Below are 72,089 nucleotides of genomic sequence, written 5' to 3'. Positions count from 1 at the left end.
TTTTTTCAACTTCTAGCTCTTTAATTAGAAAAAAAAAAAAAAAAAGCAAATTGAATAAAAACTGTTGCCGTTTAAGAAATGCGTCATATGTTCCTCATGTATGTTCTATTTGTTTTGAATAAAACGCATGATGTTTTTGGTGTTTGTAAGAAAAGGAAAATATTTTAATTATCTGACGCGAGAATGACTCTTTGACAAGAATCAAGGATTTTCCAATATTTTTCTCACAACAACAGCTGAATTATACTTAAAGAATTTTGAATTTAAATTGCCAACTGTAATATCTGTTTTGAACATGTTAATTTCCCTAAGTTGAATACATTTCCACAATGTAATAAGTAAATGCTATATGTTTACTTATGAGGCAAAATGATAGTTTTTGTTTTATTAGTTTTGGGCTATGTTCAATTTTAAATGCAAAAGTTAAAACTATAATTCCGAGAATAAAAACAAATAATCACATTGATAAGATACATCCAGTTTTGAAATGGTGATACACATTGTGCAGAAATGAGTTCCCTTTACTTCAACTAAACACATTTTTACTGTATTTTACTTATTTTAGTTCATCTAGATCAGCGTTTCTTAAATTGTGTTCCGCGGAACCCAAGGTTTCCACGAAGCTCTCTCAGGAGTGCCATGAGACTTTCATGTTTTCATTCCACATCTTCAAATTTATCACTTAAAAAATCGATAAAAAAGCTTTTCCAGAAATAAAAATAAATTTACATTTACTTACGTACACTAATCTGAGTTTTATTACCCCATCAGGCTTAGCCACTGTTGGAATAATTTTATTTGTCGCCTGAAATTGTGCCTTTAAGATTCAACTTCGAAATTTTTCCAAAATCAGTCATAAAGCACCTCTTTCTCACTTTTATACAATTCAATTTCGAAAAAATTCCGGAAGAAGCTACTGGCCCCGTGATATCACTAAAGATAGTTTTAAAGTGACTTCAAAGTTGAAAAACTTATGGAAGGATACCCCCAAATTCCCTTTCCTGCATCATTACCAAATATTGCGTGAAACTACGATTTTTGACGTAAGTTTCAAACATTCTGCTATTAATACTAGCCACTCTCCCAGTATGTATGGCAGCAGTTGAAAGCACAATTTTAACATTTTAACGAGTGAGGAGCAGTGACAACAAAATCTCTGAGTTCTTAATAACTTGAAAAATTGTTGTAAAATAAGAAATATTTAAGTTTTTAAATTTTAAACAGTTTTTCTCTGTAAATTTTAGTGAATTATTAACACTATTGCAGGTAAAACACATTAGTATTTCTTTTCCTAAGAAAATATTTTAATCATATAACTCATGTATAAATTCTGAGGTTATTTATCCCTTTTAAAAATACTCATAATCCCAAATAGGCATAGGCGGCTCGTACGAGGGGGCCATTGCCCTCTCACTTTCAACAGTAAAGGGACTTAGAAAAGTGGAGGGGCAAAGTTCAAAACTAAGGGTCTAATGAAAAATGATAGTGATGATCTATTCACGTGTTTAAAGGAAGAACTGACTTTTAATAAGTGCCTGTTTTATGCTTTTTTCATGTTATTACTTCGTAAAAATTAAAAGGGAACTTTGATTTTGTAGGAGGGAATCTTTTTTTTTTCTGTGGCCATCTGGTCCAGCTTTCTGTTTCCGTTTCTTGCATTCTTGGAAGAAGGCCAATTCATTAATAATGACATAAAAATTCAATTGCCCGATTTTTGAAGAAAAAATTTAGCTTTAAGGGTGTGTCGCCCACCAAACCTGCCCCCCCCCCTGCACCTCCTTTGATCTCCTACTTTTTTTGGGGGACACACCAGCCGCCTATGCAAAGGAGTGTTTTGGTGTTTTATAATAATAAATAATAATTAGCAGTTAAAAATAATTACCATGCTTTTGTCTCTTAGAGATAAGAACCTGATCTCCCTCTCAAACAGAGCCTTGGCTATGCAACTGAAAACTATTAACAAAAAAAAAAAGGTTCCACGAAAAAAGTGAACATTTAAAAGGGTTCCACTGATCAAAGAAATTAAGAAACGCTGATCTAGATCATAAAAAGTCTCTTTGATTTCGTTTAAACCGGTTTGATTGTAGTACGTCTTCTTTGTTATTAAGGCAAGTCAATTGTTTTTTCATTTGGCAAACTGTAAACTAATTTCTTCTTACCCTGAAATCAGTGTTTGTAGCTTCAAAAAAGAAATTTTATTCAAATTTAAAAATATGAAAACTAATTACACCTACATGTGCTGTAACACGAACAATGAAAGAACATATAGTATTACCAGGGCCAGGCCGGGATCTATAAATTTTGAGGCCCCCTGCAAAAAATCAGCAGGACCGCTAACTGCCTATTAAATTTCTGTGTCACTAAGGGCCGTGGGCCCTTTTGGTGACATGACCCCCCCCCCCAGGCACGTAGCTAGAACTTTGTTAAGGGGGAGGGTCCAAGGTTGCACGAACTTCAAAAGAGGAGGCATGCTAAAGCAGAATTAGTAGCTCATATTTGCTTTAAAATTAAATCCAATTAAAACTAATTATGAAAATAAGATAATTAACTAAAATCAATTAAATAATTGAAATTGATAGAGCAATTAGTTAGAATAAGTTAACAAAAAATTTATATTAAGTGTCAAAGAAATTATTGTCAGTTTATAAAATTAACATTAAACTAAAAGTTATCCCATACTAAGTTTCTAAACATGGATAGAAAAATTCTACTCCTCTGTTCTGATGCTTTGAAAATGAGTGATATAATTCCTATTAATAAAAAGTTCACAATAAAAGAAAATCGGAAAACGAAAACTGTTATAGGGATTACTTCGAAAATGCAGGTGATAATTTAATAAATATTAAAGCTTTGTAATATATTTCAACAAAATATGTACAATTCATTTTATTTGAAAAAATAAAGAAATCTATATCTATCTAGTCGAATGTATAACTGTATGAATCCTATATAACGTAGTTCCGCCACCATGTTCGATTTGAACAAGATATCTGGCAAAAGTCAAACACCCTCTTGACAAAAATATTAGCAAGGTTTCATTTAAAAAACTTGAACTAGTTCTTTATTTATTTACGTTTATAACATTCTCTTGATAATACGAAATTGAATTAAATTTCTAATTTTATCCTTTTTCTAATTATCATTTCTAACCATCATTTAAAAGCTTGAACAAACTATTAACTCTTTGAGGGACGGAGACTTCCTTTACTGCAGTCATTTTTTTAAGGCGTATTGCCGGTTTTTTTTTAAATTTAATTTAATTTTTTTTGATTATTTTTTTTATCGTTATTATTTTTTCGCAACGAATTGGTAAAATAAGCTATCTTAGGATCCTTTATAGTTTTGTACCTCGAAGCGATTTTTTTAAAAATCGAGTTTGTTCTTTTTCTATTCCAATTTTAAGCCCATTTTTCATATAAATTAGATAATATGGGGGAAGAATTGGCTTGTATTTCTTCTTCTTTATCTTTATCTTTATCTTTACTAATAATAAAGCTGAAAGTCTCTCTGTCTGGATCTCTCTCTGTCCGGATTTCTGTCTGTCTGTCAGTATCTCTGTGACGCGCATAGCGCCTAGACCATTCGGCCGATTTTCATGAAATTTGGCACAAAGTTAGTTTGTAGCATGGAGGTGTGCACCTCGAAGCGATTTTTCGAAAATTCAAAGTGGTTCTTTTTCTATTCTAATTTTAAGAACAAAATATCATAAGATAGACGAGTAAATTACGAAATTATCATAACTTGGAACCGTAACATGGGCACAACCCAATTGGCGAGATACGAAATTATCATAACGTGGAACCGTAACATGTGTACAAGCCAATTGACGAGAAAATTCACCATACATTATTTGTAAATATACAGGCGAACCAAGAGCCCTTTTAATTTTTCTATTAGGGGCAAAGCCGTGCGGGTACCACTAGTCTTTATTATTATATTACTAATAATAAAGTAGAAAGTTCCTCTGTCAGGATCTCTGTCTGTCAGGATCTCTGTGACGCGCATAGCGCCTAGACCGTTCGGCCGATTTTCATGAAATATTACTAATAATAAAGTAGAAAGTCCCTCTGTCAGGATCTCTGTGACGCGCATAGCGCCTAGACCGTTCGGCCGATTTTCATGAAATTTGCCACAAAATTAGTTTGTAGCATGGGGAAAGAACCCTCTAATCGATCGACCTCGAAGCGATTTTTCGAAAATTCGATTTTGTTCTTTTTCTATGCCAATTTTAAGAAAAAATTTTCCGAGCAAATTATCAGAGCGTGGAATAGTAAATTACGAAATCATCATAACGTGGATAGGTAACATGGGAGATCCATTTAACATAGCCAATTGACGAGAACTTCATCATCCATATTTTTTTAATGTACAGCCGGAACAAATGACCTTTTGATTTTCTACTACGGGCAAAGCCGTGCGGGTGCCACTAGTTAATAATAAAGCTGAAAGTCTCTCTGTCTGGATCTCTGTCTGTCTGTCAGGATCTCTGTGACGCGCATACCACCTAGACCGTTCGGCCGATTTTCATGAGATTTGGCACAGAATTAGTTTGTAGCATGGGGGTGTGCACCTCGAAGCGATTTTTCAAAAATTCGATTTTGTTCTTTTTCTATTCCAATTTTAAGAATTTTTCACTGAGCAAATTTTCACAACATGGGCGAGTAAATAACCAAATGATCATACGTGTAACCGTAACATGGGAGAGCATAGCAAATTGGCGAGAAATTCATCATCCGTTATTTGTAAATATATAGACGAACCAAATGACCTTTTCATTTTCTACTACCGACAAAGTCGTGCGGGTACTACTAGTATATAATAAACACTTTAAAGAAGAAAATTGGATCGAAAATAAGGTGAGAAATGGTTGACCGGCAAAGTTAACAAAATGCGGTTAGAGATTTATAATTAGAGAATCTGTGAAAAACCTCCGTTTGAGTGCTGTGAAAATTTCAGCAGAATAGAATGAAAAATTTTCCTTCCAATTTCCCCTGTAACTGTTCACCGTGTTTTTAAAAAATGTTTACTTAGTGTGAAAAACAAAGTTTAGAATTTCCTTCGCAAAATCAATGCTAAATTAACCCGAAACGTAGAGAAATGCATCACAGATCTTAAAATACTTTTAAGTTAAACGATTATCTTTGTAGTACACTTTATTTTCGAGAGGGAAAGTGGTATAGGATTTCTTAGAAAAATTTCAGAACACTCGTCTTCTTCCAGAGCGATAACGATGACCAACTGGCAACCTTTCTCAGTGTGGGTTTGAAGCCTCATCCCCAAAACACGGATATAGAATCGTCCGATACCATGTGTTGGGGGCGTGGCCAAGTGCCAATTGCTGAAAAACGGACAATAACTGCATAATGTCCTAAGTTTTTAAGCACTTGAAAAGTAAAATGTATTTTTTTTTCAAACTTTTCATTTTTTTAGGAACAAATCATGCATAGTTTTTTTGAAAGAAAAGTCAGCAATGTTTAGTGGTTGCCGCCCAACCTACGTCTCATGCGTGTTCTGGACCGCAAGCTTCGTTGTTGCAGAACAACAACCACATTTCTTCTTTTTAACCGGTATTAGTAATTGCTAAAATGTTTTCTTAATGTAATGTTGACTGAGCCGAGAAATTAATAAAGTAACCACCCAGTTGAAAGTATATGAGGCCCCCTAGTTTCAAAACCGGATACTTGTAGGAGCGGACAAACGCTCAACTTGTAAAAAGTCCGGTTTTGAAACTGAAGCAGACCTTCCCGCCCCATTTCAAGGGGAAAAGAAGCGGTTTTTGAACCTAATATTGAGCAGGCAAATAGGCCTTATGATTCTCTACAAGACCTACCTTCTATACATTTGGGGGAAAGTTGTCCGAAAAAAAAAGATACAATTCATTTATTACATGTCTTACAAAACTGCTAATCACGATTTTTTGACTTGTATTCTTACTCTTATTTGTGTAAAAATGTTACCATTCTTAAATTACGCAGTGAACTTACGTGCCTTCTTCTTTTTTTTCTTTTCTGAAGTCCTAAATAACTTAATTGACTGCTCCGATATTGTTAATTCCTGCCAATTTGCGGTCCCTCTTAGGAGTCATTCTTGTTTTAAAAATATTTTTATTGAATTTAACTACGTTGATAATTTTTGTCTTTTTAAACATTCAAACTTTTTAACATTCATTGTCCTATTTAGATAATTTCAACAGGTCATTTTATAATTTTAAGTCTAGATGTTTTAATACTTTAAATGTATACTTTATTTTGCTATTTTTATGTTGTATTTGCCACTGTAATTTAATTTTTTTCTGTATCGTGCAATACTTCAAAAAATATATACAAGGTATTCCGTTTTAACTTGCGAGACCTTTATTTTCGCAACCGTTAGTCCTAGATGTATACTTAAAATTGCAAAAATGTTTAAAATCAGATGCAGAGTTAAGACATTGAAAGTTTGAAGCAAAAATAAAAATGAGTCAAAAAATACAAAATGTAACTTTTTATACGGACCCTAGGTCCCCTAACTATTATTTAGAGAAATAATCTCCATTGAAAATTATTGCTGACACAAAAAATTTGACATTTGTGCTACCAAAACTCAAGAAAATATTCCAGTTCAAAGTTTTAAGGGACCATACAGAAGATGAGATTGGAACTTATTGCCCTTTCAGAAGAATTACAGGTCGTCAAAGTAAGAAAAACAAGGTATTTATATTTTTTATCGCTAATAAAAAAATAAGTGCAAACAATATACCGTGATACGCAAAAACGCACTAGAAAACCTCGAACAATTTGAAAAACCACACTCTATGCAAACATATTATTTTAAACACTCGTTTTCCGCTGTATTTTTCCCCAAAAGGTGTTATTGACGGCGAGTGAAAAATGGTGTAAGTTACTAAAAGTTGCGTTTCATATCTCTGTGAATATTGGTCGTACTAATTTCAAATTTTTTGTGTTGGAATTATTTTTTGGTGGAGATTATTTCCCTGAACATAAGTTAGGGGACTTGGGACCCGTATAAAAAGCTAAATTTTTTATTTCTTGACTTTATTTTATTTCAAACTTTCAATATCTTAACTCTGCATCTGGTTTTGAACATTTTTACAAATGGAAGTATTCATCTATGACTAACGGCTGCGAAAATATAGGTCTTGCAGGTCAAAACGGAACACCCTGTATTCCACCCCAAGTTTGCAAGAAATCAGAATAAAAGATCAAAAATTAAAAGTTTGTGAAGTAAAGTAGAACTTCGTTTATTCGACTCTCGTTTAATCCCGTTCTTCGGATTATCCGGATCATATTTGTGAACTTTACAAAAGTTATGTTAACACTGATAATTTAAAAATTTGATAACAAGAACGTTACTATTAATTTTCTACGCATTCGTTTTTTTTCTTCCGTCTACTGAAGATAAAGCGTTTGCATGACCATAATGAGGTAGTGAGAAGCAAAGGGATGCAAGTGGCAAAATTAAAAATTTGGAGATAACCAGTACAAATGTTAGGTGAACCTCTCCTCTGTCTTGGGGCAAGAGATTGTACTAGTAGCGCTGATAGGTGCTGCTCTACAGCATGATTTAGAAAAAAAATTCAATGAATGCCTACCTAGAATGCTATCTTTGAACGCGTTTTACTCGAAACTTAAAATAGTCCACTTGCATCTCTTTGCTTCTCACTGCCTCATATTCAAACGCCTCACGTGTTTGAACCAGAACACTGTGAATCAACTCTGTGTTAAGTAAAGCTGTGAAAAAAATGTTTTGATATTTTCGAATGTATTGCAGACAACTCTATCCGATTTCGCTACAAAATACGGTTTTTTGACGCAATCAGTGATAAGTAAACTTATTAAGGGGTTTGTTTTGCTTATCTTTACTTCCTGGATTATCAGGATTTTTTTTATTTTTATCCGGATTGCCTTTAGTCCCCAGTTAGTCCAAAACGAGGTTGTACTGTACTTAAGAATCCATTTTAAATCCTAACTATTGAAAAAAAAAAAAAATGTTTATGTATATTTTTAACAGACGACTTTAAATTAAATTGTTATAGTTGTTCCAGTAAAGCATCAACTGTTTTAGTAAATTGGTGTTATTTCCTAAATAATTTACAAATAAATAAATAAATAATAAAATAATAATGTTTCCAACGTTTTGAGGAATACTTTGTTAACATGACTTTGGGATCTTAAATTGTAATTCAATATTCTTCAGTAATGAAGAAATAAATAATCCTTATATATTATTTCCGTAGCCTGTTTTTGGTTTCTACGCGAGATTTTCCTCAATTCTAGATCGATTTCTTTGATTTACATCCTTATATATTATTTCTGAAACCTGTTTTTGGTTTCTACGCGAAATTTTCCTCAATTCTTGATCGATTTCTTTGATTTACACCTTATTTTAAAGCTTATCGTGCAGGTTACTGACGAAAAATAGACCCACGGTCTAAAACTTGTTTTTTTCGGGCAAAAAAACCTGTTTTAAAGAACCAGAATGAAGTTTTCGGTTAAATTTATAACTTTAACTTGCAAAATACCGACAGAGCTGACTAGCTTGATCGGCGGAGCGTTCGACTGGTAACCAGGAGAATGCGTGTTCGGGCCCACGTCCGGACAATCTGCATCAAAAAATTAGAAAAATATCGCGCATTACATGAACAATGAATAACAAATATGAGGGAATACATGAGGTAGAAACGCTCCTACCTGGTATGAAAACTTGATGCAGCACGGAGCTCAATTGATACTGAAGTGTAAGGTTTTTTTTTTTTTTTTAAAGCTTTGGCTCCGGGAAGAAAATTAAAGCATAATGTAAGCGAAAATATAAGTATCAGGTTTAAGATTTCAGACTACATTGGAATTGTTTTTTGTTCAGTAAAATGTAATAAATCGTATGTTGAAATATAGATTCTTCTAATGAGTTTTTGACTCTTTGTACAAATAAAAAAAATACTACCTCAATTTAAAGGGTAATATATATATTTTTCTTCTTTTTGCAAAAAAACAAATAGCGTATCACATTTTTACTACATTTGAAAAGCTACGCTTAAAAAAGAACTTAGTTCAAATTATTTTGTATTTTAACCGTGATGTTAAATGACGAACACGTGCTGCCATCTAAGTCATAACGGTTCAAACAGCCTGCGATAGCAAATTGTAAAAATTTTCAAAAATAAAAACAATTCTCGGCAAGAAATTTTTTTTAAAATTACCTGTGGTTTTTTTTTTTTTTTTTTTTCGGTAGAGCGTTCGGCTATAAACTGTCTGAACTTCGGGCCAGTTCAGGCTGTCCGACATAATAGCAAATTTACAGTAATATTACGCATTACATGTACTCATAACATACAACAGATAACACACATAATAAAATAAATGCAGTGGGAATGCTATTTGGTGTTTCGACTCCTTTATGCAGGCTACAGTTATCATTCAGATAAGTTGACTGCTAATCAAAGGGTGTTCTTCCCTTTTTTTTAAAGCTTTGACTCCGTCCAGACCACTGAGCATAATGTAAGCATAAAAAAGTATTAGATATACCTCAAGGGAATCCTTTTTGTGCAGAAAAACATTTTCATTGTATGCTGAAATGTAGATTTTTCTAATAGTAGTGTTCGAACTTTTGTACAAATGAAAAAATACTACGCCAAATTAAAACTACGAGTTTCAACCAGTAAATCTTTAATTATTTATTCGAATACGACATAAAACATTAAAATTATTATCAACTTCATTAGTAAGAAATCATTTTATACTCCTCTGCTTTCGACTGAAGGGGAAAAAAAAAAAAAACATTTTGTCTACGTTCGAAAAATTACACTTTAAAAAACTGACTCAGTTCAACTGGTTTTGGTATTGAATTTTAAGTGTTCGATTAAAAGAAAAACAAGTGCTGATTTTTAAGCCGTACAGGTTAAAGAAGCCTGCTATGGGAAATTGTTGAATATTCAAAAATAAAAACACTTATTTTTTCAACCGAATTTATTGCTTCTCTAGAATGTTTGTTTCAATCGCTACGTGAGATCTTCCTCATTCTTTAATCAAATTTCCATGTTTTACGAATAATTTTAAATCGTATCATGCTGGCTAATGACAAAACATAGACACATGATCTTATTATATTTTTTTCGGCGAAAAACTTTTTTAATGTGTTTTATTACGCATTCCTTCAATGAATAGCATTCGAAAAGGAAGGCACAATTGCTAGGTTTGTAGGAGCGTCGTACTGTTAATCAGAATGGCGCCAGTTCGAATCCGTGCCACTAAATATATTGTAACGGATTCGGTGCGACTTCCACTTTCTTGAAATGAAGACACAGTTCTTGATAAAAACACAGGAAATTTATTTACACTATATACAGGAAAGATCTTCAACAACTGCTAAATTATTCATCAGCAATTAAGCAATTATCACACAACACCGTAAACTCACCGTTTACACACGTATTTACTTCCAAATACGAAAACAACACAGCGAAATGCCTCGCTATAAACAGAGCAAAAATGCACTCAGTTCGAAAATCTCAATCGAAACTAACTGTTTATCCATCGCTAACGGCTTAAATACACCGAAAAGAATTTTCCACAACATTCTTACCTCTTCGCGAAATGCGTAGACCGTTATCGATGAAAAGAAAGAAAATAGGGGTCGTATAATTTAGCCGAATGAAAAAGGGGTTGTATATTCATTACGGGAAACTATTTACAGGTTACGTTCCTACAATAATTACTATTTACAGAATTTGTAACATTGCCCCCTTCCTAAGGACTGCACGTCCCGGGCAGTACAATCCCCAGAAAGGGTGCCAAACTTCCATCACAAGTTTACAACTATACACATCAATTAATAACTAACAGATACAGAAAACACAATAATAACAAGAAATATTACTAAACATTAAAAGCAAAAATTATCTACAACTTTTATGTTATCAACCATGGTTGTTTACGTAATACTCATGAACTATGGCCATAGTATGGGGCTAACCGATCATAATGTACAACCCTAGGTTTTGCATTAGGTGATTTTTGGATCCTCACTACGACGTCATTTAGTCGGTTAACGACTTTGTAGGGTCCATCCCAATGCGACTGCAATTTGGGTGAAAGACCTTTCCGTCGGATGGGATTCCATAACCAAACCTTGTCGCCTTCGTTGAATTCACGTCCAGTAGACCTTGTGTCGTATCGGGTCTTCATCTTCTCCGCCGCGATGTTGATTCGCTCTCGTGCGAAGTTATGAACGTCTTCCAACCGGGCCTGGAGATCCTGGATGTACTCCTCAGGCGATGAAGGCGCATCCGGAGGATGACCGAAGACGAGATCACAAGGTAGCCGAAGCTCTCGTCCGAAGAGCATCTGAGATGGGGCATATCCGGTAGTCTCGTGGACAGCACTGCGGTAGGCCAGCAGGAACAAAGGTAGCTTCTTGTCCCAATCCTGTTGATTTCTGGATACCATAAGTGAGAGATTATTCAGGATTGTGCGGTTAAATCTCTCCACCATGCCGTCCGATTGTGGGTGCAGTGGTGTTGTCCTAGTTTTCTCAATTCCGAGAATTTGACATAGGCCCTTAAACACAGCAGAGATGAAATTCCTCCCTTGATCGGAATGAATCTGCAAAGGTGTTCCATATCTCGAGATCCAATGTTGGACTAGAGTCTCTGCTACGGTGGTAGCCTCTTGATCTGGAATGGGATATGCTTCCGGCCATTTGGTGAAGTAGTCGATGGAAACAAGAATGTATTTGTTCCCATCAGCAGTTCTTGGTAGAGGACCCAGGATGTCGATCCCAATTCGTTCGAAAGGAGCTCCAACGTTGTACAGATGTAGCCTCCCTCTGCTTCTCTTCTTCGGTCCTTTACGAGCAGCACAGGCGTCACAAGAATGGCACCACTTCTCCACGTCATCCTTCGCCTTGCTCCAGAAGAAGCGCTCCCGAACTTTATTGAGGGTTTTCAAGACACCAAAATGTCCTCCAGTCGCACTACTATGTATTTCTTTCAAAACATCTGAAATCCTTGATCGGGGAAGTAGTAACTGCCACCTAGATGTTTTACCGTCGTCAGATTCCCATTTCCGGTGTAGCACGCCGTTCCGTAAATGGAGTGAGTTCCATAAAGCCCAGTATCTTTTTGTTGCAGGACTGAAGATGGAAACGTCCTGCCAGCTAGGGCGTCGACTGTCACTTTCCATGAACTCTAAAATTGGTTTTATGTCGGGGTCTTCAAGTTGATCTTTTCGAACTTGGTCATCACTCCATGGATCAGGTTCTGATGATGTTGGAGTCACTGTCACCTGATAGGCGGTAGGGCTAGTCGTTCCATACTGTTTCTCGATTCGGGAACAATAGTGGCAGTTCTCAGGACAGGGTCTCCTTGATAAAGCGTCAGCATTACCGTGAGATAACCCTTTTCGATGCTTGATCTCCATGTCATATTCCTGGAGCCGCTGTATCCATCTGGCTATCTGGCCTTCCGGATTTTTGAAGTTCAAAAGCCAAGTTAATGAGGCATGATCTGTCCGAAGCAGAAATTTTCGGCCGTAGAGGTAATGATGGAAGTGTTCTACAGCTTTCACTATGGCCAGTAACTCCTTTCTGGTGACGCAGTAATTTCGCTCCGACTTTGATAAGCATTTGCTCCAGTAAGCGATGACATGTTCATTTCCGTCAATTTCTTGGGATAAAACAGCTCCGATGCCCTCGTTGCACGCATCAGTGTCCAGGATGAAGGGTTTTTCAGGCTGAGGATAGGCGAGGATAGGCGTTGATGTTAAAGCCTCCTTCAGTCGTAGAAATGCATCTTCGCATTCTTTGGACCATTCAAACTTTTGCTTGATCTCCGTCCGCTTATGCAAAGGTCGTGCAATGTTGGAAAAACCCTTCACAAACTTCCTATAGTACGTGCAGAGCCCCAGGAAACTTCGCAGCTGATGGATGTTTTCGGGACGACTCCAACTCTTGACCGCAGATACCTTCTCTGGATCGGTTTGCACACCCTCAGAAGAGATGATGTGACCAAGATAGTTCACTTCCCGGCGGAACAAATTACATTTGGACGGACTTAACTTCAGATTGGCTTCCTTAAGCCTTTGCAGCACCTTCCTAAGATTTGCCAGATGTTCTTCAAAGCTGCGTCCCACGATGATGATATCGTCTAAGTAGACCAGACAGGATTCGTAAGAGAGTCCTCTTAACACTGTCTCCATAAGACGCTCGAACGTAGCTGGTGCATTGCAGAGGCCGAAGGGCATTACTTTAAACTGCCATAAGCCTTGTCCAGTTGTAAACGCAGTCTTCTCTCGGTCATCAGGGTGTATCTCAACCTGCCAGTAGCCGCTCTTCAAGTCCAGGGTCGAAAACCACTTGTGTCCGGAAAGAGTGTCCAAGGTGTCGTCTATCCGTGGAAGAGGGTAACTGTCTTTCTTGGTGATTTCATTCAGCCGTCGGTAATCGACACAAAATCTGGTGGAGCCATCTTTCTTTCGGACTAAGACGATGGGAGAAGCCCAAGGACTGGATGAAGGTTCGATAACATCATTCTCCTTCATCTCTTTCAGGAGGGTCTCAACCTCTTCCTGCTTGGCGAACGGTAGCCGTCTTGGATGCTGTTTAATAGGTGGGTGTTCTCCAGTGTAGATCCTATGCTGCGTTAAATTCGTACGGCCAACATCCTCCGATGTAGATGAAAACAGATGCTTAAAGTCATCCACCAATTGTTCCGCAGCAGTTCTTTGATCTTTCGATAAGGGTGCACTCCCAATTAACTTCGATGTCAAGGACTCAGAAGAGACAGTTTCGGGGGAATTGATTCTTCTAATGATGCAGTTTACTGGAGTACAAGTTGCTAACACTTCACCTTTCCGAATATTCCTTGGCCTTTCACTCACGTTGGCGACTCTTACAGGAATTACATCCTTGGAAAGGTCCACAAGCGTAGATGCTACCAGCACTCCTTTTAGGTTATTGCTTAGGTTAGGGTATTCAATGAGTCCAAATCGAAAACTATTGCTTTCTTCAATGGAGCCGGGTATTAATGATTCTGACCTTGAGGGAATCGATAAATCTGTTTGGGCTATTATCTGATGAGCGGATTTTACATCACTTTCTGCGGGGAAAACGGCTATGTCTTCTCTTATCGAGTGCAGCTCATTAGTCTTGAAGTCGAGGTTGAAGTCATATTTCTTTAAAAAGTCCAATCCGAGAATGAAGGGGTCTGTGATAGCAGCAACGAATGCCGTATGATGGTAAGTGGCATTTCCAAACACAATTTCTAAGTTCACTTTACCTTCAATCTCGATCTTGTCACCTGTCACAGTTTGGAGGGTAACGCAGGGCGGCGTCCATAGAATGTTGAGTCCAAACTGACGAGCCACATCTGTTCTAATGATTGTAACATTGGCTCCAGTGTCAATAATCAGTTCGCAGGGAAACCCGTTTACATATGCGTAAACAAACAGTCCATTACTGCCGCCACTCGTCGATGAAATCTGGAAAACTTTAAGATGGGGCTCATTCCAATTTGGCGACCTCCGCCCCGCGAGATTGCCATGGCTTAGTTTTCCTGGACCTGCGAGGGAAAGGTGCTTTTCCCTCTGGCTTCTTGGCGAGCTTCACAGTTTCTTCGTAAGTGACCCTCGCCACCACATTTCCAGCACTTAAGTGATTGTCCATTTTGGTCCTTGGGAGCCGAAGTCCTTTTGAGGATTCCTGCAATTTCTTTTATTTGCTTTTCCAGTTCAGCAAAGCGTGACGAAACCGGATCAGGCTCATCAGTTTTCACGCCGCGGATTGAATGACGATCCTTGCGGGTTGCTTGCTGGGCGGCCTCCAACTTCATCGCATACACAACAGCAGAGTTCAGGTCTTTGACATCCGCCATCCGTAGAGCTTTCTGGATTTCCGGATCTCGAACCCCGTCGATGTAGTAGTTGAGTGCCAGGTTGTCCCGAACATCCGCAGGACAGTCGCAAAAAGCAAGATGAGACAGTCTCTCGACGTCCGCCGCTAGCTCTTGCAGGGTTTCCCCGGTTTTCTGGAAACGGGACTTCAACTGGAGTCGGCTGAAATCTTTCTGGCACTTCTCACCGAAGCGAAGCTCCAACGCAGCCGTGAGGGCAGCGAAATCCAGTCGCTGGCTGTCCGGAAGGGTCTGAAGAATGTCCGCTGCGTCACCTCTCAGGGATGCTGCAAGATGGCAGGCCTTGGTAGCAGAGTCCCATCCGTTCGCTTCCGCCACTATCATGAATTGAGTTTTGTAAACCTGCCACGAAGTTTTCCCATCAAATGTGGCAAGTTTAATGGACGGTCGAGCAACCGATGTGGGAGCGCCAAACTGTACAGAACTGCTTTCCGCGGTCGCCAATCTCCTTTCCACGTCCTTAATTATTTCTTCCTTAAATAAAGTCAATTTCTTGTCTTCTTCTTCCAGTTTATTTTCTACAGCATTGCATCGGCCTTCAACGGAACTTAATTTTTCTTCAAATTTCTCTTCGATTTTATTTTCCACTGCGATGAATCGGCTTTCAACTGCCTCAAACTTTCCTTCAATAGCATCAACTCGATGCTCTATCTCATTAAATTTATTTTCCATCACAGTCTTTACCGAAGTAAGATCGTTTTTAATTTCCTCTTGGTTAGAAACTAGGTCATTTTTCAGCACCGTTAAATCACTTTTCAATTGGTTTTGATTAGCCGCCATATCATTTTTTAATTGTTCTTGATTAGCTGCCATATCTTTTTTTAATTGTTCTTGATTAGCCGCCATATCATTTTTTAGTTGTTCTTGATTTGCAGTAAAACTTGCAGTCAAATCACTTTTTAATTGGTCTTGATTAGCCGCTAATTCATTTTTAACAGAGTTGATTGCATCAAGAAGTTGTTTTAATTGTTCATCCATTGCGCGAGTAATCACCATAAAATTAAAGTCCAAATTCAAAAAGTTTTTATGAAAAAAAAATGTCCAAAGTCACACTTACTCCAAGAAAGTCCAGAAGAAGCCCCACGTTGGGCGCCAATTGTAACGGATTCGGTGCGACTTCCACTTTCTTGAAATGAAGACACAGTTCTTGATAAAAACACAGGAAATTTATTTACACTATATACAGGAAAGATCTTCAACAACTGCTAAATTATTCATCAGCAATTAAGCAATTATCACACAACACCGTAAACTCACCGTTTACACACGTATTTACTTCCAAATACGAAAACAACACAGCGAAATGCCTCGCTATAAACAGAGCAAAAATGCACTCAGTTCGAAAATCTCAATCGAAACTAACTGTTTATCCATCGCTAACGGCTTAAATACACCGAAAAGAATTTTCCACAACATTCTTACCTCTTCGCGAAATGCGTAGACCGTTATCGATGAAAAGAAAGAAAATAGGGGTCGTATAATTTAGCCGAATGAAAAAGGGGTTGTATATTCATTACGGGAAACTATTTACAGGTTACGTTCCTACAATAATTACTATTTACAGAATTTGTAACAATATCTTAAATGTTTCTTTTTTTTTCCGTCAGATGCTCACATGGGCAGGATTGTATTTGTCACAACCTGTTTTTTTCACATGTAAAAATACTGATTTTTCACGTGTCACTCAGCCACACTTTCAATGATATTTATCTTTGCATTGAAAATACGTACAACCAAAAGGGGAGCGATGATCAAATTTTCACAACGTTGTATTTAACGAGGTTTTGTTACTGATGTCTTCAAATTACATGCCTTCTCTTGTGCGCTTACTTTTTTCCGTTTACTTTTTTCGGTTTTTCTTCATAATATTCTTTCTTTGAAATTTTTAAAGAGCGAAATGCCTTATGAAACGATTTGAAGTACAGTGCGGAGTTCCGCACGGGTCGACTAGTTATACATAAAAGCAATTTGGAGCACTTTTCATTGTCACACGACAGTGCAATTTGGGATGAAACATTGTATAATTATCTATTTATTTTTATCTTAAGCTTTTGTTTCATAAGGTATTAATATCGCAATCAATTTATACTTTGATTTTCCGTTTCTTAGTTTTACAGAAGTAAACATTTAGTGATTTCTTTGGAAGTTCTAGCGTTTTCTGTCTGACAATTTGAGAACAACTATCACAGAAACAAAAGTCAATTTGGGCACAGCATTTTCTTGATATAAATAAGGGTACCCTTTTTGGCACATAGAATTCGTATACTATATGACTAAAAGTATTGGGACCTTTAAAAAATTCGTTTTTTAAGTTTTCTCAAGAAATATGAAAACTTTTGCCTCATAAAAGGTATGCTCCAGCTGTCATTTTCCAATAAAAGTTATATCACCCTTGCGTCTAGGGAATCAGTAGCAAATTGAGGAAAACAAAAATGTTCCTTGCTTATCATTCATCTTAAGTATCTGAGAATAAGCTATTAATGTTCAATTATTTTACATACTTTCGAGAAAGTATCACTGATATTCACGAATTTCTATCAAAACTACGAATTTTATTTGAATTTTTTTTTGGCTCATAACAAGCAAGATTTTACATCAAGGCTTGCCAAAACTTCAGAAAACGTGACGGCATTCAAGAAAAGTGTAATACTAAAATTTGAAATTAAAATTTAAAAAAATTGACAAAATATGGACATTAAAGCACTTAATTTTTCACTGCGCATGCGCGAAATATAGCCCTTAATAACTTCCATAATCTAAAACCCCATAAGATTTCTCAACTCATGATAAAATTCCAGTTGAATATCTTAAAAATTCAGAAAGTTATCAGTGATCTAATGAGTCGAATTTCAATAATTATTTTGTAGGCGACGAATCGTGAGGGGTCGTCCGCAAGTTCGTAACATTTGCTTACTATTGCTCAGTGTGATTCATGATAAAAGCAGATATTTGTGAACGATCCCTCACGATTCATCGTCAATCCAAGAGTTGTTCAAATTCGGCTCATTAGATCACTGATGACTTTTTGAATTTTTAAAATATTCAACTGGAACTTAATGATGAGTTGAGGAAGTTGATCTAGTTGGGTTTCACATTGTGAAAATTATAAATTGCTACCTTTCGCGCATGAGCAGTGAAATAATAATAGCTTTAAATGTCCATATTTTATCACATTTTCAACATTTAAATTTCAAATTTTAATATTATACTTATCTTGTATATTGTCAAGTTTTCTGAAAGCTTGGTAAGCTTTGATGGAAAATCTTGCTTGTTATGAGCCAAAAACCTTCAAATAAAATTCGTAGTTTTGAAAGAAATGCTTATATATTCGTGGAATATCAGTGATACTTTCTCGAAAGTATGTAAAATAATTGAACACAGTAAGCTAACTTATTTCTGAAATTTACAGTTTATTCTCAGCTATTTGCGATGAATGATGATCAAAAAACTTTTTTTTCAATTCGTTACTGATTTTCTAAACGCAATGGTGATATAATTTTATTGAAATATGACAGCTTAAGCGTACCTTTTATGTTGCAAAAGTTAAAAAACAATTGGTTTCTTATTTCATAAGAAATCCTTAAAAATGTGTATTTTTGAAAGTGTCCCAATCTTTTTGGTCATATAGTTTTTATCTCATGTTACCATAGTGTGTAGACTGCACTCTGTACATGTAATGAAAATAGCCGTCGAATTTTAAATAAAATGAAAAATGATAGACATTTATAGTTGTTGTTGTTGCTCCCGAGTAGACAATGTTACCTGATTTAAGACAGGGATGATGTCTTCTGTTTGCAGAGTACCATCATTAATGCGGAAGTCTGATTTAGCTCTACAGCGCACGACAGATGGAAATTTGCATTTTTATCCATTTGACCACTTCGGAAAGACGCTATCACCCACAGAACACGAGTATATTTTTACCAGCAAAATATTCTCTTTTGAGCGTCAGAAATGTCTGATAACGAGCTGAATGTTTTAATTGTATAACAACTTAACCCAATTACCCCATCTCTGGTCATGCGGCTTAAAATTCCCTCTCAATAGCTGTCAAGCACGTATTGCTTCATAAAGCGAAATCATCCTGATTTCTGAAGAAAAGTGTAAGGACCTGTGGGATGAATAACATTTCCGGAAATAGTGAGACCCGCCTGTGCACTGCTTCTTCCTGAAACTCGTGTTATTCTGGGGCGTCGGGTCGAGGTTTCTCCTCGATTGTGTTTCTCTGCTTACACAGGTAGCCAGTGCTGCTTCCTTCACTACAAATGAAGTGTTTGATAACTGTTGATCAGAAAGAAAAATAAGAGCTGAAAGAAAGGAATAAATTGAGAACGAGGGAAGGAGGAAAATCGCGAAAGGTTTTGTTAGAGGGGAAAATGAAGAGCTTCGTTTCTGTCTGTGTTGTATTTAGTCTCACAATCATAAGCATTACCTATCTTCATATTTTGTTTGGAGTAAAACTTTAAATTATTCCAGGTCATTTTTTTAAAGTATAAAATCATTATTTAAAAATAACACTTCTCTACGTATCTCTTTGCAGCAATTTTTTTAATGCAATTAAGAAGCATTTTAAACGCTAGCAGTGGCGAGGTGTTCGTCTTGTACCTCTTCCGCTCTTCTCAAAAAGTCAAGTCTTTTAATTTTATGGAATTAACCAGCATATAAGAAGATTGGAGTCACCAGCCCCCATCTTTTCGCACTTACGCCAAGCCCAAGAAGAAGTTACGTACGGAGCGAAAGGAACAGGAATATTGTTACTTTTTTTTTTTGTGGTTTTTGTTTTGTTTATTGAATTAAAAGAAAAGTACAAACTATACATAATTATCTGAAAAAGTTTTTCAAATTAAATTGTTCTCCATCACTCTCTTTGAATAGAATTGCTTAAGATCTTCAAACTAAAAATTATAATCAAGTTACGTTTTGTTATATGTATTGTTGTCAAGTTGGGGCATTCGTGTTTTGTAGCAAATATTATTACGTAAACCTTAAGCCTTGAAATCGTGATTTGTAAGGGAATACAGATAAGCTTTACGAATAAAAAATTGAATCACGGAAGCTCAACTACAAGGTTTGAAACTGGAGGTCAGGCGTTCCCATATGAAGGAGAAATGTTATTGATAAAAGGATTACTTTACTAACTATCAGACAGAAAATGGATGTAATGATGATGAGTTAATTATTTGAAATGGCCTTTAATTTTATTTGATCACAAGAAATACAAGAAAGTAGAAAATAAACCATTAAAAATATTATGTTCATATTGTACGTAAAATTTTCTATAGAACATTAGTCCAGGCTGGAAAAGTACGTAACAGTTATTTGAGCAACACCGTAGTTGGGGGAAACATTAATAATTCACTATATAGTTCTTTTGTAAATGTGAAAGTAAAGACATATAAATGAATACTTAAATCAAATGTCAACTTTGAATACAATAATGCTGCCAATTTTTTAGAGAACCAAGCTTTAATGATCGACAATTCAATGCAATATTCTTCAAAGACACTAACTTATGTCAGAAACAATGAGGTATTATAGTGTTTAGATTTTAGACCTTCAATAAGGAAAAATGATAAAGAAAGGCTGCAATAAACAATAAATCGTTACTCTGTTTTAGTTGTAATAGCCTTGATGTTTGTTCATAACAGAATAAGATATTTCAAAGAAACTTTGAAAGTGCAAAATCTTTGGTAATGAAGTTCTAACTTTTGCGACTGTAATCTAATGCGCAATATAGTGCTATAGCAACAGCATAAGTCAAAAAAAAAAAAAAAAAAGCCTAGAGAAAATACTATCAGATCAGTAACGTAGCTGGCACCCGGGGTGTATATTGGGACAGTAGGGTGCTTGCTCAAAGATGAGTACGGGGAGAAAAAGCTTGATCGGTGCCGGATTAAAATGAAGAACAAAATTTATTACAATGGTATAACTTTGGTGTTGCGACCAAGACTGAAAGCGTTATGAGTCCCCCCCCCCCTCACAAACAGAGACATGTGTGCCCATGAAAAGGAATAAATACATATAGGGCAGTGAGAAGCGAAGGGATGTTAGTGGACATTTTCAAGTTTTGAGTACAACGAATATAAAGATAACGTCCTAGGTAGGCTTTCATTGAATTTTTTTTCTAAATCATGATATACAGCAGCACCTACCAGGGCTACTAGTACTACCTCTTGAACCAAGACAGAGGAGGGGCTGGCTCACCTACTATTTGTACTCGATATCTCTAAGTTTTTAATTTTATCACTTACATCTCTTTGCTTCTCACTGCATCATATGTTAATCATTTTAACCAGTGGGATTTGTGCTAAATTGGATTTCTTAGCAATATGAACTTTAAGTGTACTATTAATGCTGGAATCGAGTGAGGTTATGGGGGGGAGGGGTCTCTTGTGGAAACCTTTTGAAACCGTAGCTCTGAAATTTATGACTAGCTCCGATCACGTTAGGAGAAGGCAATTCGAGACTCTCTCCAGAAATTGTTAGAAATTGAAGCTCTAAAAACGAAATTGTGAGCCATCTTAGATGACGAAAGAGCAAAAGATGGAGTTCAGGGGTTTCTCCGGGAAATTTTAAGAAGTTGAATGTTCCAAAAACTTTAAATTTCAACCCTCTTTGGTGGTGTTAGAGCTCGAGGCTCGTGACTTGATGACAGAGAATTTGTTTCGATTTCACGGCAGAAGATCAAATGAAGAATGCTTCTTCATTCGATTTCGAATGTTAGAACAGGTGGGATAAGCCGCGGACATTTATTTCTCTATAACATGTGTGCCCAGGGGCCTTGCTAAAAAGAGTGCAGTAGGTCAAGCAGAGAAAGTAACGCTTAGCGGAAACGATCACTCCTGATAGCGTGCTTTTGAGGAATAGATCCACTTTTTCCTCTTCCATGTTGTAGGCTTAACCTTCGGCCGAAAGCGTGGCCCGATTCGGGCGGCATTGGGTCTGACGTGTTCAAACACCGAAACCTCCTGCATTTGAATCGGAAGCAAAAATTTATTGACATAAAAAGTTGTAGGATGTTATTGATGTTTAGGGCGCTTCTTCTGTTGATGCTTGTGGTTGTGCTGCTTGCGGAAGAGCAGTATGTTGATTTTTATTCCGGTTACGATGATTATGTTGTTGCTCATGATGTGGGAAATTACGGACTATGTAAAGAGGATTTGTGGCATTCCACTAAGGGTGAGTAGGAAAATGTTGCTAAATTTGTCTTATTCTATTTAGGAGAACACAAATTGCTACAAAAAGATAAACTCATTTTTTTCGGTCCCAAAACTTTTCGCTAAAATTTTAATAATTTAAGCAGTAGTTCTTTATTGTAAGTTAATCAGCCAATTATTTAAGAATTAAAATTCTCTCAGAATATAAAATTTAACATTTTTGTGAATTGCGAGAATTCATGATTGTGAAATATGCAAGGGAACGTTGTAATAAATAGTTTGGTAGTGATTTTGGATGAAAGAAAACACACATTTTTTATCGATTGTACTTCTACTTAAACATTATTTTCTGCATTTTATTCTTTTTCATCAACGAAAAAACCAACGCAAAAATTATAAATTTCATTTTTAAAAGGCGTATTTTTTAGTATTTGAGAATGTAGCGCATTATTTAAGTTTTTCGTCCGACGATTTCAAGTCGAATTTCAATATCTATATATTATTTCTTTTGAATATATTTTTGCAATATTTAAGATCATTTATTGTTATTGTTGGAGGTAGCTCGAAAACTGTATAGTTTGCTTTTTTCCTCTCCGTGAGAAAGTCAAAAAAATATCAAAGGGACCAAGTGCTTGAGATGTGACAATAGATGAGTGGAGAAGAAACATGAAAACATTAAAAAGTGGAACATCGGAGGGCTAGCATCTGATGATTGATTCAAAACAAAATAATAACAACACGAAGGTGATTATAAAGAACAAATGAAAGTCTCTTCATGTGAATTTTAGAAGTTTTAAAATCCATTTTAATATTTACAAATCTGTGTATTTGTCCCCCCGCCCCTAATCTTTAGTTGTACATAAAAATTAGTGTTTTTCTTCGATTTCATTATCTAGTCCGCATGATCCAAGTTTTCAGTAATCCAAGTTAATGTCGATAACGATCAACTTGGATCAAACTTTTAACGAAATTCGTTTTTAAAAGTTATCTTGTAAACCAGCGTTTCTCAACCTTTTTACACTCGCGGACCGGCAAAACATTTTGAAAAAAATCATGGACCAGGGAGCTTTTTTCTTTTCTTTTTGCAAAAAACAAACAAATTTCCGATTTGTGGACATTCAAACCTTCGCTCTTTGAGAAATTCGGATTCCTTTATATTTCTACATAAAGATATGCGCAGACTTTTTTTTTATAATGAAAATTATTTTATTAAGTTGACATTTTGATGTTTTTAATTTTTTTTGAAAGTGCATTTATTCATTTTTAAGCTATTTTTTGGCAACAGGGAGAAAACAAACGATTTTTTTTTTTTTTTTTTGAAATAATGTATTTATTTTAGTGAGCTTATTATTTTTCATTTTCATTTTTTTTAAAGCGATTACAGATTTCTTTTAATGGAAAAGAATATATTACCCGCTTTGTTTAAAAAACGCTACTACTTTATTTGTTTGTCTATTTATTTTTATGCATCTATTTCTTACGATGAGCACGGCATATTTTATTTCTAGAAATCAGGATAAAATGTTAAAAAGTCACTTTTGAAATAATTTTCGCTTTTAACTAATTTTAAGAATATTCATCAGATACTAGGAAGTAGATATTGATATACGAGAAAGTGGGCTCGTTTAGTTCTGGACGGAACTTCTTGTTTACATTATATATATTTGCACTGTAATTCACTGCGAATAAGGATGGTTAGCATTTGGTTCTAATCTCGCATATGAAAATTCATGTTGTGACCATCATTTTATGAAATGTTGAACTAGTTCTAGTGTTTGCAATCTCTTTTAAAATGCATTTAAAAATAAAAACTGAAAACTTTAGAAAGGTTTTCAGTCCTTTTTGAGTCCCCTGCAAGTTTTGAGAGGAAGTTCAAGCTTCCCGCACCAACTAACAAAACATTTTCGTTTTAATAGAAATTTGATGCTGTTTCATTATGAAAATTTGGATTTCAATTCATATGAATTAGTTAGTAGGCAAACAAGAATACGAGGATGACAACAAGTAACACTAAATTTTGAAAACACTCATTCCGTTAATCGAGACAACTTTTGCCAAGTAGGACATTTTTGCCGGTTTTTGAAAACGATGATATCCTGCGCTCCACTGAATTCCCAAATCATCTAATACATGCAGTAGTGTTTTCATTGCACAAAGATGGTTTCGCGGGTTTTCAACCTTATCAGCTGTTACTATTACCGGCAAAGATGGCACAAATGGGCAAAGCAGTCGTGGTTGACGGTATCTCAAACTCAAAGAAATTTGAAACTTTATGTTGTAGGTTATAGTCTAGATCCAGATACACGGATAGGTAGGGATGTTTTTTTTTTTTTTGAGCAATCACATTGCTTATTGTTTTCATTTGACTGTTTTTATGTTCCTATGATTTTATTTCCCCCCCCCCGCGCCTTCCTCTGCAGCACCACCGTCGACCGGCCCCTCCTGATGCTGCTTCTCTAGCGAGCAAAGTCTCCAGGTTGCGTCTATATCCTACACACAAACTCACACACCTGCACACACACACAAACACACCTACCCACACACCTACCCACACCTACACACATATACATACACACCTACCCACACACACCTACACACACATACAATCATACAGACACATACCCACACTCATGCCTGCACACTTACACAAACACACACGCCTACATACGCACACACACCCATACACACACTCGTGATTGTGAAAAACATAATTTGAATTTCAAATGTCAAAATTCAAATTAATTTTTCTTTTTTTTCTTTTTAATTTTTGTGTTTCATTTTTTTACTATTCTGTGCCGAGGAGACATAGTTTGTAGCATTTATTCATTTAGTGTCACTTGGGGAACATGTGAGATAGAAGGATGTGACGGATGTGGGTAATATTAATATTATTTTTGTAAACATAATTATATCCTGCGCGAGAAACGGTGGAAACATTTGCTTCGTATGCCGTATATCGAGAGCTCGATTTCCTCGTGATCTCTGAGTGTAATTTCTTCTCTCTTGTAACGCAAATCTTTCTTGTGTTATCTACTTGAAAATAAAAAATTGTCCAATAGTCTTGTTAGAAGACCACCCTCTTTGGGAAGCAAATGCACCCCTTTATCCCCCAGCTGTGAGATAGAACAACAAACAATTTTCCTTTCATGAATCAATTCTCAAACCCCTTCTTAAAGAAAGTTTAAATATTAAAACGTCTGCGATAAAGCAAAAGTCACTAAGTTCACAAAAAAAATTGATGAATCACTGCAAAAATCAGATTTTGCAGTTATTTATGTTCAAAACAGTTACAAATTTAAAACGTTGCGTGAATGAACTTATGAACTTACTGTAAGAATTGGGATATCTGTGCAATATTTTTTGTTATTTTTCATAGCGATTTGAAAGTTTGACCGGAGAATGTTTCGAAGCTGGGATTTTGAATTTGAGGAGTTTTGCCAAAGCCCCGACCATGTAAGAAAGTCGTCAAATTTAAATTTTTACCGTAAGTCGAAAAATTAATTTTTCGAATTTTCATTAAAAAAAAATAGAAAGGAATAGTCATAAGTACTTGTGGTCGGTATTCTGTGGTAAGGAGCATTTTTCTTAAAAGTTCTATTAAGAATTGAAGCATGGACAAAATGAATAAATAGCAGATGAAACAATTAATGATTATACTTCTAAAAAATACAAATTCCTAAATGAAACGTTGATATCCAACTTTCCTTCAGTAGCAATTTATTTTGTCTGACATTGGGGATATTCGCCTTTTCCATGTAGTTTTTTGCTTAAATCTGCAAAAACGTTTCAGCATATGGTTTTCTGCTGTTTGCAAATTTACATCACACTGACCACAATCACAATACTTTAATTGGTACGTATGTTTTAAAAATGAATTCAGAATCAGAGTTTATGTTTGAAGGTTACCACTTTCTTTTGCTACCCGATGATCCGTTTAAAAAAAAATTGTTTTTGAACGCCAGAAGCTAAAATTCATCTAAATATTTATACTTCCCTTTATTATGGTTCAAAAGCTACTGAACAAATATAGAGTTTTAATCTAAATCTATATAAATAAAACAGAGAATACATGTATATATTTGCGTATATATGTATGTTCCCTATACAAATCCACAGTTGGCGTCGGATCTCGACCGAACTTGGCAGGAAGGTACTTGGGCACCCGAGAAGGAATGTAGGGGAGTTTTCGAAAGCCAAAAAAGAACTGAACCGATTGAATTTTAACTTTAGGACACGAAAATGGCATTTTTTTAATATATGAGAGCAAAAAAAAGCTCGCAAAAATTAGAACAAAATTAGAACCTGATTTTTCTGCATCAGATAAATTTTGCTCCAACGCTCCAAGGTAATTAGAACGGGAATTACAAATGTTTTCAAGAAATTTCTCGCTAAAATGTAGTCAAGCCTTCAATTAGAAGTTCATTTGTTGACCACGGTCTTTGTTGAACAATGCTTTTATTAAAATCTGTATCAAAGCTTTCAGAAGAAAGATCTGTTGCTATTTTTTTCTCGAATATGAACAAATAAAATGCTGGCTTTTGTTTTGAGTAGAGCAGCTATATAAATAGGCCGGCGCATCAGCTTAAGTTAAGCCATTTTGAAATAGATTTTTCATTGTTGCGCAGCTAATGTTACAAGAGAAAAGTTTCGGTTTTTTGCTAAATTAGCCAAAAATAATATTTTATTTAATAAATAATTCATGTGTCGCTAATAAATAAAAACTCAACAAACGCGAAAACTTGCCAGAAAAGACAGCTACTCAAAAACATGCTCCGATCCAAAATGGCTGATCTTAAGCTGATGCTTCGGCTTTTATATATAGGCGCTTTAGTTTTGAATCTTTTCCTGTAATCGGGGGGAATTGAAAGTTTTCCTCTTTGGTTATTTTTCCGCAATCTGTCGGGAAATTTCAGATTTTTTTTTCTCTGAATGTTGGACACGCGTCACTTGATATAACTTTTATTTTCAAGGTAAACCGTGCAAAGCCGGGCGATGCAGCTAGTAATAAAATAAAGAAGGTTTTAAAAATAATAAATTTCAAAGCAATAATGATTTTTCTGAAAGATAACAGTATTAGCAATTCATGAAACATCGAGTACAGTCATTGTGTACGCTTTCAAAAACAGAATCAAGCATACAACTTGAAGGGAAAAAAAAACCCTGATTGCAACACTGAACTACTTCTTTTACGTCTATTAAATAGTAGATGTTTTTCATAAATCAAAAGAAGAAGCGTTTGCACTCTTGTGCTCGCGTTAGAAACAATACTCCTTAAATAAATAGCTTTTTAGACATTTTTTTACGCAGATAAAAGTATGATGAATATTAGGAAATTGGATAGGGGAGACTGGGGATACTTGATCCATGGGGATACATGATCCCACAGCCAAAAATATATCAAAATCATTAAGTAGAGATTTGAATCCTGACAATCATGTTAAAGTTATACTTGTACATAAAAACTGGCAACACTTTGCTTTTTTTCAGCCATTTTGTTTTAGCTCAAGAAAGGATTGTCTGAATGTGTCAAACGAAACTCTTTTTTAGGAAAGCATTCTGAAGTTTACATAATCCGACACTTACATTATCCGTTACTACATTATCCACAACTTAACCCTTCAAGCGGCCGTGACGTAAAATTCCTTCACCCAGCAATGTATTGAAGAGCGGCCGTGTCGAAAAATTTGGCCTTGAATATTCTGCTTCAGGAATAGCTGCGGCGTAAAATTCTATGGAAGAATATTCATGGCGAAATTTTTCGACACGGCCGCTCTTCAATACATCGCTGGGTGAAGGAATTTTACGTCACGGCCGCTTAAAGGGTTAATAGATGTCAAATACTTATTTGAATTTAAAAAAAATGATTTTGCTATAGTTAGATTTTCAACAAATAGGTGACTTGCCCATTATGTAGGCCCATTAGCACATAGAGTGTAAAGTTAGATTTTCAGAGTTTGAAATAAGTTTTCTAAAGCGAAAAGCAAAAGGAAATATGCTTAATCAATCAATTTTCCTGAAAAATTGACAAAAATGTAATAAATGAGAATGAATGTGTTAAGTTGCACTCATGCAGTTGGGTTGAACGAAACTTTAAGAACTACAACAGACGAATTGTTTGCATTTGACTTTTCAGGTTTTGAAAACATATACTGGGCTTTTTTTTCTTTTTATAAGTATACTGATACTTACATTTTTCTATCCTCTTTTTTAAAATTAATTCAATTGATAAAACTCTTAATTTCATTATTGCAAGACAAGAAGCGAAGAAGTTGATTATTGTGCTTGTCATCCTATTTTTTTTATTTGTCGTAATTTTAGCTTCATTACGCTACTTTAAAAAAAAATTGTTAGTTTTATTTATAAAATATATTGTTCACAACTGCATTGGAGAATAAGTAACTGATCAAAAGCATCAGAAGTTCATTTAAGTTGTGTAACATCAAATATCATAGAGGAATTCAAAAAATGTTATTTTGTGTTCGCATTATTATAATCTAATAAAGAAAATTAGAAATACTGCTGTTTTGTAGAAAACTAAAATCCATAAATAAATTTATGATCTAATACAAAGTCTATGTATTTTCTCAGTGGGATCAAGTACCCCCTTTGAAGGGATCATGCATCCCTTGATATGGGAATACATAATCCCTTTAAAAAATTATTGAAATAAATTATTTTACCAAACCATCTGTTTAATATCAACTTAAAAAAAGTACTGTTAAAAAAGGATAGAGTAAAAACTAATCTTTTTTCAAGTATTTAAAAAAAAAAGTGAGAATTTTTGCAGGAGAGAAAAAAAATTGAAAACCAAAGTGGGGATCAAGTATCCTCAGTATCCCCTACACTGTAAAAAAAATTCGGAAACGTTTCTGAGTATATCGTGCAGCTGCGGTTCATGAAATTTTCAAAAACGTTTCTGAGTATTTCGGAATTCTCTTTCTGTAATGTCCGGAAACGTGTCTGAGTATTTCGGAATCCTCTTTCTATAATTTTCAGAAACGTTTCTGAGTATTTCGGAATCTTCTTTCCGTAATTTCCAGAAATGTTTCTGAGTATTCTGTGCAGCTGTGGTTCATGAAAGTTTCGAAAACGTTTCCGAGTATTTCGGAATTCTCCAAACAATTTTCAAAAACGTTTCTGAGAATTTCGGAATCCTTTTTACGTGATTTTTTCTAAAAAATAATTCTTTACTATAGTATTGCATGCCATATCAGTTTCAATTCTTTCATATCTAAGAGTAATGAAACAAGCAATTTTAGAATCATTCGTGGTTTTTTTTTTTTCTGAATTTCTAATGACAAATAGCATGGTTAACAGCATAACATATGCACAGTTATAAATTTTTGAAAATTTATGAAACAATATAGTAGTTTCATTCATAATCACAAAATCGTCGGGGGAGGGAAGGGGCGTACTTTCTCAAAAGTGGGATTGTTTGTTAAACAATATTAAACTTCAGTTTTTCTCTCAATATTTTCAAGACAAAATTATCAACATATTGTATTTTTAATGCAGAACTTAAAAACATATCTTGTATCAAACTTGATAGCTTTTATTTTCGGATAAAATTTGACAGAACTTACCTACACTTTGCGTTCCGAAATTCGTTCACGTCAAGTCAATTTCTTTGACGAACAAAGTGTACCGAAAAGTACCAACAGAGAAATTGATGAATTTAAATGTGACAACCAAAGTCCCCCTGCTGGAACCATTCGGGTCTTATTCTTCTGTTCTTGCCCTTTTCCAGTTTATCACAAATATAGATACTTAATCAAAATAGGTTACTGATTTTAGAGTGTGCGCAAAATGCATTATATATTTTATTTATTAAAACATTGAACTCTATTACATGATTATTACATTTCATATATACGAGAGTCCCCCCCCCCACACACCATAAGAGTGATGGTGCACCCATAAAATGATATAAAGCGCCCACCACCTTAAAAAAAGCAACCCCTTGAAAATGTCAATGGCACAGTCTGCGTGGTGAACGCCCCTCGTCTTCTCACCATATGTGCATTGCATATTAATAACATAGTATTTAAAAACTGATCACTTTTAAAACGATGACATGAAATAATATTACTTTTTATTTCAGCATGTAAATGCAGCTGTTCCATTTTTGCCACTGACTCATTCCTCCTGAGTGTCCTACATTAAACTAGTATATCCACGAAGGAAATGTTATTTTCGGAACTAATGTCAAGGAATTTTTTTATTGTTAACCACATTTAACAAAATGAATAAGCAGATGAATTAATTTCATAACTATGTTCTTAATAATAGATAACATGGTCATTTTCTAATGGTATAAATATTTTTAAATGAATGAATAAATTATAATAAAAAAAGATAAATTATACCGGCGCATTTTTTGTGAAGCATATTACAATACTAGAAAATATTTGCATTACCATATTTCTAATGAATTAAACAACTGATTTTTTTTTTCTTTTTTGAACCAAAATGTATGTACATCCAAGTATTTCGAAATAACTTTTCTGTGATTGCTTCTCAAATATAAATCTTACTTCTTTTGCGTAATCAGTTTCAGTTGGTTACAACAAATAGTACACCTCGCACATAGGTATGTAGGATAACTTTAAATTAATTCGACAAACCCAAAAACAGTTACAATTGTAGCCTCATCAAATGCAAATCAACAAAAATATAAATGTATATAACAACATGTTTTAAAATATTCATTAATACTTACAAGTGAACATGAGCGAAAGAAAATCTAAGTACCTCCATTACAACTGGATAAGTAATCCAAAGGGTTTCGTTTCATTAAGTATAAAAACGGGTGTTGAAACTATTCACTCTTGAACACACAATATAAATGTAATCATGGTTGCACCGGAAATTGTAAAGAAGCAAATGGTTATTAACTAACTTAATAGCTGCGTACATCGTCTAAAAAATCAAGGGCAGTCCAAAATGCAAAGGCGTAAAATTAGTTTCGACACATTTTGCTACTCTCTAGATATGAAATAACAAGCATTCCAATGCTAAACAGTTGCTGACTGCAGCAACCATAGATAAGAAAAAAAAAGAAGTTCTCGTTATTTCCGACTCATTGGCGCCTGTGTTGGAAGGATGAAATAGGTTTCGAAGCGTTGCGTCATCACTTCCGCTTCTAGATATCTTGAAATAACAAAAAGCTTTCTGAATATTGAGGAGTTCGCTATTGGATGAAGGATTCCTACTATTTCGGAAACGTTTCCGATATACCCAGAAACGTTTCCGAAATTTGTTACAGTGTACTTTTCCGTGGTAATTCACTTGACTCAGTTTGAAGCTTGAAGATCATTTTTCATTTTGTTAAATGCCGTCATGTTTTGTCTAAGTTACATAGAAACTACTTGTTTGGCGATATTATACGTTATTTCTCATTTTTAATGGACTTTCAAACGAAACAAATCTTCAAACAAGACTAAAAGTTCTCTTAAAATAAAAAAATTTCTCCAAGTAATTAAAGTGGCGCATTAAAACCTAAAATAAGCCACCAAGTAACTAGAAAGTCATTAAGTACGTAAAATGTTCGATTTAGAAAATCCGCTAACTAAATAAAAAATAAATAAATAAAAAAAAAGAGTCAAATGTTAAATGAACCGCTAAAGTTACACATCGAGTTTCATTAAAATGCTAAATCAAAGAAAGAGGAACAACATGGTGAGGAGGTAAGTGTTTTTGTTCTATTTTCGGTTGTGCAGAGAAAGTTAAAATATCATCAAGTGAAAAAGACTTACCTGCAACGGAAAAGTACTGAGAACTGTACTTTCAAATGTAAAGAAAGCTGATGTTTTAAGTAGCGTCTGTGATCAACATCTAGAAATTCATAAAACTTTGTGAAGAATGTATAAAGAACAAAAATACAATGCCTTAAAGTGATCAAGAAAACAGTTAAACTTATTGTACCCCTCATTTGCTGCAAACCGCTGCAAAAAGGTCGACAAAAACTTGGCCGAATTACAACATCACTTAAGTTTGCATTGAAATCAATATAGATTTGTCACATAAATGTGTAAAAGTCCTCTTTTGGAATTTTCGAACGTAATCAGAAGCGGAGATGCCCTACCAGACCCTACTCAAAGTCTGCGTACAAAATTTCAACTTTCTACGACACACCATTTTTGAGTTATGTGAGATACATAGGCATATTAGTTCGGTCAATTTAGACAATTGAAATAACAAAAATTCCGGGAAAGCTAAATTTTTGTAGGGACCGTGGGCTTACTATTACAAATAAGTTGCCAAAAGTCCCCATCGATCCCATGTGCGCTAAAAAAGTTATTCGGGGTCAAAGGTCAAAATTTTAGGTTTTTTGGATTTTTCTCAAAAACATAAGTTTTATCGAAAAGTACCGCAGACCAAAGTTGTAGATCTTAAAATTGTCTATAAAAATGGTCCTTATGATTTTTTTCTCAAAGACCAATCCTTCCCAGATATTGCGTACTCTCAAAACACAGCCAGTCATTTACAGAATCCCCTCTACTCGCGTGGCCTTGAATAACATCTGGCTATTCTAGTCCGTGTGGCATCGTTCACGTACCCAGAGGTGCCCAACCCACTAAGAGCAAAGGCGCATCCCACTCATTTTCGCGGAAATCGCCCCCCCCCCCAAAAAAAGCATACCTCCCCCCAAATGAAAAATACTCCTCAAAACAATCCCCCTAAAAATTTCGATGGCGCAGTCTGGGCCATGACCCCTTCTAGGGGGGGGGGGAGGGCACCCCTGACGTACCTGCTTCTTTTAGAGTTAAACGTGCAGTTCGAGTGAATAAACGTATTTATCAAAAGCGTCTACTGTTGTTTGTGCTAATTAATATTTAAGAAAAATGTAACAATTTCGCTTTATTTGCAATAAACTTTTGACTGAAGGTGAAACTGTTGTGCTGGGCAGTTATGGAATGCCAACTTTAATCAATGCAAGTCTCGTGAGAAGTTATAAGAATGCTGATTATTTAAGAAGTCAATAGTCCGTTACAATTCGCGTGGATTGCAGAAAATCATACACCCGGAAAAATACAATCTCTGCAGCAACGTGAGGATAAAAAGGCCAGTACTTCAAAAATAAGTCCTCCTCGTACTGTAGCGCGATTAAGTGAATTTGGATCCAGCTTTTGTTTTTAAAAACACTGCTTATTTTGTGGCTGTAAAGCGGATGAGGAGGTTGAGAAGAAGAAACACAGAATAATGAAAGAAAAATTCTTAAAGCAGCGACTAAATCATACTCAAAATTAAAACGTGCAAGAGCAACTTTTGACACACCTCAGAACGATCTTTAACTAATTTTAAAAGGGATTCTTTGAATGTAAGTGTGGAAACTTTATAAATTTTTCTGCGATAATTCTGCGTTTTGTTCTTCTCAGCCTCTTCATCCGCTTCCTCGCCACAAAATAAGCAGTGTTTTTTACAACAAAAGCTGGATTCAGATTCACTTAATCCCGCTCTTGTTCGAGGTGGACTACTTACTTTTGAAGTACTGACCATGCTCAAGGGTAGATTGAAAAAAATCAAAATCTGATAAACGCTAATAGCCCGGAAAAGTTGCCCTTTGTAGAGATATTTGGTTCAACAAAAGGATTTCGACCGCAAAAAATATCTTGAGGTGTCGCTCGCGCCTCGAAATTGACCATTAATGCATAAAAACTGGAAAAAGTTATAATAATTTCATCAAATATCAAAATTTGAGAAATTTGATGTTATCGCTCTTAAGAGTAGGCTTTTTGTAAAGATTACACATTGCATAAAATCATTTTAATAATAAACTGTATTTTAAAGTTCCACACATGCGTTGAATCTTGAATTTGACCAATATAGTATCAGAATTGATACTATATTGGTGTGTTGCTCCGTACCTAGAGAAAAAACATTAGAAGTTATGATTTGTAAAAGTTTGTTTTCATATTAATTAATTCTTACATAGTTACGGAAAAAAAGAGCAATTAAAGAATTTCTTATCTAGTAAAAAAAAATTTTAATTCTCCACTTAGCCTATAACTTTGGCTCAAAATGTCAAATTTACCTATGATAGAGAACAAAGGTTAAGTATAAAAATTTTAAAATATAAATGTGGCTTGCGACAGCCCACATAAGTCAACCTTTAAAACAAAAGACGTTGCTAAAGAAACTTTAATGGGTTTTGAGCCCTCAAACTGTAACCACATTGATTAAAATAAAACATAAGTTTGGCGTGCGAGTTGAACTATTTTGCTTCTCATAATTTTCAGTCTTGATTGAGATTGTGGCTTAATGGTATTGTGGCTTAATATTTCTAGATTCTAATCTGACTCGAATAAATCCATTTATATCATCCATTTATATAATCCCTTTTGGTTAGGCAGCAAACTGTACCTGACATTTATTTTTCTTATTTTACCTATCGTCTCACTGCATTAGTATGACATGTGAGGTTTTGAGTACCTGACACTTCTTTTTCTTATTTTACCTATCGTCTCGCTGCTTTAGTATGACGTGAAGTTTTGAAAACCATACTACTCAGTAGGTACGCCACCAAGCAATTTCTTTCAAAGTTTTATCGGAAGTCCCCTTTTTGAAAGAGGGAGCTACCGAGTTTTACCAGTTCTGCTTATCGATGAGCTCATAGCAGTCTCTCTGCTTCAAAATTGAAATCTGGAATTATACATGTTCATTGCCCATCTTCGAACTGATCGTCGTAATCCGTCTTGAAACAAGTTCTCTGATGATGGTCATCCGCAATGCCTAGTGTTATATTTTTTAGATTCTCAAAGTTACCAGTTTGAAGAACAAGAGCTGATGTTCTAAACATAGTACGATGGCAAGTTTAAAAAATTCGATTGTATAGCGAAAATTTACAATTTCAGATTTGAACTTGAGTTTTTTGATAAGCAGAAGTGGGAAAACTCGGATCATCTTCTTAAAAAAGGAATATCAGATAAAACTTTAAAAGAAATGGTGCTTGAGGGCGTAACTACTGAATTATATGATTTCCAATACCTCACGTTATACTAAAGCAGTGAGACGATGCGTAAAATTAGACAAAGAAGCGTCAAACACAGTTTGTTGTCTAACCAAGAGAGATGGATTTCTTAGAGTCAGATTAGAATCCAGAAATCTTACTCACAATGTATCACTAAGGCCAAACATTGTCAGAAGTCAAGATAATAATGCGACTCGCCAGCCAAACTATGTTTTATTGTATGAAATGTGGTTACAGTTTGAGAGCTCAAAACACATTTAAAGGGGGGCTGTTTTGAGGGGTATTTTTCTCAGTTTTTGGAGGGGGGCTCTTGCTTTTTAGGGGGGGCTCCGCGATATTGAGGGGTGCGCCCATGCCCTTAGTAGGTCCGGCCCCTTTGGGTACGTGAACGATGCCACGCGGACTAGAATAGCCAGATGTTATTCAAGGCCATGCAAGTAGAGGGGATTCTGTAAATGACTGGCTGTCTTATGAGAGTACGCAATATCTGGGAAGGTTTGGTCTTGGAGAAAAAAATCATAAGGACCATTTTTATAGAGAATTTTGAGATCTACAACTTTGGTGTGCGGTACTTTTCGATAAAACTTACCGTTTTTGAGAAAAATCCAAAAAAAAACCTAAAATTTTGACCTTTGACCCCGAATAACTTTTTTAGCGCACATGGGATCGATGGGGACTTTTGGCACCTTATTTGTAATAGTAAGCCCAAGGTCCCTACAAAAATTTAGCTTTCCCGGAATTTTTGTTATTTGATCACTATTTTTATGTCTAAATTGACCGGACTATATACGCACAATCAGATGTCACGAGAAAACAAGTGCTAATTTACTCAGGGATCGTCAAAATGGATATTTCGGGTTTCTCTACGTTCTTACGCACGTGCGGTCGGACCGAGAAAACCAGTCATCACTCATTCGGGGGTGACTAAAATGTAAATATAGGTCGTTATTTGAGTGAAAACATTTTCGTGATTACAATACTTCCTTTATTTTGTACTAATGGTACCCGCACCGCTTTGCCCGTAGTAGAAAATTAAAAGGTATCTTGGTTCGCCTGTATATTTACAAATAATGTATGGTGAATTTCTCGCCAATTGGCTTGCCCATGTTACAGTTCCACGTTATGATAGCTTGGTAATTTACTCGTCCATCTTATGATAATTTTGCTTTGGAAAATGTTCTTAAAATTGAAGTAGAAAAAGAACAAAATCGAATTTTCGAAAAATCGCTTCTAGGTGCGCAATACTACAAACTAATTTTGTGCCAAATTTCATAAAAATCGGTCGAACCAAGGGTGCCCACAAGGGGGGATTATGGCGCAAGTTGCGCCATCAAAATTTTTGGGGGGGATTTTTTTTTTTCCAGAACATTTTTTTCTTTAGAACATGAAATTCTTGAATTTTGGAAAGAAAAAATATTTAAATTTACTGAACAAGAAATAGATGCATTAATAATACTTTTTTCACGTTCTCTTCAGGGCCGTCGCCAAGACGGGGGTAGTGGGGGTGCTACACCCCTGAGTTTTTCAGAAGTGAGGCCGCCAATTTCATTTTAGCGATGAAAACGAAAGAAGAGAAAGGGAAACTCTTCGCTGTTTTAAAAAAATAAAATGGTAATTATAAATGAACAATTAAAATAATAGTAACAAAAAGTATTTTTTCTGTAAAATTTGAATGTAAAATGCAATCTTAAAATACAATTTGAGAACATCCATGATTCTCTTTTATTAAGAGTCGCGGAAATGTACGCTTCAAACATTTTTATTAACCAAAAAAAATAAATAAAGTATTCAGTACAGTACACTCTTTACTAGGCCGCAAAGTGGGTATGTCTGCCTAGTCGGAAACTATGGGCTCGGCTCAAATTAAAGTATTGTGCAGAGAGTAAAATTAGCATAATGGGAGGGAGGAAAGGCGACAAAACTAACATAGTGCACGCCTTGTCTCTCGATGGTCCTGGTTATACAAAATTATGCTTTATGGTTCTTCAGTTTAAAAAAAACATAAATAAATAGGACAGCTTCATTAGAACAGCCCATAGGATAGGGTTCGCCGAAACATTCCTATATGTTTTTTTTTTTGATGAAAAATATTGTCCTGAAAATCATTGCTAAGTGGAGAAAAATGTATGGGTCGCCGAAATAAATGCGAAATAGAGAGGAAAAAAAATAATAAAACAGTTAAATGCAAAGAGAGATTCAATGTATTGAATGAATACTCACACCAAATTTTCTAAATTTTTGAATGTAAAAATCGTAATTAAATCACAGCTTAATCAAGAGATGCAGGTGGCATATTTAAAATAAAATCAAGTGGAATAGAGACCTAAAGTATCGCAGAAAATTCCCACATCCGTTCAAAGTGTTAAAAGTCCTTTTTCCAAGGCCGCAAACGCTTGTATTGCAAGAAAACAAAAAATATTAGGGAGGGGGAATTGGAAGTTTTACCATGGAAAATCCAAGCAAATAATCGTGTTTGGCAAAGGAAAATTGGAAGAAAATATTACCACAATATGTTTATCAGTAATTAAAATTGACAATGAAGATAGGAGGGACGTAGCCAAACTGAAAGGAAGAGTGGGGAACTCCAAACCCTTTTTTTTATGTCCCCAAAGCTGTCCTGGAAGTGAGTTTTTAAAATTTAGGTTTTGAAAAAATCCGGGAAAAATAGTTCTCAAACCTCATGCTTTAGCCTAACGTCATTAAAGCTTTCCTACACCTGAATATTTAGGACTGCAATTTCGAAAAACCATGAGAGTGCTCCCAACGTAACCTCCGAGAAATGCCCTCTCAATTAATCATTCATCCTCATTCAAGGTCGAATAAATTTCGTCTTTTGGACTTTAATTTAAAAAAAAACTCCCTGAGTTGTTCCGAAACTGTCGTCCTCCAAATATTACCGGAGATCCTCAAAAATATCATTGTTAAGGCTTCAATTTAGAAAAATTTTCAGGGGAGAGATCTCCAAAACCTTCTACCCCCTCTAACAGTATTAATAAATCGTCTACGATTTCTTTAACTGAATTTCAATTTTGAAAATTTGCCAGGGGAGGACTCCGAATCTCTCCACCCATTAACGTTAACAAAAATCTTCTAAAACTGCGGTTTCTATGGATCGAAATTTTTTTCGAGAGAATGTCTCTCTCTCTCTCTCTCTCTCTCTCTCTCTCTCTCTCTCTCTCTCTCTCTCTCTCTCTCTCTCTCTCTCCCCCTCTCTCTCTCTCCCCTCTCTCTCTCCCTCCCTCCCTCTCTCTCTCTCTCTCTCGCCAACATCATCGAAAAATGTCTTAAATCACGCTTTTAGTGCATCAATTACGAAACATTTCTGGTCGCGAGCCCCTTCAAAACTCCCTCCCCCTTTCATCGAAGGTTGACTTAAATTACGTTTCCGGTGCTTTGATTTCAAGAAACCGGCGGTGCACTAAATTTTAACAAAAAAAAGTCTACAATCGCGTTTTTAAGACTCCAAAATTTCAAAAAATTTCGATGGGGGAAGGCGTATCTCTCATCCCCTTAATATCACCATAGATTGTCTTAAACTGCATTTTTCGATCTACAATTTTCAAATTTTTCTCGGGGGAGAGCCCTCGGACCCCCCCTTCACGTGTCACAATCAGAAATAATTCACAATTGGGAATGCGTGCTTCAAGTTTGCATTTTGAAAAATTATAGAATGATGACCTCGAGTCTCTTCCTCCCGTAACATCATCATAGATCGTCTAAAACTGTTTTTCAAATAAGTCTTGAAAACTCCCGAGGGAGAGCCCCTGGACCCCTCTTCTGAACATAATTAAATGTAACGTACGATTGTGTTGGGAACTTAAATTTGGAAAAAATATCGGGAGATGCTATCCTCTGGAACTCTTCTCCCCTTCCTCCCAAACTTAAAATATAGTTTAAAACTGCGTTTTTATGTCTTCAATTTCAAAATAATGCAAGAAGGTAGCCCTCCGACACCCCCTAATTCTGATTGAATATTATCCTAACGATTATTTATATTGCTAGTACTAAGGTTTAGTAATATGACTATCTCTGCTAAACCAGAAGCCAAATCTTCTCTCCCTGCACATTCGAACATGCGTTTGAAAAAATTAAGGGGCCGCAAAAAGCGTACCCCCCCCCCCCCAGTTTTTTTGAAATAGCGACAGCCCTGGTGCTCTTTCCAAAATTTAATGACCGTGTCTCTTTTTCAATGAAAGGAGCATCACAGACGACATGGAGTTGGTGTCCATTTCAAAGTTGGATCAGAAGATTTGAACGCCAGAATGACATCCTCTTTATTATCAAAAGTCATCTAAAACTGCGTTTCTCGTCATGCAATTTTGAAAAATTTATAGGAGAGAGCCTCTGATTCCCCCCTCTTTCCTTAACACGATCAAAGACAAGCCTAGAATTGCGTTTTTGGAGCATCAATTTCAAAAAATTGCCGGGGGAATGGCACCGAAATTCACCTTCCACTAACATTATCAAGATATATCAAAAGTGTTTCTAAAGTACAAGTTCAGAAATTTAAGTGGAACGCCCCTCTCCCTCCTCCCCACTCTCGTCAACATTATTAAAAAGTCGTCCTAAATTTGGTTTTTAACGCTTCAATATCGAGAAAATTCCGGGAGAGCATTCGAAAACTCTTTTTCTTAACGTCACAAATGTGACTACAATTGCGATTTTAGAGCTTCAATTTCAGAAAACTGCTTGTCTCCCAACCATAAATAGCGTTTTCAAGACTTTGATTTTGAAAATTTTCCTGGGGCGAGCCCTAGGATCTCTTCTTTCCGTAACATTACCACAGATAGTCTAAAACTGCGTTTTTAGAACTACAATTTTGAAAACAAAGGAAAGCCCTCCTTAACACAACGGTAGACTATTTACAATTGCGCTTTTAAAGTTTCAATATTGAAAAATTACCGGGAAGGGGAAACTTACCCTTTTATTTTCCTAACATCACCAGAGATCGTATAAAACTGGTTTTAAAATTACAATTTCAAAAATTTTCTGGGGGAGAAACTCCCCGGACCCCCTTTAATTGACAATAAATGTCCGTTTCACGGTTCATGTTGTATACATCTAGTAATGACTCCATCCCAAGCCAGAAAGTTGTCCCTGTAATCATTCATACGTTTGAAAAAAAAAAAAAGGTGTAGCAAAATTCATGGGTACCCAAAATTTGTTTACTTAAGGTCCACGTTTCAAAATTAGGGAAGGCAAGGCGGGTCAACAATCCAACAACATTTCAGTTCAAATGGTATTTTTTAGCACTCCCCTCCCCCCCCGCCGTGAATTTGACTTGAAATTAAACACTAAAAACTGTTATGTTTAACCCAATTCGAAAGCGAGAAATTTTTTTTTTGGGGGGGGGGGAATTTGAGCCATTGAGCTTGGGGGGGATGGGCACCCCTGGGTCGAACGGTCAAGGTGCTAAGCGCGTCACAGAGATCTTGACAGATATTCAGCCAGAGAGACTTTCAGCTTTATTATTAGTAAAGAAAATGAAGTAAGAGAAAGGGTGGTATGGCTTAATTTGAGTGCGTTCAAGTATTTTGTATTTTTAATTGCAGCAGACTATATATCGTTCTGAATGACAGGACATTCATGTTGCAAGTGATTTGTTGAAAAAAAATAATTTTTTTTTTCGTTATTATTATTTTTTTCTTGTCTTTTCTTTTAGCACGCACACGACACCCTTGCGTGTAACTAATACTTCATTACTTGAAGTTTAGAAACAATGCTATCACAGATAAGCCAGAGAAATACCTTGAAAGATAAAGCACAGTCCTTGGAACTCAATTTTCAAAATAATGAGACTAAAACAACCTTCTGAGTCTATAAACATTCAAGCGCTGGACACGACATTCGTTTCTTTGAACTTTACCATTAAAAACAAACCTATTTTAGACACCATTTAATACCCTGGATAGTGAATTTAGTATTTTTAAAGAAGAAAAGCATCGTAATCGTTGTTTAAAAAGGTTTAATATTAGATGTTTGTGCATTTCACACTGTAACTGAAAAAATATTTATTAATTAAATATTTGTTATCACATTGTTATTATTCTAATCTCCTTTCATATCATAATGAGTTGTGTTTTCGTAATTTTTAATTGCGTTGAATTCTTTTTTACTTCCTTTTACAAAAAAGGAAGTATTGTATTCGCGTAAAAATTTTCACTCAAAATTCGGCCTTTATTTCCATTTTGCTCACCCCCGAATTAATGTTGAGTTTTTTTTTTCAACCAGACCACAGGCGGATAAGTACCTAAGAACGTATAAACACCCGAAATATCCATTTTGATGATTCCCGAGTTAATTACAACGACTTTTTTCGTGACATCTGTATATACGTATGTATGTATGTATGTGCGTATGTGGGGTTGTGCGTACGTGCATATGTGCGTACGTGCGTATTTATGTCACATAACTCAAGAACTGTATGTCCTAGAAAGTTGAAATTTGGTACGTATACTCTTAGTGGGGTCTAGTTGTGCACGTTCCCTTTTGGCTGCATTCGGATATTCCTAAGGGGGTCTTTTTTTTTTTGCATTCGGGTATTTCAAAAAGGGTCTTTTGCCCCTTTTTGGGGGGAAATCATTGTTAATTTCGATGTACACTCAAGTGGTGTTATAATTTGGTGAACAATTGACGATATATCGCCAATCTTTTCGTCGCCAAGCTTTGTCGCCAAGTTGGCGATTTTTTTTAAAAAAAAAATCTTGTTTCAATTTGGCCACTGGTGGTGATATTTAGAGAGTAAACTATTAAATCACATTAAAATTGCCAATAATGGGAAAATTACATTAAAATTGGAGTAAAAGGAAGTCATGTGATGTGCACATCAGCTCGTTTTGTTTATTATCATAAATTTTTGATGTCATTACTTTTTATTTTAAGAGTTAAATAAAGAGAGTTAAATAAAGAGGAAAATTTATGGTTCTTCTAAAGTGGAAAATCGGAATCTCATTCTTGATAAGTAATAAAACAAATACTATTATGAAAGTTATTCTAAATTTGCTTCAAAAATTTTATTGTAGCAATCAAAATATTAACTTTTGAAACAGAAATCATTGTGTGATTCATTTTGCATTTTGTATTAACAAGAGTTTTGACTGAAGTTTCACCACGTAAAAAATGATAAAAAATCATGTCAGTATCAAACTTTCCGATTCTGAGTACGTGAAATATTTTGTAGAGCGATGGAAATCTTTTAATTATTTTAATTTCATCACTTATGCTTCGTTCCTGTGAATGCTAAGTACAGTAACACACTGATTTTTTTTTTTAAAGTTATGTAAGGGAATTCACGTTGGCCCGCTTTTTTACTTATCATTTTTTATCTCATCAAAAATTTTAATGAGCAGTTTGATTTTCTGCAATAAGTTTCGCAAAACACTTCTCACCACCACAGATTTTATTGGAAGTGTTAAATTGATAAACTTTTTTCCATATTAATCTTTTAATGGAACCTCGTAAAGTGGACCAACGTGCCCCACGGCTGGGGTACGTTGATCCGCCTGGTGGGGCACATTGGACCACATAACTCAAGTAACATTTGTTACAATTTTAGTGATAAATACTATCAAACTTTGTAACTACTTTGTTCTCTTTTGTGTGTATAGTGAAAAATATAAAGTTTAAGGGTCAACATAACATATTAAGATGATTTTAATTTATAAATGATCTTTATTTAAAAACAGCAATAAGCATTCACCATTAGTACACCATTATTTTTTAAAAATCAAAAGAAAAATCAATTATTGAATATTCATGAGACAATTAATGCTAATTATAGTTAGCTAAAGATGTGTAAATGATATCTGTGAGTGCTACTTCTTGAGCTTTGGAAGTAGCACTTTTATTGAACTGGGTTTTAGAAGGATAAGTCATATGTTTATTTTATGCACAGTTATATCAATATTTCCTAGGGTGAAAATTCTTTTTTTTTCTTCATCGCATTGCACAAAACAATTTCAAAAACGAAATCCTTTTCTACTAATACCATATGTTTCAAGGAAAAAGTACAACGAAATTGACAGCTTTAAGTTAGTATATCTTTGTGTTTTAAAATCAAATATAAAAAATTAAATTAGATAATCTTAAGTAAAGGGATACTTTTCTATTCTTTTAATCAATTATTTGGTTTATTGTGTTTCTATTTTTTTTTTTTTTTTTATAATTGTCTAAACCTTGTTTGGCAAAAAAGTTAAGATACAGGAACTTTATTCAGTAAGTTACCGCCCTATAGCCAGGGCTAAGACAGAAATACATGAAATACACCGCCAGCTCAGTCAATTCCGGCCGAGGGCTGCAGTTTCGTGCTTATTAGTACGCATCAAGACAATTTAACAAAAAGCCGTAACCACTGCAGATAAAGCACTGAGTTTGCACAACTCGTCACTAATAATTTCATTTTTAAAAAGAAATTGAAACTAGTATGTTGTGGCCATCACGAAACTTTCTTCTATATTTTTCTTTTTTTTTTCTGATCCGTTAGCATGCTTGATGAGGAAGCAATATTCCCAACAAAAACAAAATTACACATGCCAAAACTTGACGACCATTCCAATGTCTGAATTATTGCAAAAGCAAAGCAAAAAGCGAAAAATGAAAGTTATTTTAAAAGCCTTGCTTAAATTAATTACAAATATTTTATTTATTAACAAACATAAGATGGCAACAGTTAAAAATTTTAAATCATTGAGATAATATTTCCATAGACTAATAATAAGAATAGACCGAGCTATGGCAACCCTTTTGCTGCTCATAAACCAAACCATGTGACTGGTGGATATCCTAGCAACAGCGGGCGTTGATCGTAGCAGACAATCAACAATAAATAAAATAAATTGAATTGATGGAACACAGAAAAATGATCTTTTATGGGGTCCGATTTGTAAATTTGTTATTCTAAGTTGTAAAAATTTTGTTAATATAGTGAGTTTTTCGTTTAGATAGTACTGTGCATTTTCTTTATTCAATTTCAATAACTCTCTAAGCAATTAAAAATGCATGCGCCCAAAAAGAATCGGCAAACGGTAAGGTTTTTACCTACAATTTCAATTTAAGATACCGATTAGTACATTTTTGCCTTGACGCAAAACGTTTACGCCAACGCTGACGTAGCAGTTCCGAATGAAATAAAAGTTACCGAAAACTGTGATCAAAAACTAATTACTAATGTCAAAATAATGCATAACTAAAAGAAAAACAGTTCAATCTCAGCACCTGGAAAAAAATTATAATGAAAATACATTACGTCTTAAAATACATGTCGAGTGCCAAACTATAGATAATGTTTCAATCTAGCAACCATGCTGCCGAAGTCTTCGCCAAACCCTTCTACCAGTCACATGATACATCTATGAACCAATTTTCTTCATCAGCAAGAATGAGAAAGCTCGGTCTACTCTTATTATTAGTCTATGAATATTTCCGATCATTTCCATACAATTAAAATCACGAGAAATACGCAGACGACAATCTATTACGATTTATCTTTCTTATTCGCAACTCCAACGAACTATAGGGGGCCCTGCAAACACTGTCTAATGGCCGACTTAAAAACTAAAACAAACGCATGTGGTAACGAAGAAAATGCTAAAAGTGTTGTGATTTTTGTTCGTATGTATGATATTTTTCGCTTTATTCTTTTTAAATTAATTTTCAAAGTCTTGTGGATATTCTGGCCCACGTAGAAAGAAATGAGAATTCAAGAAGCATTACTAAACGTCGAAGATTAATGCAAACTACGTAGTTCGTAGTTCTAAGCAGCCATTTCCACGATGTTGAATTCGATATTTATCAATTCTTGATAAAACTAAATAATAATTGTGGCCTGACAAGAACAACAATTAATGCTAGAAAATTCAATATGACATTACAAATTATTATCGAAAGAAGATGATACTTCTTTGCCTTGCTTGGCTAGCGCTTATTGTTTTGCATTTGTTGCTGAAGTATTTCTCTCGAATTCCCGAATCGGTTTATTTAAAATTTTTCTGTTTCGATTTTTCTAATTTCTGAGTTACGATTTAATTATGTCAAGTTATGCAAATCATCTACAGAATTCTTACGGATATATGGTGGTAGTTTTCTTTTCAGTTGATTGACCATTATTTCTTTTTACTTATCGAATTCTGTAATCTTACTACCATTTTATTCCACTCCTGATAAAAATTAAAAATGGTTTAACTAAAAACGCGAAATCTCGCCAAGGCTACTTTGCTCGCACTATACTAAAACTATACCCCTAAACAATTTTGGCGAAACCTTTCAGCTGAGAATAAAAGGAATAAAGTTAATTCTTTCTCGGTTATTCATTTTGTTCTACGATAATATATTCAAGACAATATTTTGCATACTGTCCATTCCAACTAAATGCTGCTGTAAAATATGGTAAGTTTAATTAATTTAAGATTAAAAAAAAAAAAAAAAACTCTAATTTGAATTCCGAAACTTTGAATTCAAATTATGTTTTTCGCAATCACGAGTTGCGACAAGACCCTACTGATTAGAATTATTGTTTCTATAAACGGCCCCCCCCCAAGCATGTCCCTCCTCCTGGGTGTTTACGTGTGTATAGTTGTGTGTGTAGGTTTACGTGTGGTGCACGTAGGCGTGTGTATGTGTGTAAAGGCGTGCGCGCGTAGGCGACTGTGTATGCGCATGCGTGTGTAGGACTTGGACGCCACCGCCCAGCAAAAGTGGATTCCGGTGGACAGTGGTCAGGACCAGCCGCGCCGCCGCCGGTGGACGGTGGTGCTGCAGCCCTGGTCCAAGCTGAAAAAGGAACCGTAACGTCAAGGACAGTCAAATGAAAGCAATAAGCAATCGTGATTGCTCAAAAAACCCCCATATTCTTACAAATTCATACAAAACAATAAAATTTTTTACCTTGTATAACGTTATCCAAGTTTGTTAATCCAGAATTTTCGCTTTCACCAATTATTAAGGAAATAATGAAAACTAACATTATTTTGAGAAGCTCGAGAATACCACTAAGGGACGAATTAATTTCTGTAGCTGAAAGCAAACTAAGACACATCGATTGCGTTAATAAATACTCAGAACAAACTGCCTGTGTTTACGTCAACAGACACACACGTGGAACGCAACGTGGCAATGTTTTAGTTTCATTTGCAGTTTTGTAAATCACCGCAAGGTAGCGTATTCGAGTGCTGGAGTTCCGAATTGTTGCATTAATAAAGCTATTTTTATTCGCAAAAAAAAAAAAAAAAAATAAATAAATAAATAAATCAACACCTCTTGGAGCGATTGGCGTCCAAATTGAACCAAAGCCTGTTTACATATAAATTCACATATATTCCAAATTTCAACCAGAACGCAGCATTACTTCTTGAGATAGGGCACTCACAATGGAAAAAAAGAACGGGTGATTGCGCTACCCCCTTTTTAGCTGTTGACACCAAAATAAAATCAGCTCTTATACCCACTAAGGGCTACTTGCCGATAAAGTTTTCTTTCATTCCGTTCATTATTTCTTGAGATACAGCAGTCACAATTGACGACAAAAAACGTTCTATAGCTCAACCCCCGTTTGAGTTATTGACACCAAAATTGAATCAGCACCTGTTCCTGTTAATGGCAACATATGGACCAAATTTTGTTTGATTCCGCCAGTTACTTCTTGAGGAATAGCAAGCACGCGTAACTCAAAAAACGTCCCATTGCTCCACCCCCCTTGGAGGGATTCGCGCCAAAATCAATGGGCACAAGTTCACATAGCGGCACATATGTGTACCAAATTTCGTTCGATTTCATACGGTAGTTTTTGCTGTAGAGCGGCCACAAAAAACTGGTCACACACAGACGTGACACACACTCATACACACACACATACACACACACAGACAGACAGACATTTTCCAAAAATAGTCGAAATGGACTCAGCACACTTCAAAACGTTCGAATCCGTCAAAATTCGAAATTCGAAAATTTGCACGAATCCAATACTTTCTTCTATATATTAGATATAGAAGAAAGTAAAAATAAATGAATAAATAAACAAATAAATTTAAAAAAAGTGTAAAATAAAAATAATTATTAAATAAAAACAAAAAAACCGACTGCGTAAAAACCAAAAAAACTAAAAAGAAAAATGTATGAGCCCAGTAGTTTAGAATGCTATTAAGTACTACTGAATAACTGCACCATTGAAATAACTAGTTTTATATTCGTACACAGATAAGACATATCATAAATTCAAAAACAGAATAAAAGGATCAACAGTCGAGGCCCATTCAAATTTTACGGGGTTCCTTGATTGAAAAAGGAATGGGACCCGACTGTTGATCCTTCTATTCTGTTTTTGAATTTATGCTATGTCTTATTTGTATGCGAATATAAAACTATTTCAATGGTTCAGTTATTCAGTAGTACTTAATAGCATTCTAAACTACTCGGCTTATACATTTTTCTTTTTAGTTTTTTTTTTTAGTTTTTACGCAGTCGGGTTTATTGTTTTATTTAATAATTATTTTTATTTTGTACTTTTTAGTTAATTTTCATTGACTTAGTCATGATTATAAGACTCGCAATCTTATCATTTCATTGAGAGAGTTTGTATCCTGAGGTTTATTAAAAAATTTGCGGTGGTTTAAACTACAGATAATTAGTCCCTCTAGGGACGTAATTCGGCTTAAAGTTACGTGTGCATGACCTTTAGCAAAAATGCGAGAACTAAGTCAGCCACAGCACAGCTATATAAACAGCCTGTATAACTCATGATTACGCAGTTAACAAACATCGTCAGTAAAATCTTTCTCGCAAAACTAAAAAAGCTTGTCGCGAAAGTACACGAAGCGAAACTGAATCCCCTGAATCACGACAAAAACAAATGAGGGGAAAGTACATCCGGAGCGAGGGTGGAAGTTCAACCCACCGCCTCAAGTGTGAGAAGCAATCTCTTAGACCACTCCGCCACTGAATCCCCAATTAGTAGACACTAGTAAACAAAAAATTCAGGCAGTGAAAGCTACCTGCATTTGCCTCACGCTGTGTCGCACGCAGGTAGTGAGCGACACAGCGACTGCGTGCGACACGATCCCGAACTAACAAAATGGCAACTGGTTGTTGATATGGAGAATTTTGAGTACTGTCATGTGTTTAGTGACACTCCGAAGGTTAAGACAAATCGATTGACGTAAGAATTACCAAAATTGGTCAAGGCGTTTAGCCTGTAGAACGCCACATAGAAACGGACATACATACACAGACTGATAAACACATTACCCTCCTTTGGGTCGCGCACGCGCAGTCGGGTAAAAAGAAACAATAACAATGTTTTAAAGAAAAAAAGTATAATAAAAAGCTTATTTTGGAATAGTTTTGAAAATTGTCGGTGGGGATTTAAACCCTAAAAACCAAACCCAAAAATACAGTCAGTCAATTGTATCATATGTTGCTAAATGATTTAAAGCCAAAAATGATCTCATGTTGTTTAAATCATTTTGTTTTAATGCATGACTTGTTTGAAAGTATTCCAATTAGTATGAGATGTTAGAACATAGGCGTACACTGTACATCTTCGACATTTGGCTTTCTTTCGACATCACGGATCACTCTATACTTCTAAAAATGGCTTGTGTTGCAGTAAGACATATGAGGCAGTGAGAAGCAAAGAGATGTAAGTGGCAAAATTAAAAATTTGGAAATAACCAGTACAAATAGTAGGTGAGCCCCATTTCTGTCTCAGGACAAGAGATAGAACTAGTAGCCTTGGTAGGTGCTGCTGTAGAGCATGATTTAGAAAAAAAAATTCAACGAAAGCCTACCTAGGATGTTATTTTTAAACGCGTTTTACTCAAAAATTGAAAATGTCCACTTACATCCCTTTGCTTCTCACTGCCTCATATAATCTACTTTCAGTAACAAAATTAGTCATTTTTCGAAAGGCTGAGGAACTTTTTTTTTCCTTTGTCTGAGACACCGTTTTGAAAACTTGGTTCTGACAACATTTTGTCCACGTCAAGCAGCCCTGGAAATTGAATGTTAAAAAAAGTATAGAGTAGTTTTAAATCATGTGTGTAACGGTAATTAACAAAAAAAAAAAAAAAGAAAGAAAATTATGGTCATAGAAGAAAATTGTAAACTTTTCTACAACTAATAATTTCATGTAGGAATGATATTAGGTCAAACTAAATGACGATTTGAATATATATTGAGCATTATGATTGAAAGAAAGAGAGGATACGCTTAACTTGAATACGTTTAGGAATTTCGAAACGGTGTGCAATCATTAAATTTATGATGCAGGTCAAGATTTTACTTTCCTCGCATGCCAATACAGAATTGGGAAACGAGCAAAAAATGTTCTTGCGTGTTCATCCAACTAATTCACCACGTCAAGCCTGAGACTAATACCATTACTTACAAAGTGAAACCGAAAGAACCAGAAATTAATGAGATGTATTACTTAACCGTGAGTGAGTGCTGGTTCGAGTAAGTAATTGGTAAGTATGAGCGTCATTAATAGTCATGCAGAATATTTGACGTGGTGAATTGTATGTTTAAATGAAAACGGTTGAAGAATATCAGAAGGCAGCAGAGTATTTCGATGAAATAATATTCTATACCCCACATTTACTAAAGTTGAGATTTTTCAAAGTGTTTCCAGATAGTACGACGACTTTTTTGTACGACTCAGATACTTCGACGACTTTACACTACTTAGTATAGTATCGTCTGTCGTTCGACGGACTTTTGAACGGCAGCAGAAACAAAACACGTGCTTGCATTCAAGTTTAATGCATCTAGTGCGTGATGGAACTGAACTGCCCTGCAGACTACTTAAAAATTCTGGTAATAATTTCAGAGATTTTGTCACATCATTGACTAACAATTTATTCAAACTTGTGCAAACCTTATTATCTCTTGGTATCTGAAATAGAGCCTTGCTATTTATTGCATCGCAGTTTCATAGTTATTGTATAAATATCAGAATTTAATGGTGCTGATTTTTTTCTTTTTTTGTTGTATTTGAATGACAATCTTCCATCTGGACATCTGAGAAGTCGTTAATTAACTGAAAAGCTTCACATCTGCTAAATGATATTGATTGAGGAGATTTCGAAGGCTCCCTTTCGTTCCACTGGACATGAATGCTTTTTAAAAGATTTTATGTTTTGAAAACTGAGCATAAAAAAGATAATTAGATTAGTTTTTAACTGTAGTAGCTCATAATATGCTAGACTCAACAGGAACCTAATGATCCCCGAAATATTATATATCCCCCCTTGGCATCACCTGAGCATCTGGCCTTCAAGCCTACTTCAGTATATTTCTAACATCTATATGCTTTTAACCTTTTATTTTGCAGTTGGAGATGAAGTATGTATGAAAGAGCTGGGTTGCTTCAAGTTAACGAACGACTATTACCATCCACAATATCGACCCTGCAATGTCCTCCCAGAGCCTCGCAGCCTGATTCATACCCGCTTCATTCTGTTCACGAGAAGAGATCTAAGCAGAGGAAAATTTTTGATAGCGGACGATGAAAAGACCATCAGAGAATCTGGTTTCAATGCCAACCATTCAACGAAATTCATCGTTCACGGATACGAAGAAAATCCCTTGCACGATAAGTGGGTTTTGGTAAATATGCTTATTATATTTGTATACTTGAACTTCTTGTTAAGAAGGAAGTTTTTAGAGGAAACCATTAAGCCAGTTAAGTATTTACTCGTAAGTCTCTGAAATAATGTACGAGTAAGTATACATGCAACAGAAAGAAAAACATTTTTGAAATAGCTTTTCACTCATTTGGAAAACTTTTCTTCATTCGTATTTCTAGAATATTCAAAAATATTTAATTTAGCTATCGATTGTAAATTTCGTCCCTTTCCTATGTGTTTAAATGAACTTTAAACGTAACAGTTATTGAGTAATCAAATTTTAAATCAAGGTGAAAATTAGTAATGATGTTTTTTTTTTTCTTTGGAGTAAGGAAATATGTATTAATCATTGATGTGACGCACACAACCAGTAGCGTACCTAGAGGTTGACAGGAGTGACTCTCGCCAGGGGCGCAACAGCCAGAGTGCGGCATTTCGACCGATTTCAAAAAGAAAAAAAAAGTTTTTCAGAAAAAAATTAATAAAAAAAAATATGTTAATTGATTTTTTAAAAAAATGATTAAATTAGTAAAAAAATATTATATTAAAAAAAAAAACTCGGGATCTACTCGAAAAAAATCAAAGAGTTTTCCCTGGAAGAATATCCATCAATTTAAATTTGAAGCTTCAGGCAATTTTTTGTGAGGTCACAGTGACCTCTCTAGACCTCCCATTGAAGCGGCCCGGGGGGAGGGGTGCAATTTCTTAAGTTCGCCAGGGGCGCTAGACGACCCTATAGGTACGCTACTGCACACCACAAACCAAAAAGACTTCCACAATGGCGTAAACCAGCGGTTCCCAACCGGTGGTTCGCGAACTCCTGGGGGTTCGCGAGAGATTTTCTGGGGGTTCGCGAAAAAAACATTGTAATGGCGGAGATTTAACACGCCTGTTTCTGATGATGTTTCATGCTCAAGCGGTTTTTGTTCTTTTTTTATTCATTTGTCTCTCGCACATTCGATACTCTTAGCTTGAAAATATTTGCATACTTCCTGACATATTTTACATTTAAATAATTTAGTTTGTCATTGCAAAGTGCCGGTTTTAGCGCTTCCGTTGACAACGATAGGTGATAGCCCTGAAGCCATGCTGAAAAAGCTCTATTTATGAATACAATGCCCTCAGATGAAAGAATTTGAAAGCGTTCGTTTCCTCAGAAGCTTTTGATCGGAAAGATTGATTAAACTTGGTGATAACATTACGTGGAGCATGGAACATATACTAGCATCTAAAATATGTTGGTATTTAGTTTTTTTTTTGCAATTTGAGCCTAACGAAGAGCTATCGCTCTTCTCTTGTGTTGAGTCAAAAATGCATAGAAGTGTGATTACGCTGTTGTTTCTTGTTATAATTTTCACACTACATAGACTACAATTTACTTCGAGCTTTGTTGTCGAAAATGGGAAAGCATAGCTAGCAACCAAAAGTTTAGCAGTGTGAGATTTACACAGAAAAAAAAAACGGACTTTAACCATGAAACTTAATTTGCGCTATATGTAAAAAAAGGAATTCATGAAATTTGTGTAGAAAATTTCTCTTGTAGTGAGTGAGTCTAACAATATTTGCTTTGTTAAAAATCACCTTTTTGTGTAAAAATTAAGAGAAAATGCGTATATTGAAAACAGACGCTTCTATTATTTTTCAATATAAGCAGTTTACTTCGCACTTATAACATTATTACAAGACAATTCTTCTGCAATTGAACGATTAATTTAAGCATTAAATCTTTATCAAACAGCTAGGCTCGTAGCTCTTTTCAAGAAGACTGAAACCTAGATCTTTCTCATTTTGATGTAAGAAAAAAAGTTCTGTAAGTTGATATAACTATATTCTTCGGCCTTAGTTTATGGATTTTTTTTCGGTGGATTGTTACGTCCAACAGAACTATTACCGCGCTGTATGGAGACTACGGGTCTCCAGTAATTGAAGTTAAATATCACTTTGATGTGATTTATTATAAAAAAAAAAAAGAAGAAAAAAAATTTTTTACACAGGCTAAATTTTGCCCCAGTTTTTGAGTAGAGTGAGACTTTTCCTTTCATTTCATTCCTTGATTTTAATTTTTGAGCTAGAGAGCTTACAATACAAACTCGCACGCATGTGCAAACTCACACAAGTGCGCAAACCGACAAATATTTTCTATAAATAGACAAAGTTGATGCCAGTTGGGTGGTGTAGTGGTTCAGTGTTGGCAAACAAAAGAGGACGAAAAAAGAAGAAGAAGAAGGGGGGAGCGGAGAAATTGTACAAAAAGGGAGGTATAAATTTCAGAAGAAATTAAACGTTAGAAAATGTATTAATGCACTTAAAAACAATGAAAGAATAGCTAACTTATCGAACTTTAGTTCATTAAACGGTAGGGAAATTTTTATTGGGCTGGAAGTGTAAACCATCATTTGCAGTAAGAGTTAAATCTAGGCTTTAAAAGGTATATTTCACTAAAACTTAATCTTCGAAACGATCCTCAAGTCAAGTATCAAGACTTGCGCAATGTTGTATATATAGAATGTAAAAACACTCATACCGGATGCATTGGTTCTAAGTATTTCCACGTTGCTTTCAGTAGTAACGATTTCTTCATTTATTTTAAAAAGATGGCTGATTCTTAAATTACTCATGCAGCAATTAGAAACAAAAATTACAAAAGCAATGTTTAGTAGTGAAATGGACTTTTTTAAAATCTGAAATCATGTTTTTTTTCAGGTATTAATGAAAGAGTTCTTAGCTTATAACGAGACCAATGTCATTATCGTCGACTGGAACAGAGGTAGTCAAGCTCCTTACATTCAAGCCGTGGCCAATGCTAGAGTTGTTGGAGCTGAAATTGCAAGAATGACCAATGCTCTCAAGGTAAGAGGTTTATAGCACTGAATGGAATTTTTGATACAGTCTAAAGATCTCATTCAACTCGAACAGAACTGGATCGAATAGAATACGATCACATGTATGTAATAATAGCGGAGCCAGAAATTTCCTTTGCCTCACTCAGAAGGAAATTTCTCGCTACTTTACTAGAAGACAGAAATCAATCGGATCGAGAGAGAAAAAAAATCGTGATTTGTTAGTTGCACTATAATCAATGCTGTAGTTGAGGGGGAACACGGGGATGCTCTGTCCCCCGATTTTATTTATTTATTTTTTATTCACAAAATAATGTAAATTGTCTTAAAGGCACCATTTTTTAAAACAAAATATCTACTTCTTAAATTAAAGCTGGAAAAACTATCTGAACTGACCTTTTTTAGTCTAACAAGATCCGTTAAACTAACCCATAAAAAGACGAAAAGCATGTCCCCCAAAATATTTTTTTTCCAAGTACAGTCCATACTACAACGTCATGTAAAACAGGAATCCTTGCTGTTAATTTGATATCTATAAAGAATCTACCATTACGAAATTGATTTCTGTTACTGCAATAAGTGAATTCCACCTAAAGTGTATTCCACTTGCATTACAAGAGCATTTTTTTTTCTTTTCTTTTTTTAAATTTTGCTTGCTTTGAATTCTTGCACTAATGCAATATTTACTTCACTTTTCCGTAATAAGGCTCAATGAGTTGTTGAAAAAATATTCCAAGCATATTTTTCTCTTTAAATTTAGTTTTTTTCTCTATTTCAGAAATTTGGAAATTTGACGACAAATATGATGCACATTATTGGCCATGGTTTAGGAGCTCATGTGGCCGGTTACGCTGGTCAAAGCATTTTGCCTATGGTATCCAGAATAACAGGTAGTTTCGTTTTTCAGTGGAGTGGTTTCCTTCAGTCAAAAGTACTACTTTTAGTCATTGAAATGGATAGAATGAGCACAAAAAAAAAAAAAAAAAAAATACATGGACCCAATAAATACTTTCATTTTCCGAATAGTTTTTTAATTAATTTTTTAAAATGTGCAATTTTCCAAACAAGGCGTAGTCTTTATGACGTCATAAATGATGCAATTTGGCGCATCTTTCTACTACGTTTCCACGTTATGATAATCAGCGAATTAAAATTGCGCTCTACGCTTGCTATCAACCATATCGTTGCCAATACACGTGAGTAAAGATGAGAATTAAATATTTTGTTCTGTGAATGGCAACATTGAATGGCATTTCATCATTTGTAATGTCACACGACAGAAGTGTAAACAATGAAAGCGCAACGATTTAAGTTTTTTTTTAATATTAAACTTAAATAAATTATTTAAAAAATGCTCAGATCCTATGTTTCTAAGCATGCTCTTTCAGAAAAAAATACTTTTAAAATTTTGGAAACGACCCCATTCTCAAGAAAATAAAGATAAAAACATCATTACATATTTCAATTTTCATTTCATTATTTTTGTACTAGATTCTAACTTAAGCACGATAACTTCGAGTATAAATAATTGTTGCTGTCAATATTATCATTCATATAGTTACGATTTGCTAAAGATGATTTATTCCCCCCTAGCTCTAATTATCTATAACTTTTTTCTACTAGTTACATGTGGAGATTATTTTAAATAATTGCTTGAACTTTTCAGGACTTTCAAGAGTAAAAACATTAATATCTAATTTTCAGGTTTGGATCCAGCTTACAAATTTTTTTGTAACCTGCCAGACAATGTCCGACTAGACAAAGCTGATGCCGAGTTTGTAGATGTTATTCATTCCGAGCTGAAGGATTATGACTCAGGTAATTTTGAAGACGAAATGAGTTAAAATTTTAAAGTATAAAGTATAGTTTTAATTAGTAGAACTACTAGTACAATTAATAAGAATTATGTTTTCCAGAACGGGTTACTCAAATTTTCAATTTGTAGTGTTTTACAACTTTTCATTCTAATCTGAAAATATTATTATTGAAAAAACATTTTTAAGAACCACTAGATTCGTAATGTAATAACGCTGTTTAACTTTTCAAAACAACTTTGTTTGTTGCCTGCAGACCATTTGCTGATTTATTATTATTTTTTTTTTCATTTTGATACACATTATTATAATTTTTTTTTCTAGGACATGGTACCTGTCACAAACTTGGACATTTGGATTTTTACCCAGATGATCAAACAGTAACAGCTCATCTACATTATGAAGGTAAGGCAAATGGCTGGGAAATTCGACATGAAAATTTAGACATTTCAACTGTGACTGTAGTTTACGAGTCAGCAACGTATCAACACAACGCTTGATACAATTATGGGCCATATAGTGGAATAAAAAATAAATTGGGGGCTTGAAAGTTTAGAATATTGTACTACTTTATTTTGTATTCAAGACAACTAAAGTTAAAGTTTCATTTAAAATGTTAATTGGTTAAAAAAAAATTTAGGCTCCGTTAAACACCGCCAATCTCGAAAAGTGACCACGTTTTCATATATACAATTGTAAAGCTTGGATACACCTTTTTGCGGTAATTTACAACATCGACCAAAGAGGTAAAACATTGAAATTTTGCGCGGACAAAGCAGATGTCACTTTTTAATTTTAGTTTAATTTGTTCCCAATTAAGATTGGTAAAATTACGCTTCAGTTTAACATTATATTCGCTGCAGTAGAACTTACTTTTTTAAATTCATGTACTATGAATGCTGCGACAATGGGCTTCCAGGTATTTTCTTTTAAATTTTACCGCGTGGAAAGTTGAGTCTTTCCACGGATGACTTTTCATCCAGAAGCTCGCACTTTTTTGCATTGGAAAGAGTGTTCCTTGTAGCACCGAAACACGTTTCTGCAGTAATTTGCAATTTTTATGCTTCAAAACATTGGTTAATTGATTCATTTAATTTTCAGCACAAGGGTATTTATTCTTTATATAGGTACCTTGGTTGTTTACGTGTTTTTAATGATGACTGAATAAGTCAGAGTGCTTTGTTTATCCTAATGTTCTATAAGAAAAGCAGTGAAAAAAAATACTGGAAAATTTGCTAAAAAGTATATATTGAAATAGTTTTTAGTTGAATTTCAAATTAAATATTCCCTTTGAGTAATTTAAAAAAGAATTCCTGAAGTTTGTGTCAAAGTATATGAAAGAACCTCTTACAAATTAATGTTAACCGAACATTCCTTTAGAAATCAATAAAAGTACACTGTATGCCCTCAATGGCTATGGATCGATAACGGGCTAGTTAAGACGAGTCCATCTGAATGAGGGGGAGAAGTAGAAACTTGATGCGCGCGTTTCGGTCATTTCAATGTGACCTTTTAATACAGATGCTAATACACACATCTGCAAAAGCTGGCGTTCCTGCAAACTAATAAATGCCTCCATTTCCGCCTGTAAACCGGATGTTCATTTCCCATACCGTCAGCGGTTAGACAGTACCAGCCATCTTTGGGTTCAAAATATTTCCACTACCCTATTTGCTTCAGCGGAGAAATGTGATTTTGAACCAGTTTTTTATCTGTTTTAGTGACGAGTGATCACCAAAGAGCGGCTGCCATGTTCATCTCGAGTATCCGCAACGGGTCTTGTCTGATGATAGGTTACTATTGTCGTAGTTACAAAGCTTTCCTCAGAGGCGAGTGTGCCGACTGTGGCACCGATGGATCGCGCTGTGCCCCAGTTGGATATCACTCAGACCGATATATACCATTTAAAGATTCCAACTTTTCAACTATGTATCTGGTGAGCGGAAGTTATCCTAGCATTTGCCGTAAGTATGATTAATTCTATTGCATTTGCATATTAGCTACTTGAAATACTAATAAAACAAATGAAAATGACGATACTTTAAACTTTGGACATATGATGACGTCATTCCTTTCATATGCAGTATTACTCTTTGGCGTCTCCAAGATGTCCTTCATTTCAATTACCATTGTTGACCGACGTCTCTTAGACGTCATTTAATTCAAGTGCCATTGTGGACTGACGTCTCCAAGACATCACTATCATTTTAAGTGCCATCGTAAACTAACGTCTCTAAGGAGTCATTCATTTCATGTGCCATTGTAGATTGATATTTTCAAGATATCGTTTATTTCCAATAAAGCATTCATTTTCCAAGAAGACATTCATTTCATGTGCTATTACAGACTTTTTGACGTTCCCGAGGTATCCTTTTAAGTCAAAAGGTTAAGGTTGGTCATTGAAAACGCTTTTGTGTCATTTCAGAGCCTATTCAATAATTTAGTGTTATGATTAAGCACCCTTTAATGTTGTGATTAACCGTTAAATAATGCAGGTTCATTGAAATAATCTGACTCAATATTGCAGGTTTCATCCTTTTTTTCATCACTGAGGGCTGTTAGCGGGGAGAGAGGGGGTGTAGGTACTAGCTTTGATTCTAATTAGTAAAATAAAATAAAAAAATTCTCGAGAGTTTTTTTTTTCCCCCCCTTCTTTCCTTTTCTGTGAAGTATTAATTTTCAAACACACCACTACTTTTTGGAATGCTCAACTTGACATAACTAAAACAATCTCATTAATATTTTGTTTCCCAAACCATTATAATTGCTATTGCCATATCAAATGATTTTTTTCTACTGAGTAGTAGAAACAGGGCCTGATTACCGCACAGGCCTACTAGGCCTGGGCCTTGGGCCCCCTTTTCCTAAGGGCCCCAAATTACTTAAAGAATTATGCATAGCATTACAACTATACAAAAAATACACACATTTTTAAAATAATAGCCTTCAGAGGGCCTCCAAATTATTGTGGATCTTGGGCCTCACTTTTAGTTAGTCGGGCCCTGAATAAAAATGACTTTAAACGCAATCATTTTTTCAACTATGCCTCTTACGTTTTACCAGGTTTTTTTTCCACCACTTACGTCTTGCATTTTTTCACATCTGTTTGCGTAAGAAGCTTTTTACTTCCTTTTACAAACTAGTATGTTGTGGCCATCACGAAACTTTCTTCTCTATCTTTCTTATAATTCTGATCCCTCCTCATGCTTAACGAGGAAGCAATATTCCCAACAGAAACAAAATTACACATGCCAAAACTTGACGACCATACCAATTCCTGATTCATCTCAAAAGCAAAGCAAAGAATGAAAATTGAAAACTATTTTAAAAGCCTTGCTTAAAATAATTACCAACATTTATTTGCCAACAAGCACAAGAGAGCAACAGTTGAAAATTTTAAACCATTGAGATAGTATTTCCGATTATTTCCTTGCAATTAAAATCACGAGACAAATGCAGACGACAGTCTATTACGATTTATCTTTCTTATTGTTGCAATCATAAAGCTATTTTTATTCACACAAATAAAAAAAAAATCAGCCCCCCATGGAGCGATTGGCGCCAAAATTAAACCAACGCCTGTTTACATATGGATTCATATGGATTCCAAATTTCATTCAGAACGTAGCATTACTTTACTTCTTGAGATATGGCACTCACAATAGAAAAAAAGAACGTAAGATTGCGCCACCCCCTTTTCAGCTGTTGACGCCAAAATAGAATCACTTCTTATACCCTCTAAAGGCTACTTGTCGATAAATTTTGGTTTGATTACGTTCATTATTTCTTTAGATACAGCAGTCACAATTGACGACAAAAAACGTTCCATAGCTCAACCCTCGTTTGAGCTATTGACACCAAAATTGAATCAGGACCTGTACCTGTTAGGGGCAACATATGGACCAAATTTTGTTTGATTCTGCCAGTTACTTCCTGGAGAATAGCAGTCACGCAAAACTCAAAAAACGTCCCATTGCTCCACCCCTTTCGGAGGAATTTGCGCCAAAAACCAATGGACACAAGTTCACATAGGGGCACATACGTGTACCAAATTTCGTTCGATTTCATGTGGTAGTTTTTGCTGTAGAGCGGCCACAAAAAATTGGTCACTCACATGTGGTCACACACACACACACACACAGAGAGAGAGAGAGAGAGAGAGATTTTCCAAAAATGGTCGAAATAAACTCAGCATAACTCAAAACTTTCAAACCCATCAAAATTCGAAATCCGAAAATTTGTAGGAATCCAATACTTTCTTCTATATATTAGATATAGAAGAAAGTAAAAAGGAAGTATTGTATTCGCGAAAAAATTTTCACCCATTTGCTCACCCCCAAATAAAAGTTGAGTTTTTTTCCAACCCGATCACACGTAGATATGTGCCTAGGAACTTACAGACACCCGAAATACCAATTTTGATGACATCATCTAACTCGAATTTAAACGTTAAACCTTTGTGAGAGGCTTCTTTATATATAATTCTTAAAACTTCACTTCATCGCTTTTTACATCGCATCACAACGAATTTATTTGTGTTTTAACTTGACCCACGTCAGGTGCAATTGATACGTTGTGTGAAATAAATTTTGTCGATTAAGGTGTTGAAATCATTATTTGAAAGGGAAATAGTAATTGTATTGCAGGACATTTTGTTTTTGGTGCATAGCATGTGTAAGAAAAATTTGAAGAATCAAAATGTAACATATGTATCAAATATACCCAGTCTCCTCGACTTAGGTAAAGCATTCAGCAATGTTTTCCTTTTAATGAACTCAAAAATATATAAAATTATAAAATTACGTCTGTTCTCAGCTATATACGAATTGACTGTGTTTTCTTATTTATTCAACCTGTAGTTAAATATAGTGTTTTGCATGAAGAAGAAAAAATTACAAAACCTGAAATTTCATATGAACTGCTTTATATTTTCTAAGCTTCATAATAAATTTCATGCAATGGAATAGTGAGTAAAATTATTTCTGCTTGCCATACTAAATTTAAAATAGCGAATTCGTCATTCATCTTAATGAAGTTATCACTCTTCTAGATAAGGCGAAAAATTTGTTTTTAATATGCATGCATTTTGAGTGCACTAACTACTCGTGGTCTGATAATGATTTTTGTTTTATAGTTTATGAATATCGCCTTCAAATGCTTTTGCAGAACAAAGATTCGAATCTCGAAAATCATTCAAAAACTGGGAACCTTCTCCTGCTGCTAAGGGGGGACAAAAAACCTCTGTTTCTTCATCTTCGGTAAGTTGCACATTTAAACATTTTATAAACGACATTAATCGACATAAAAGTTAACGAAAAAATTAACTCTGAAGTTTATAGGTATTTAAAATAGAACAGGAGTATAGTATATTGTTATAGAGAAACGTTAGAGAAAACTTATCTGTGGTCATATTTCTTTGGAATTTGATGCCACATTCATCCCGAGAGAAGTAAATGGCATTTATATTTTAGATGATTTTTATAAAATTAGCTTTAATAAACACGATGAATTTTAAGAGAATGAACAAATACCCGAAACTAATGAGAAAAATATCCCCAAAACTGTTGAACTACATGATGCTCGAAATTTATCATGTAATCTTTACAATTCAAGCCCTGTGGCTTAGTGTTAGCGCTTCTTGCTTCCACCTCACAGTCCAAAGATGGATTCTCGGGTTGAGGCAAGGGTGACTCAGCCATTCATCCTTTCAGTGGATCGATAAAATGAGTACCAAACGTTCTTGGAAACTAAACACTGGGCGTTCCGCGTTCGGCTGACCGCGTAACCAGAATATCTGCCTTTGTATTGTAGAGCCCTCGGCCACAGAAAACTGCGATGGTCATGGCAGGCCTTTGCCCCCCTTAGCTATTGAGCCACTGAATTTAGTTTTGGTTTATCTTTGCAATTCAAGCTAAATCTTAAAGTTTACTATCATAAACAATCAAGTCCTGCCTGAAAAATATATAATATGACTAACTACCAAACTTAGATTGCAATTATTTCCTCATCAGATTCTACAGTATGAACAATGGGCAGGAATATACATTCCTTGTCACTTCCTCTGTGGATATTGGTATCGTTCGCAACGTCACCACCCGTTGGGAGAACCAGGGCCACTACCACGAGCAGTTCTCCTCTGGACAAACGATTTGGCACTATCAAGATAGGAATGTGAGCATCGAGAGGATAAATGTTACTCAACTGAATTTCCAGCCAGAAGAGTAAGTATCAAAGATTCATATCGCTGGTAAACGTACAAAGTGTAAGATATTGTTCGCATTTTTTTTTTTTTTTTTGGGATAATTCGAGTAAACTTTGTCGTTTTACCAATTTTATTCTTTTTCTGAAATTGCAATCAAAATTGTTTGCATAAGTTTTTTGTATCAACAGCAAAAAAAAAAAATTGTCCACTTTCATGTTTTCAGCGAAATGTACGAGCAAAAATCACCAGCGGAATTTTCCGTGCTTGAGCGACCAATCGGAGCAAGTGAAAAGCTGTTTTTTTTTTTTTTTTTGACTGGATACCTCCATAAACTTAATCTTTCATGCGTTTAAACATTTTTTTTTTCAACTATTGCATACTTAAAAAATAATTATGAAGTTGCTAAAGAAGGAATAATCTTTGGTTTCTATATTAGTATAAGATATTTTTTTAAGGAATTTTTACTTATTACTGCATGAATTAGTAAAAAAAGAATTTCACAAGATACCCATTTTAAAATATCTCTGTAAAAGTGCATAAAAAATATAAAGCAGACCCCATTTCCAAAACTTTTTTTTTATCACTTTTAAAGTTGGATTTTCTTCAATGAGGTCAAAAAACGTCATTTACACAATTTGTTCGGTATGTGTGTCCAAAGTACCATGAGATCCCAAAACTAATATGTTGTGGCCATCACGAAACTTTCTTCTATATCTTTCTTATAATTCCGATCCTTCCCCATGCTTGACGAGAAAGCAATGTTCCAACAAAAATAAAATTACACTCGCCAAAACTTGACGACCATCCCAATTACCGATTTATCTCAAAAGCAAAGCAAAGAATGAAAATTGAAAATCATTTTAAAAAGCCTTACTTAAAATAATTACTTACACTTATTTGTTAACAAACACAAGATGGAATCGTTAAAAGTTTAAATCATCGCGATTTTCTGGTCATTTTCCAACAATTAAAATCTCGCGAAATACGCAGATGACAGTCTATTACGATGTCTTTCTTATTGTTGCATTTATAAAGCTATTTTCATTTCGCAAAAAAAAAAAAAAAAAAAAAATCAGCCCTCTATGGAGCGATTGGCGCCAAAATTGAACCAACGCTTATTTACATATGGATTCACATTTATTCCAAATTTAATCCAGAACGTAGCATTACTTCTTGAGATACCGCACTCACAATGGAAAAAAAAGAACTTTCGATTGCACCACCCTCTTTTCAGCTATTGACGCCAAAATAGAATCAGCTCTTATACCCTCTAAGGGCTACTTTTCGATAAATTTTTGTTTGATTCCGTTCAATATTTCTTGAGATACAACAGTCACAATTGACGACAAAAAAAAACAAAAAAAAACCGTTCTATAGATCAACCCTCGTTTGAGTTATTGACACCAAAATTAAAGCAGCGCCTGTACCTGTTAAAGGCAATATATGGACCAAGTTTTGTTTGATTCTGTCAGTTACTTTTTGAGTAATAGCAGGCACCCATAACTCAAGAAACGCCTCATTGCTCCACCCCCCTTGGAGGAATTCGCGAGATAGACCAAGGGGCATAAGTTCGCATAGGGGCACATATGTGTACCAAATTTCGCTCGATTTCATGCGGTAGTTTTTGCTGTAGAGCGGCCACAAAAAACTGGTCACCACACACACACACACACAGAGAGAGAGAGAGAGAGAGAGAGATACACTTTTCAAAAATTGGTCGAAATGAACTCAGCATACCCCAAAACGTTCGAATCCGGGTCAAAATTCGAAATTCAAAAATTTGCACGAATCCAATACTTTTTTCAAAATATTTAATACAGAAGAAAGTAAAAAGAGTATACATATGTATTGGTTTATGAAAAATCCGGTTCTAAGTGTACTGCACAACTTCGGTCAAAACTACATTTCTGCTTCCAATTTTAGGTTTTTATGCCTAACCCATTTTTCTCAGGTCGTATGCAAAGAGAAAAAAAAAAAAAGAAAGAAAAAAAACTTTGTTTCAATGCATCTCCTTTTGTAGTAATACAGAGATGCAACTGCTAATTGAAATTTTCATTCAAGGGCAGCAAGTCCTTTAATCAATCCTATTCTCTATAAAGCAATTGGTTTAGAAAGTCCAAACTTGTGTGTAGTTTAGAGTAGACCTTTGACTCTGAAACAGGCCATACAGTGTAATAAATGGGATTGAGGTCGAGTGAGTAGATGATATCATGTCCACTCAAAAGATGATATCATGTCAAAAACAATGCGCTTTGCACCACTCTTGTGTTTTTGGCCATATGAATCGGTGTGGAGTTAAAGGAAAATGTCCAGTCTACAATGCTGATGTGCTCTTAGGCCCACATAAGTACAATAACTTCTAAAATGTCCTTCTGGTTCACTTTTCATTTTACGGCCCTCATCCACAAAAAACTAGAGATTTTTTTGTCGCTTGTGCTGATTCCACCTCAGACCAAGCCTGACATCGGGTTTTGGCGATATCTAACACTTTCTAAGGTGCTTGTAGTGTCTACAGATCAAATCCTATGGTTCTGGGGGATGCGAGCCGGTTGAACGGTAAATCAGTAAAAGGTATCTCTTCTAGCGTGGATTTGCGGCCAGTCTCAAACGTTTCTAGCATCTTTGGAGTCATACAAAAGCCTGAACTTTTTGGAACTCATAAAACTTCTGTTTGAACTGTTTTTTCCCTTAGTCGCACTTATCGGTCACAAATTCCCAAACGACTGCTCTCGTGGAAACCCAAGGATTTCATTGAACTCACTTTTGGATGACCTGACGATTAACTGAAATGTTCACTGTTCGTTTTTGTACACATTCCCGACTATCATTTCAAAGCCACTTGAAACGGCTTGCCGTTTCAAATACTGTTTGTCAAGGGATAACAAGCAAATGAACTATCGTTCTATTTGGTTGAACAACTTAAAATAGCAAGTATTTTCCTTAAAATTGTAAGAAAATCGAAAAACAATACATAAACTAGGTAATATATTGTAAATTATTTTCTAATAAAGTGAGAAACAAAAATAAATTAGGCACTCATTAAAATGAAATTACCTTTCTTCCATTCGATGATACAATTTTTATCGATATATATATATTTTTTTTTTTTTTTTGCCGCGCCCTGTATACTGCCGTGCTAAGCAAAAAAGGGAAATTTGCAGTTGGAATCAAGCTGAGATATTGTATTTTAAAGTGTGGCTCTTCCATATATTTGATTCAGATGTCTCTTTTTTAAAGAATTTTTCAAAACAATAGTTCCTGATCAAATGACCCTAAAACATTTTATTTATTAAGTAAAATACGAAACAGAGAACAACTTGGTTATGATAACTCAAATTTGTTCAAAAGTGCTGGTATGACTACTTTTACTACTGTGCTTAGCACGGCCGTATGAATAAACTGAAACTGTAATTTAAGTTTTGGTTCAGCTTAAGAAACACCAATTTAGTTTTGATTTGATCTGAGACTGGATTGGAAAAAATCAAAACTCAATAGCTTTCATTTTCAGATAGTAAATTTACATTGTATTGTTTTTCTTTCAAAAAAAAAAAAAAAAAAACAGTCATGTTTGAAAGTCGAAAATTTCAATTAATACTTCAAGTTTCAATATGGCAATCTAAAATAGAAAATGTAGTTGTTACGATTAGACACACATTACCCAATATTATTGGTTGAATGACGACTTGACTTATTTCTGGTGTTTGATCATGAAAGCTCTCAGTTATAAAACAAAAAGTTTTTTTTTGTTCTAATTAATCTTACCTTTATGTGTATTTCTGTCAAGCAGATGTGTGGATAGCATATATTTCTTAATGTTTAACCCTTTATATGTCCCAAGAAATACAGAGCTATTAAATCCTAATTTTATTCATAAAAAATCAAATTTTCCATTTTTTAAAAATTTTCCCGAAAAAACCCGGAAAAAAACGGTTTTTTTACCACCATTTCAAAATTTCCGGAAATTTTACATCTCTAGTATGCCACATACATACGCACATACGTACATACAGACGTCACGAGAAAACTCGTTGTAATTAACTCGGGAATCGTCAAAATGGATATTTCACGTGTCTATATGTTCTTATTATGCACTTATCCACGTGTGGTCGAGTCGAAAAAAAAAAAAAAAAAAAAACTCAACATTCATTCGGGGGTGAGCAAAATGGAAATTAAGGTCGATTTTTGAGTGAAAATTTTTTCACAAATACAATACTTCCTTTTTTGTAAAAGAAAGTAAAAAACAGACCTTTATTGGCCATTAACCAAATGGGAATATATTTCAGTTTTAGAACTCAATCGTTTCTTCCTTTGTGTATTGCAGAGTCCTTAAGGATCATTTTCAAACTTATTTAAAACTTTTGAATATTTAAAATTAGAAATATTCCAAATATATGTTTAGTAATGCAAACTGAATTGTAATCGTCATTTGTTGAAAGTTTTCACTTTATTTTTCAGAATGAGAGGGCCAACACAACTATCCTTCTGCAAAAGTGATGCGCAAAACGAACCTGGATGGAATATATTTTTACCCGCCACTTGCAGATAAATGTTTTTGCACCACAAATAGGAACTGCAAATGAAGTGGGAAATCATTTCTTAGTTGCCAAGATCTGGACTAGTCTTGACATTAATGACTGAGAGAGCAAGCGAGTACATAAAAATAGTTGTTGCAACTGCTCTCAAGTAAACAAGGGAAAGCCAATGAAAAGCAGTTTGCGGAAGCTTCATTTTCGTGTAGGAAAATGTTATTAATAAATTGGAAAAGAACATCGATGGAACAACATCGATGTTCAACGTGGAAAACAATAATACATCGACTAAAAATATCGATCATTTGAGACAACATTTAAAAACTAGCATGTTGTGGCCATCACGAAACTTTCTTTTATATATTTCTTATGAATTCAGATCTCTCCGCACTTGACGAGGAAGCAATATTCCCAACAAAAACAAAATTACACACGCAAAAATTTAACAATCGCCCCAAAAGTAGTACTTTTTGTCACTGAAATTGATAGAATAAGCAAAAAATAATAATAATAACACGGACTCAGATAATACTTTCATTTTCCCAACAGTCATTTTTTAATTAAATTTTCTAAAATGTCCGATTTTTCAAACAAGGCGTGGTCTTTATGATGTCACAAATGATGCACTATGGCGCATCTTTCTACCGCATTTCCACGTTATGATAATCAAGAAGCGAATTACAATTGCGCTCTACGCTTGCTATCAACCATATCGTTGCCAAACGCGTTAGTAAAGATGCGAATTAAATGTTTTGGACCGTGAATGGCAACACTGAATGGCATTTCATCATTTGTGATGTCATCGGCTGAAGCGTTAAACGATAAAAGAGCACCGATTTAAGTATTTTTTTAAAAATATTAAACTTAAAGAAATTATTTGAAAAAACGGTCAGATTCTATGTTTTTTTTAAGCATGCTCTTTCAGAAAAAAGTACTTTTAAAATTTTGGAAACGACCCCATTATCGCAAAAGCAAAGCAAAGAGCGAAAATTGAAAGTTATTTTAAAAGCCTTGCTTAAATTAATTACAAATATTTTATTTGTTGACAAACATAAGATGGCAACAATACGCAGACGACAGTCTATTACGATTTATCTATCTTATTGTAAAAAAAAAAAAAAACAGCCGCTGTTGGAGCTATTAGCATCAAAATTGAACAAACACCTGTTTACATATATGTTCACATTTTTTTCCGAATTTCATGCAGAACGTAGCATTACTTCTTGAGATATGGCGCTCACAATGAAAAAAAAAGAACGTTCGATTGCGCCACTCCCTTTTCAGCCATTGACACCGAAATAGAATCAGCTTTTATACCCGCTAACGGCTACTTGTTGATAAATTTTTGTTTGATTCGTTCATTATTTCTTGAGATATAATATTGTCATAATTTTGTCATAATTGACAAAAAAAAAAAACATTCTATAGCTCAGCCCCTATTTGAGCTTTTGACACTAAAACGGAATCAGCACCTGTACATGTTAGGGGCAACATATGGACCAAATTTTGTTTGATTCCCCCTGTTACTTTTTGCAGAATAGCAGGCACACATAACTCAAGAAACGTTCCATTGCTCCACCCCTCTTGGAGGAATTCGCACCAAAACCCAATGGGCACAAGTTCACATAAGGGCTTATATGTGTACTGAATTTCGTTCGATTTCATGCGGTAGCTCTTATCGAACATATCCATAGTATCCTCTAAAAGAGCTTTCACGGAAGTATTAATCAATTTGATTGGAGACGTGTTCATGAATTCATAACTACGATTTTAGACTTGTCAAAATAAAGTTAAAAAGTAAAAATCTAATCTATTTTAATTTGAATAATTGAACTCAAATTGAATTTAAGAAAGAAATTCCTTTTGCACGGAAGTATGCTTAAAAGCTCTGCAGTAGTAAAACACTTTCAAAATATTCGTGGAGGGGCTGGATACCCTACTCCCGAAGTGAACACGAGAAAAGAGGGAGAAAGAAATAAGGAAAATCATAATTTAGTATGAGCAAAAAAACTTCACGAGGATATAAAATTAAAGGCTAAGCTACAGTTTTACGTTTTATGAGAATAAATATTTTTATACACATTTATTATGCCTACACTACGTTTTGAAGCATTAAATTTTTAAAGTTACTTCTCTTCTTAAACACTCCAATTGATTTTTAAAACCAATCACAACTGATCATACATATACAGTGGACTCTTTCTATTCTGAGTACTCATGGGACCGAATAAAAGTGTTCAGATTATAACGGTGTTTATTATAGAGGGAGGGAGACTGGGTAATGCGTGTACATATATGTGTTTTATTGCGTTTAGTGGACTAAGTTCAGTACTTTGTCCAGTGAGCTATACCAGTAACTGAGGTAGAGGTGTTGAATTTCGGTTTGGTGGCTAAAATGTCTATTTCAACTCGGCAGGACCTAAACTCTTGCATTTATTAATTTCTTTTTTAGTTTAAAAAGTTTTCCATAGCATTCAACAATAAAATATTACAATTCAGCTATCGGTACATTAGCTGAAAAAAAAAGTTATTTTTAATCTGTTTTTGCATTGTATATCCTCATGCAAGGTACGTGCTATCATCCAAGTGAAAATGTTTCTGGGTGATTCTCAATCGCATTTTACTAAAAGATACTTTAAAGGCCTTGAATACAACTTGATACAATGGTTGGATTCCTGAAATATAGTTCAGTGGCGGAAACTTCAGGCTCATATTGCTCAGCTGAATGATTTCACATGATGCAGTAATATCCAGGAAAATAAGTTTTCTCCTTCCTTTCTCCATACATTTTCTCTTTAATGCCATTCAATCAGTGCTAAAAACTTGAATGTATTTTAGGCTTTCCAACTTGATTCATAGGAATTTCCGAGTTCCAATTCTGAACATGTTCAGTATATAGAGAGGGGATAACTGAAGGGGATTGAAAACAGCGTTCACAATACTAGGGTGTTCATATTACAGGGTGTTCAGAGTACAGAGAGGTCAGCCTATGGTAGGTCTATGGTGTTTCACCGGGACAGTCAAAATGTCTTCAGAATATTGGGGAGTTCACATTAGAGAGCGTTCAGATAGGAGTCCACTGTATTTAAAATGCAGCTAACGCTCAAATAGTATTATTAGCTAAAGAGAATGTATGCAGCACCTTTTTGTTTTTTTTTTTTTTAATTCAACAATACTATGGTTCAAAATTACAAATATTAAATTCCCTAGCTATTTTATAAATATATATCATTGACTATGCATAAAAAGAAATTCAGATTGAATAAAACCTAAATAATTTAATTAGGAAAAACTACACAGGGTGTGTCATGAATCCCTCCGGGGTTCGGAATTTATTTTGAAACACAGTTACCAATACAACAACTACGCTGACTTTACTGGAGTAAGAAGCTCTACAGGTTGTGTTTCACAAATGTTCGATAGGTGAACATTTCGTGATGCGGCAGTCTGAAGTCTAACTCATGTTTAACTCGCTGTAATATTTTCCAACAACATGGAACACAACTCCATTATTTGACAGAAGTTCGCCATTTTCTCAATAACAAGCTTCCCGGACATTGGATTGGACGAGTTTCTGACAACAGCAATCGCATTCTTCCGTGGCCACCGAGCTCTCTGGATCAATTTCCTGCGATTTTTTACTTGGTTACATCAAAGATCGTGTGTTCGTACCGCCTACGTCACGTGGTTTACAGTTACCATTGATCATGACATGTTACAACGAGTGAAACAAGAGTTAGACTTCAGACTTAATATCTGCCGCATCACAAAAGGCTCACATATCAAAGGTTTATGAAACCAAGCTTGTAGAGATTACTTCTCCAGTAAAGTCAACGTAGTTACTGTATTAGTAACATGTTTGATTTAATAAAATTTCCAAATTTCGGAGGGAGTTGTGGCACATCCTGTATTTATTGTATGCTCGAAAAAGTTTTACTCAGTTTTGTCAAATTGTTTCTACACCACAAGAAATCTACTTCCTTTGCTAATTAAACCAATAGTTAAACACCATAAAACACTTTTTTTCAATGGAATAGTCCTCTACTTATAGTCCTAACTACGTATAGTAACAATATTAACATAATTGAACAAAATCAATGTTAAACAGAAATGAACTTTCAAACATCAATGAGCAAAATGTTGGCTTTTTAAGCTGTGAATATTTTCGAAACGTCGACTTCGCTGCCATATATTTCTAATTGCAAAGTAAATTATTATTTTATGTCTTTCCCACTCAGTTTTGCCTAGAAATTTTCAAGTTTCATGTCAACTTCTCATCAAATAACTAAGCAATAATCATCAACGTTTATTTGAAATCAACCAATACCTGAACATGTTCGTTATAGTCTTTTTAATGGACACATCCATATAATTTTCACCCTTTTATCAGCACTTAAAATGTTTTATTCTAGTTACAAATAGAGATATTCATTAGCAGTAAGTTACAGCCCTCAAGTCAGGACTTAGGCAGGACTACGTACAGTGTACTACTGAAAGTCGGTAATACATCCAGAGACTGATGTCTCGTACTTGTTACGGATTCATCAGCCCGGAATAGTCTTCTTATCAGTCTTTAATGAGATGACAACTGCCTCCAGCTCAGTTATTGACTATTTTAGATAGATGAGTCCATAATAAGGAGAGAATTGTAGTCTTTGGATTTCATAATCGGGCTTTCGGTAGATTGCATGCAACAAAAAACATGCATAGCATACCCAACAGAAAGTTAATTCGAACTACAGAACATTTAAAAACATAAATTATGTTGAAAATAATAAAAATGGTTTTTCCTTGTGATATTACTTTTCATTTCAGGGAAAGATCTTTTTTTTTTTTTTTTCGTTTTTAAATGTCTTTATTTTTTTATTTATTTATTTCAAATCCCTCAAAATATTAAATTTAAAAATTACTTTCAATTTAAAGTATCTTTTAACTCTCTTATTTGATATAACTTGGTTAAAAACGCGTTTTTGCTCTATCTTTTCATTTAAGGAAATTTGCTTGAAGCATATCGTTCAATTTTCTGACTTAAAATGGTAATGTGTTAGAGATATGTTTTTATTATTAAAGTTTTTGTTCAGATTCATCCTAATTTATCATGTTATATTTCTTTGTTATGATACGAAACTTTTGTTTTATGTTTTTTTATATTTCGAGCTTATATGTTGTAGTTTTATTGTAAATAAAATAAAATCAATTTGTATTAACTCTTTTTTTATTGAAATTCTTTTCTTTTTTTTCTGACCTACTGTGTTTATAGAAAATTATTTGAAAGGAACATTTTTGATGCAGCTAAAGATCAGTCATTTGGAATACATTACCATCTTTCAATCAAAGGGTTTATTAAAAAAATTGTCGAATAAACGAAAGTTTCGATGGTGCTCCCATGTCTGGGAGATGCCATAGCACCCACAGACTCGATATTTGTCATAAAACTACTTCGGACCCCTGAGGTTGTGCAAAGTACCTCGGAACTATTGATTTTTTAAGCTAAAAGCTTCGGAAAATATTTTTTCTACTTAATTAAAAATTCACATTCGGAGCTTCTGATTTAAAGAAACTAGTAAATTTTCTGGTGAATTGGTTTAGCCTTAAGCATCGGACTTTAGAAAGCACTAAAACCATCGACGCGTTTCCCCATAAAACGGGTCATAAAATATCATTGACGATAAAAAGGCAAACAGCTAGCCTTTTCTATGAAATCTTCTGAGGTGGAAAACATTGTTTTTGCTTCATTTATGCCGTGTTATAAAGAAAAAACGACTATTTAAAATTTTATTTCCCATGTAACAAATTTGGTAAAGCAGCACTAGTTGTTTTCCTTTTCTGACCCCAAAAAGTAGCAAGTAGTTTTAATTTAGGTAACTTTGAAGCCGAGTATCTGAAAAGCATATTTATTACCCATAACAACGCTCGCATATTACAGCATGACGCAGTAAAATATTACATATTTACAAGCGCCTTTAACGATTGTCTCACAGAAAATTTACAGAACCTGAACTTAACTCTATTCTTTAATTATCACAATTACCATTACTATTTGGCTCATTGAATT

General features: G+C 34.8%; 1 protein-coding gene across 1 annotated transcript; it reads left to right on the top strand.

The window, feature by feature from the left end:
* The first annotated feature begins 21,866 nt into the window (after positions 1-21,866).
* On the top strand, positions 21,867-66,187 carry LOC129221437 (pancreatic lipase-related protein 2-like). The gene is made up of 10 exons (XM_054855925.1): positions 21,867-22,081; positions 50,355-50,629; positions 53,353-53,499; positions 54,268-54,379; positions 55,194-55,307; positions 55,628-55,708; positions 57,025-57,267; positions 60,438-60,561; positions 61,315-61,524; positions 65,961-66,187. Exons 1-10 carry the CDS (start codon positions 21,919-21,921, stop codon positions 66,049-66,051), a joined length of 1,560 nt encoding a protein of 519 aa, XP_054711900.1. The 5' UTR covers positions 21,867-21,918; the 3' UTR covers positions 66,052-66,187.
* The last annotated feature ends 5,902 nt before the right edge of the window (positions 66,188-72,089 follow it).

Source organism: Uloborus diversus, chromosome 1 (assembly GCF_026930045.1).
Source record: "Uloborus diversus isolate 005 chromosome 1, Udiv.v.3.1, whole genome shotgun sequence".
NCBI classification, from domain to species: domain Eukaryota; kingdom Metazoa; phylum Arthropoda; class Arachnida; order Araneae; family Uloboridae; genus Uloborus; species Uloborus diversus.
The sequence above is the reverse complement of the archived record's forward strand: the minus strand, read 5'-3'. Positions and strand labels throughout refer to the sequence as shown.

Excerpts from the sequence above, each read along its gene's own strand:
- LOC129221437 (XM_054855925.1), top strand. The coding sequence starts at position 21,919 with ATGTTATTGATGTTTAGGGCGCTTCTTCTGTTGATGCTTGTGGTTGTG. Across the intron at positions 22,082-50,354 it reads TTTGTGGCATTCCACTAAGG|TTGGAGATGAAGTATGTATG; the intron begins GTGAGTAGGAAA and ends TTTATTTTGCAG. Across the intron at positions 61,525-65,960 it reads CTGAATTTCCAGCCAGAAGA|AATGAGAGGGCCAACACAAC; the intron begins GTAAGTATCAAA and ends TTTATTTTTCAG.